Source organism: Equus quagga, chromosome 8, assembly GCF_021613505.1.
Source record: "Equus quagga isolate Etosha38 chromosome 8, UCLA_HA_Equagga_1.0, whole genome shotgun sequence".
Lineage (NCBI taxonomy): Eukaryota > Metazoa > Chordata > Mammalia > Perissodactyla > Equidae > Equus > Equus quagga.
This window is the reverse complement of record NC_060274.1, coordinates 34,227,545-34,299,633: the sequence shown is the minus strand read 5'-3', so window position 1 is coordinate 34,299,633 and position 72,089 is coordinate 34,227,545. Positions and strand designations below refer to the sequence as shown.

The following is a 72,089-nucleotide window of genomic DNA, read 5'->3' as shown; positions in this document are numbered from 1 at the left end:
ACCCCCTTCTCATGCCCCCTACTGGGGAAAGCAAGTGTGTTTCAGAATTAAAGGGCAGCAGAAGTTCCCGCTCCCCTCCATCTCTCTATTGGGGGAACCTATAAGGCAGAAGGTGCAAAGTTCAGCGTCAAAAGAGCGTCTTGCTCTCTCTTGAAAGTCTCCCTTGGATCCGGTGTCCAAAACGACTGCCAGAGGCTCTTTTTCTTGATCCGAAGAAAAAGGACTGGCCAGACTAAAAAGGAGGGACTTTGGTGGAATGCAGGATCCCAGCCCTGGGCTGTGGCCCGGAGGAGATGATGTCACCGCTTCTGCAAAGTGAGGGCTGGGGGTGGGGCGGCCGAGGGGGAGCCCGCGCCGCGCCTGCAGTTGGCAAGGGAGCGTTTGGAGCCCACGTCAGGGGAGGTGTCGGGATAAATAGGGTCGTGCAATGGCCGTGGCTGGCTGCGCTCGGAGCTGCCGGGTCCAGGACTGGAACTGCCAGGGCGGCTTTGCGCCCGGGAGACCGAGGGCTGGCGCTGCTCGAGCTCTGTACGCCGGACGGCGGATATCCCCGGCCGGCCCCCGCGGCCCCACATCGCTGCCGACGGGAGTTTGGGGAGACAGCCTCTCCTGTGCCCTGAAGGACTGCCTGCTCGGAGAGGAGAGAGCGACAGACTAGGGGGGGCGGCAAGAGAAGGGCCCATTCTGCCTGTCGGGGTCGCGGCGCGGGACAGCAGGGCCATGCTCCTCTCCATCCTGACCGCGCTGTGCCTGTGGCTGCGCCTGGCGCTGGGCGTGCGCGGCGCGCCCTGCGAGGCGGTGCGCATCCCCATGTGCCGGCACATGCCCTGGAACATCACGCGGATGCCCAACCACCTGCACCACAGCACGCAGGAGAACGCCATCCTGGCCATCGAGCAGTACGAGGAGCTGGTGGACGTGAACTGCAGCGCGGTGCTGCGCTTCTTCCTCTGCGCCATGTACGCGCCCATCTGCACCCTGGAGTTCCTGCACGACCCCATCAAGCCGTGCAAGTCGGTGTGCCAGCGCGCGCGCGACGACTGCGAGCCGCTCATGAAGATGTACAACCACAGCTGGCCCGAGAGCCTGGCCTGCGAGGAGCTGCCTGTCTATGACCGAGGCGTGTGCATCTCGCCCGAGGCCATAGTCACTGACCTTCCGGAGGGTAAGGCCCAAGGAAGGACCGAGGGGGCTGAGGAGGCACCCTTGGCTGTCGCTCCCATGTGAGAACCCGGCGGCCACACCTACAGCAGCCAGCGGGTGGTCGGTCAGCCTCCTATCCCACTTCTAAGGGTTGGAGGAGGTGGGAGGGGCTGGTGACTTCTGGAAAAGTCTGGCTTCTGTATAGGGAGCTGAAGAAAAGTGTCCCATAAGGGGGGGGGGGGGGGGGGTGCTTATAAAAGGAGCCATTGGGGACATCTTCCTTTACAGTAATAATAATGATAGCAGCATTAGCAGTAAACAAGTATATAGGGTTTTCCAGGGCCTGAGCCAGCATTAAGCCCTTTACATGCATCATTTAATCCTTAAAACAATCCCACAGGAAGTCTCCATTTAGTGTTAGCTCTTGAAAGCTCTTTTTGAAACAGCAGTAGGAGTCATGACTCCCCACCAGGAGTGCAGTTTGTAAATCGAGTCACCCTGGAAAACTGTGATGTCTGTTTCACTGTCTTTGACCAGGAGCCACCATCCGTGGCATCGTAGTTAACTGGATCTCCGCTTCCGATTCCTTTTTTTCTCTTTGGTCATTTTGCTGCTTTTCTGGGAAGAAGGAGCAGGTTTAACTCCACTGCTTGAAATGAAGCCTAAGAATGTTTTTGCATTCTTTTATCCTTGACTCAAGTTGCTGCACATTTAAGAGATTATGGTGTTGCTTTAGTCTAGTTTATGAAGCTATACCTCAGACCAATGCCCAAAACGTGAAGGAAGAGAGCTAAAGTGAAGGGAGAAATAGAAACTCCTCTCTAATTCGGAGTTTGAGAAAAAAATATATTTATTGCTTAAATTATGTAAATGATAGAGGGTTATGCTGGTTTCGGGTTATGGAGCTGTGTTTCTGCACTGCAAAATGTGAGGTGGGGATTCCGAAATGTTCTGGTTGTTTTGATTAGTGTAAACTAACTTGGAAAATCAACGTTTTAAAATGGATTTGGGAGGGAGTGAGGTACTCTCTCCAGGTTGGCTGTGCGTATCAGCCAGGTGAAATGGACGTGCGTTCACATCCGTTCCTGCTGGATAGGCAGGCTCGCCCCAAGTCTTCTTTCCTAAGCCCAGGATGTCTATACAAAAGGAGCAGTCGGCGATCACACACCATTTCTACTCTTGAGTATTATTTTCTGTGATGCTGTGTTAGTTTATGTCTCCAGGTGGTTCCTTATTCCAGCTAGGTGAACAGACCAAATGACTGACCCCATCCATGTGGCCCTATGTGTGTTTCAGACGTTAAGTGGATAGACATCACGCCAGACATGATGGTACAGGAGAGGCCTCTTGACGTTGACTGTAAACGCCTAAGCCCAGGTGAGTTCTTTATCCTCAAGTTTCTCTCTCTTTCTTCTCCCTGGAGTGATTTCTGAACCCTTTTCCAACTTTTTGTCGCTCTTTTATCTTCTTTAGACCGGTGCAAGTGCAAAAAGGTGAAGCCAACTCTGGCCAATTATCTGAGCAAAAACTACAGTTATGGTAAGTTATCTGATGACATGATTCACTTGGGGACTTGGCACCTTACAAAGCCAGGTCTGCTAGTCACAAAGTAAAGAGGGCTGGTGATTTTTCTAGTTAATTAGTGGGTTCTCGATGGCACAATAACAACTGTAAAACTTCTTGCTCTTCTGGGTAAATCAAGTGAAAACAAAGTAAATTACCCAAGGGACAACAGTGATGTGGATGAGATTATAAGGTTAACATCATTTCCTTGTCTTGGTGAGAGGTGCGGCTCAGCCAGGACAGCACACCTCACTTGTTCTCTTCCTAAGATTTCATTGCTGTGGGAAGGATGGGCGAGTGATCCAGGAAGTGGATTATCTGAGGCCCAGAGGCCCAGGAATTAAGAACTGCAGTGTATCTTTTTACTTATAACTAACTACAGATATTTAACATATTAAAGAAATTGTGGGAATATGTTACTCACAAGAACCTCTTGCTGCAAGGATTGTCATAGCGTAAATGCCCTCTTCTTTCTTATTTGAAAGAACAAGTCAGCACTTCTTTCAAAGAACAAGTCAATCACGCTATTTTGAATATTTTAAATAAACTGGATTGTACTGTCATCCTTTGGAAGTAAATTTAATTAAAAACACCATCTTTTAAATTGTCTATTTGGGCTATTTTATGTTTCTTTGCATTTCTTAAATTATTTCTGTTGAAATAGAAACTCTTTGGGGAAAAATGTTCGTTTTATTGGCTGACTTAGTTTTCTATATTTCAAACTGAAATTTTATATCTTAAGAACATTTATATTATATATTCCACAATATATAAAAGGAGGAAGGATGGAAACATCATGAAAGGAGGAAGATCATGGCAATATAAAAGTCTGAAAAAATAGCCTCTAATTTAGGTTTTCAGATTTGCGAATTGTACATAGCCAATGTGGGTAATTCAACCAAAAAAAACAAATACACTATCTTTTCTACTAGCTTTTGGTGGTTGTTTTTTGAAAGCCTGTTCTATGTGGATATTGTCGTAATCTGATCTACTCTGTCCCTCATCTGACATTATCCAGTCTTAGTTACTAATCTGAGCTTCACTGTCATGCTGTCCCCTGGGGCATCATTGCCTCGTACTGACTTTGATGATGAAAACATTTTCTATTTAAATCCTTTGGCTCCTTTGTAACCGGCTTCCTAGGATGGAATCCAAGCAGGTCCATACTAGGCTGATTACAACTCCACAGCAGGCAGTAATAGCAAGGGACCAAAAAAGCCAGAATTTAAAACGTGACCAGACACACTGACATTAGCAGGCATCTGTAATAACCGTTCTACCTCTCCTCGCCACAGACCTCACTGTGACAGTCTGGGAAATTAAAAGATTGAGAACAGTGATCTTCACAGACTCCTTCCAGTTCGAAAATGTTACGACTCTATTAACTTCCTCTGGAACAGCACAGCGGAAGTTCAAACATCAGATGGGTGCTTGAACCATACAGACTTTAGGGTGGCTTCTGAATCTGAGAATATATGATTCTCACTTCAGATCCTCACAAAGCAGAATCTAAACAAATATTTGTTTCTATGAAATTTTTATTGACATTCTATGTAACTAAATTTCCTAATATGTTTTTGGCAATGACAACAAAAAGCTAATTTTAGAATTATAGAATTTTAAGGCTGAGAACCCTATGGCCAGGAAAACCCTATGAATAGCAGCAGAACACTGTCTGATACAGGGCCGGAAGATAAGAGGATGGTGCAAATGGCCAGGCAGGGTTCCGCTCTGCTGTACACAGGGTCCCTAGGAGTCAGAATCGGCCCGTAGGCACTAACAACATCAAAGGCTGAGAAGGTTCCTCTGTTCAAACCCTATTTATGGCCCAATGAGGAGCAGTCACCCACCCCAAGGCAGAACCCAGACTAAGCCCGCTTGTCAATTCGCTTTTACATCTTGCAGCCCGATTCAGAACTTTCAAGACAATGTTGACAATATGGGAGGCCTTACATTTAGCGTATGATTGTGTGGGCTTTTTTCTGCCTTTGGGCAGCTTGGACATGACCATAATTACAGGAGTGATTCTTTAAGAGAGGCTCAGGAGTTGGCACGAATACACCATCCTTATTTTTCTCCAAAGGCTTCAACAACACTTGTATCGATTTTTAAATTGCAGTCATTCATGCCAAAATAAAAGCCGTGCAGAGGAGTGGCTGCAATGAAGTAACAACAGTGGTGGATGTGAAAGAGATCTTCAAGTCTTCTTCCCCGATCCCTCGTACTCAAGTCCCGCTCATTACGAATTCTTCCTGCCAGTGTCCTCACATCCTGCCCCATCAAGATGTTCTCATCATGTGTTACGAGTGGCGCTCACGGTAGGCACGGAGGGGCAGAGGAAACTGCCTACAGCTTACGAAAACGTGAATCCCATTCAGCAGTCATGGTTAAAAAAAGACAGCACTAGCTTTTTAAAAAGCAGTTTTAATAGATGCCTCCGTTGGAGTATCATGTATCCTAAATATCAATACTTCACAGAATTAGGGAAAAGTAGAAGTATGAGCATTTGGATGGAATCTTTAAAAGTCAGTTTCAGAATTCATTAAATGATTTCAAAAGCTTATAGGCAGATAAATTACTTTGAGTGAAACCAGTTCTTTTCAAATCATTCAAATCAATCTTAGTGTGGCAAATACTGAATTTTTTTTAAGGTCTCTTTAATAACTTAGAGATCAAGTAAAGACAGCCATTTGAGTGTGGACCTACAGTTCCACAGAGTTTCCTTATATACTCTTAGTTTGCAATATTTGTTTGCTAGAGTATTACGCACACACGTAGGCACACGCACACTCACACACGTACATACTCAGATCACTAGCTAGGAGTGGGTGTCTCCCCACATCTCTTTCCTTGGCATCTTTTTATATATCAGTACATTCCTTATAATATAAAAATCAAACACTTCAGCATAGGTTCCAGGATGAGCCTCCTAACTTGCTGTAATACTCTTCTCCAGCAAAATAACTCATTTTTATATAACAGTTCTTCCCTTTGATTCTCTGCCATTAATGCTCATCTGTTTCTTCTAGATACAGCTCAAGACTCTATTTCTCCAAAACACAAAAACAGAAAACAAAAACCCACCTTTGGAACTGCCGTCTCTTGAATTCTTTCTTATTCTGTGCTCACTCGGTCCTTGGTACCCTCCACATACCGTGTCGACCGCCTGTGGTCTTGGCTTTACAGCTGTTCTTCCACTCGTGTCTCTAGAGCAGCCGCATGAATGGATGTTGAATGGATATTTCTGGGCTCGTCTCTTGCATGGCACTTGTATCCACTACAGTAGAAGATGCAGTTCTGGGGAGGTACCAGGTGGCTAGTCATTAAATTCTACTTGGACAGATAAATGGATTATAAGTGAATTAAATAACAGCTTTCCTGTCATATTTCCCAAGTTACTTTATGGATTTAATGTAATTCTCATCAAAATCCAGGAAAAATTTTTTGGATGATTAGGATTCCTGTCTTCACAAATGATGCTAATGATCATTTGGAAGAATAAACTGGTAAGGGCGTGAAAAGGAGATTGTGAAAATAAGCAGGATGAGAGTAAATTTGCCTAATGAAACATGCAAAACTGGTGTCATGCTACACTCGTTCAAACCATGTGGTGCAAGAGTCGACAGGTAGCTAAACTAAACCAGAGGAAAAGTCTCAAAACAGATTCTAACGCATAAAAGAGCTTATATTATGAAGGAAATATGGCAAATCAGTAGGAAATTAAATTATTATTTAGTAAGTGTTGCAAATACTTTATTTGGGAAAATAGAACACGTTTGCACTTTATACTGTACCGTAAAATAAATTTCAAATGAATTAAAGAGAGAAATATTTTTAAAACCTAATCAAAGAGGATAAACTTAGGTAAATAAACATGTGATATCTGAATGGCAAAACACTTTGTAAACATAAAAATAATGTCAGAAATCACAAAGGAAAATGTCAGTACACATATTTGTTGACATAATATCACGTACATAAAAATCACATATAAAAAGAGAGAAACAGAAAACTTGCAACAGGTATGACAAAACAATAGTAATCTTACTCTATGAAGAGTTCATATAAATTAATATTTTAAACATCAAGACTACACTATAGAAATGTGTGTAAATAAATCCATACAGACAAGTTCCAGGAGAAGAGATACAGACAGTAATTAAACATTAAAATATTCACTTCCTTAATTCTCCTATCCAAATAAAAAGAAGATCCCACTTTTACCTCTTTTTTTTTGGCAGAGCACATAGTTGTATATTCTAGTTGTAGGTCCTTCTAGTTCTTCTACGTGAGCCACCACCACAGCATGGCTACTGACAGACGAGTGGTGTGGTTCTGCACCTGGGAAGTGAACCCGGGCTGCCAAAGCAGAGCGTGCCAAACTTTAACCTCCATTTTTACCTCCTCTTAATGTTAGTGAATTGAATGAAAGTTCAACTATTTTGAAAACAATTTGGCACTGTGCATTGAAAACCATAAAAAAAGTATACTCTTTGACTCAGTAAGTCTACTTTCAGAACTCTGTCTTAAGGAAATAATAAGCCAGTGCACACCAGTATATACACAAGGCTATTCAGTGCAACACAGGTGATGATAGCTAAGCAAAAGAGGGAAGTTCAACGGTAGAGAAATTGTTAAATATATTACGGATATCCATAGTTGTAATATTATGTGATATTAAAGTTATGTTTTTAAGTTATTCTAATTATATAAGAAAATGCATATAATACAATGATAAAAGGAAATGTGTAGTATGACCTGAATATACAATGTGATCTAAATATGTGTATATAAGTACAAGGAAGAATGAAAGGAAATGCCAATAAAATAGAAATGGTTGCTTGTGGGGTTAAGGGTTATTGAAGAATTTTGTTTTCTACAATTCTTTGTATTTTTCAACTTTTGGCTTTCATAATCAGAAGTTGCTTATTAAGATAAATTCCTTTTTTTCAGGATGATGCTTCTTGAAAATTGTTTAGTTGAAAAATGGAGAGATCAACTTAGTAAAAGATCCATAGTAAGTATAATTAGCAATACTATGAAGATGGACTTAAGTATGTGTAAAGAAATTTTATATAATTTGGGAATTCTTCACATTCTTTCACATCCAAGCTATCATAGGTGCCAGCAGTGACAGCAGAATTTGTCTTTGAGTAGGCAGTTAAGAGTGTAGCTATTCTAACTCACCCTATCACTATACAAAGCAGAATCTTTCCCTGTATTTAAAATAATTTTAAGGCCTTTGTCAAAATAAGTCATATACAAAAGGCAATTATTTTGTGGCCAAAACCATGATTTTAGTGGTAACATCATAGAAATATTGGTAATTCAATTAAAGGAGTTAGAATAATTTTTTGCCCAAAGATGTGAAATCATACCAGAACTAAATAAATCAGATCATTGGTTTGAAATTTTTAAAGCATCCCCTCTCCTGAAAATATGGTTAGAATTATTCAGGAGAATTTGTGTTTTCAGGTTTCCAGAAGGCACTGCTGTTGCCTGTGTCCTCTTAGTTTGCATGAGTAAGAATTCCCGAGCAAGGGGAGAGGGCGTATTAATCCTGACTTATGGAGAAGGTAGTTTCAACACAGCCTCTCTACGTCAGTGCATTTCTGAATAAAAGAACCAAGCACTACTGCTACATCTGGGCTGGAAACTCATGAGCTGCTCGGGAGCATGCTTAGTCTTACTGGACAGGAGATTCTAGCAGGATTGGTTATCTGGTTCCCAAGACTGCAGTAGATTAGAAGCATCAGTGTAGACAGCAAGTCCACCACGAGGACCTGAGACTGTGGAGAGGAAAGGAAGCTTTCAACAGTCACAGCTGTTTGGGCCATTCACTCTGGCAGCAAATGCTCCAATAGAAGAATACAAAAGTATCACCATGTGATAGCAACATACAGTAATGAGCTGATTATTGAACAGACTAAAATGGTGCCCTAGGAGGATGGGGACAGTGTTTTTCGTTTCACTGTATTTCTGTTGCCTAGAACCACTCCTGGCCTGTGGTCGTGCTCAGACGTTTTGCTGACTGAACTATACTCTAACCAAGTCGGGACACGTGTTATAATAAAAAGCACTGTCTATTCAAGCAGACTCATTTTTACCTTTTTCTGTTACCTGCAGCTATTTAGAAAGCAACTCCTTTTCTATGAAGGGAACTTGACTATCCAGAATGACTCATTTCTCCTCACTTCTGGGTAGCTAACCCTTGATTGAGGATGACTACATGTGGGCGGGGCTTCTGTCTTCCTCTGGGTGTAAGAGAATTAGGTGAACTCATAAGTGTGGTAAGAGACCCCTGATTCCTAGTGAGGCTGGGTAAATTTCTGCTTTTCGCCGTGTCAGAGCCTTTGTTAGAAGGCATTACTGTGTGGGCACGTTGCATTATAGGGCCTGTGGGAAAATTTGCACAGTTAGGGCCTGGGATTCTACAACAGCTCTGCTGAATTTGAATCCCAACTCTGACAGTCACCAGCTGTGTGACCTTCTGCAAATAACCTGGGTGTGCTTGTTTCCTGGTCATGACAAGGGTGTCCACCTCGAAGGGCTATTGTGAGTTTCAATGAAATGAATGCATGTCAAGACTTCATCGTATATTATTGAGCACTTCCCAAACCATCTGGTTCATGATACGTGCTCAACAAGGTAGGGTAGCTATTATAATTGTTGTTGTCGTGATTGACATATTACAGTGAAAAAACGGTATTAATTGGGATATTAGTTTAACAGCATAAAGGGGTGAGATGTATTTACATGTTTACAAATTGCCTCCCAGCAGTGGGAAGAGAGGCTTCAGGAACAGCAGAGAACAATCCAGGACAAGAAGCGAACAGCTGGGCGCACCAGTCGTAGTAATCCCCCCAAACCGAAGGGAAAGCAGCCTGCTCCCAAGCCAGCCAGCGCCAAGAAGAACATTAAAGCTAGGAGTGCCCAAAAGAGAACCAACCAGAAAAAAGTGTGAGCTAACTGCTTTCCAAAATGGGGACTTCCTCTCAGGATGAGGCCAGGCAGTGCCCAGACGGCCTGCGGAAGGCCACACGCCCCTGCCTTAACGACTGCGGTACCCTCCGTAGACACATCTTGCAGCACTTTCCTTAATGATATGCTTCAGTTTTTCTTTTTAAGCCGCCACAAGCCATAGTGGTCAGTATGTCCTTTGGTGGGGAAGGTATATGAAAGCTGGTGGGGAAGCTTCTCGCATTCAGAGTAGCCTGTGAGCATCCTCTCCGAGATCTCCACGTGGGGAAAACGTGCTTCTGTTGTACCGTTTGACCTAATATGTGCATTGTAAAATAAATGCCATATTACAAACAAAACACCTAGCTTTTTTTTGGACAATATGTTTTGCTTCAGTTTGACTTCGGTTGTTAGAATGTTAGTGATATTTTAAAATGTGATCGAAAATACAGTGCTTCTAAGGAGGAGAGCAAGAAGAATGAATGTTTAAAAGATCTTTATGTGTAGGGGCCGGCTGGGTGGTGCAGTGGTTAAGTTCACATGCACCCCTTCAGCGGCCTGGGGTTCACTGGTTCGGATCCCAGGCGCAGACCTACACCACTTATCAAGCCATGCTGTGGCAGGCATCCCACATATAAAGTAGAGGAAGATGGGAACAGGTGTTAGCTCAGGGCCAGTCTTCCTCAGCAAAAAGAGGAGGATTGGTGGTGGATGTTAGCTCAGGGCTAATCTTCCTCAAAAAAAAGAATAAAAGATCTTTGCATGTTTACTGTTTACAGGAGAATTTTTGTAACGAAAGGGCATTTTTGAACAATCTAGAAAAGTAGGATATGGAAAATTGTAATGAGTTTTTTTTATAAAGAAGACTTTCTACTCTGTTTTTAGCTAGAAAACTCAGAAAACTAAAACAAGAGCAATGATAAATATAGAAAAGGGAAAGGCAGACACGCAGCACCTGGACACTTGTTTTCTGGTGACCGTGCTTAGTGGAGATGCTCTGATTGTACAATCGCCGTGCTTCTCATCAGTACCCTTGAAGTAGGACCAGAAACAGATATTGTTTCTCCTTTATGATTTGGGTAGCGGTTAGTCAACTCCCAAGTCTTTTACACCTGTGGGTGCGGTACTCATCTTACGTCCCAGGACATCCTAGTGTCTTGATGCCAAACCTGAGAGAATTTTCTGTCTGCTGATTGCTGGTGCTTACAAGGGTGCCGTGGGCTGAGGCCGGAGGGCCAGGATCCAATCACCACTGCCACACACCAGGTCTGCGCCTGGAAATGGTGATTACGGTCACTGGTCCACCCACTATTCAAAGATGTGGAGGAACAATCTGAAAGCTTAAGAGTAATTTCTCTTCTAAATTTACCATTGTCCCTGCTTCTCGGAGAAAGGGTAAGTTACCTATTGCATTCACACAAAATAATTAACAAATAATTTCATTTCATCTCTGCAGCCATTGAGACACAGAAGTGAGGGTGTGGGTAAGCCAGGGGAGAGTGGAGACAGAGGGTTATGGGAATGCCGGCACAGGGTCCCATCTCCTTCTGAAAGTGTAACTTTGTCTGCATTGCTACCCCAGGGCAGTAGAGCTAAAGGAACCCAATAGATGGACCCACACAGGGATATCAATAAAACACGCGGGGTGCATTTCTGCTATGCAGCGGCCAACCTCTTTGGCTCTTAAGGAAAGCCAGACAGGTGTTAAGCATAGTATCCAAACTAAAGAAACTTTGGAAAGGCCATTAAAAGGCCCAGGTAGGCTAGCTTACCTCCTCAGCATAGTAGGAATTTTCTGCAGGAAGGGAGTTAGAAATGGAACTCTCCGTGGAAAAGGAGAAAAAACACTTATGTAAAACCTTTTTTTTAAGTGCAACACAATACCATAAGAATTTGGAGATGCCTACACATTTAAACACTGTTTACTTGGACTATTTAACTGAAATCATATACTGAATGTTATGCAAAAACTTAATTAGGCACATTTATCAGTTTGATTAATTGATAAAAGATTAGCTATGCCGCTGCCTTGTTATTTATTACAAAAAAGTTGAAAATGAACGTCAGCCCACACTGAGTTATATATACCAAGTAGGGAAGTGGCCTTTGTGTGAGAGCCAAAAATTTATTTTTCTTACTTAAATATTTTCTGCATCTGAATACATGAGAGGAAGTAAACATAAATATATGGAAAGGAAAGCTAAGGTTCTATCTCTGAAATGGGAATTATTTGAAAGTTGGGTTACTTTAATCAGAAAAAATAACATTTTGCAATATGTTTATCAACACATTTTGTAATTGAGGAAAACTGGAGGCATTTATTTTTTTTTAAGAATTTTGTTGGTCTTTCAATAATACAGTAAATGTGTCTTTTCTATAAAGCATTCAAAAACGCATAAAGTGAAAAATAATACAATTGGCGCCAGCCAAGTGGCATAGTGGTTAAGTGCACGTGCTCCGCTTTGGTGGCCCAGGGTTTGCGGGTTCAGATCCCGGGCACAGACCTACACACTGCCCCTCAAGCCACACTGTGGCGATGTCCCACATACAAAATAGAGGAAGATTGGCACAGATGTTAGCTCAGGGACAATCTTCCTCAAGCAAAAAGAGGGAGATTGGCAACAGATGTTAGCTCAGGGCCAATCTTCCTCACCAAAAATAAAAATAAAAATAAATACAATTAAAATCCTACCTAATCCCACTCACCACAATGCAGAGGCAATCAGTGCTAGTATTTTGGTAGATAATTTTTCAGGTATTTCCTATGCATGTATATAGTGATTTGATAAAAATAGAACTAGGAACCCATTATACATAGTTTCATAACACGCCTTCTTCACTTGACCCTTTACTGGGATTGGTTCTCATGTCAATAAAGCTGATGCCACCTCATTTATAACTGCTGCGTTGTACTCCATGATATGCATTACTCAACAAACCCTTATGTTACTAGGTATTAGGTTGTTTCTTAACTGAACATACTGAGTAACTGAATAAACATCTTGGTAGCTAATATCTGTGCACATCCTTAATCAGTTCTTTGGGATGTGTTCATTTAAGTAGCATTGCTGGCCCAAGTATGCTCAGCAAAGCAAATTCTTGATCATATTGTCAGTTATCCTCCGGAATGCTTGGACCACAGATGTATCAAAGTGCTGACTTTCCAACTCCTCACTAGGATTGTTTCCTCCCTCCCATGGTTTTTATAAATTTCAGCTGGGAACTGGATGTCATCTTGGGCGAAGCTCCTCTCTCCATCTGTGAGCCATCGCTGACAACTTTCTTAACACTCCAATATTCCAGGCACCTGGGGAATGAATGATTGAGTATCTCGACGGGGATAAGGTTGATAGATAGATAGATAGATAGATAGATAAGGTTGATAGATAGATAGATAGATAGATAGATAATAGATACTAGATGATAGATAGATGATAGAGAGACAGTTAATAGATAGACAGATAATAGATAGATAGATGATAGATTTTTTGATTTCTGGGGAAAGCCTATGCAACCTCCTCAGTTTTTTTCGGTGAATCAAATTTAATAATATAACTGATCAGCTAGAGAAACCAAAGAATTTGGATGTAGCAGAAATGCCAATTGATTTTCTCTCTGTCCACGCTTCTTTCAAGACGCATGAGAACTTAGATAAATATCCTTAATTTCTTACTTTCCAGTTTGAAACCAATGCAGTTGGACCACACTTTTGGTTTCTAGCCTTGGGTGCTTATAACATCGTCTATTGCAAACTTACAGTAAAGCGCCTTTACTTGAGCTGGCTCGAGGGGCCTTCTGTTTGGCAGAACCAGTCCCCAAAGAAAAAAGAAGGGCACATTTTTACCACAAATCTCTACCTGCTGCTGTCACCAATTCAAAAAGCAGAAATGGTTATTTGGAATCACAGAATGAAAAACCTGAATAGGACCTCAGAAGTCATAATCTAGCATGCTGGAGAAAGCCTGCATGCAGGCTTGGCTGATGTCTCACATATAGTTGTCGAAACAACAGGTCCCCCAGAGCTACTCACTGTTAGCATACCAGGCTAAAGTGCACTGATTGTTCAGGAACATAAAACTGCTCTATTAGAGAGAACACTCATTTATCACCATAGAAAGAGCAATAGGAGAACAAATTTCTGCTACTGACTGTAGTCTGATAAAGCTAGTACTGACCATATTTTCTAGTGTTTTCCTAGTGGGGAAACACTTTTTTTTTTTTGAGGAAGATTAGCCTTGAGCTAACATCTGCTGCCAATCCTCCTCTTTTTTGCTGAGGAAGACTGGCCCTGAGCTAACATCCTTACCCATCTCCCTCTACTTTTATGTGGGACACCTGCCACGGCATGGCTCGACAAGCAGTGTGTAGATCCGCACCCAGGATCCGAACCGGCAAACCCTGGCCGTGGAAGCGGAACGTGCAAACTTAACCAATACACCACCAGGCCAGCCCAGGAAAACACTTTCTGGGAAGCATCTTACCCTGAGAGATACATCTAGTGACTGGCATGCCAACCAAAAATTTTAGTCACTTGTCAGCTTTGTGACAACTGATAGCAAACAATGTCAGGTTCTCCAGCTCAATGGAGCACCTGGGATAGAGTATCTCCCTTAACGTAAGTACCCCAAAGGAGATGCTTCACCCTAAAATGGCAATGAAATATCCCCCTTTTTTATTATTCAAACAGCAGAGATAAACAAAAAAGAAAAAATGAAAACAAAAGCACCCAAAATGTCAAAATTAGCATTTTGGTGTGAATTCTTCCAAACTTTCTGTTTGGGCATATGAATTTAATAACGTAGCATAAACATCTTTCCATGTAAAGAAATACAACTGCATTTTCATTCTCCACAGCTGCATAGCATGGATGCATCAGAGTTTATTTTGCCCATAACTTGTGAGAATGAGTTTTAAATGTGGTTCCACCTGCCAGAGTAGGGCAGGCTTTTATGACACAAATAATTTTCCACTGTTATTGAATTCTCAGGACCAGAAAAAAAAAAAAAGGAACACAAAAGAGTGCAGAGTGCAAGGCATAAATGCTCTTCTGTATTCTGTCTAATGGACATGTGTTACTTTTATAATTAGAAAATACTACTATTATCAGAGAGAGAGATGGAACGTAGCATGGTTTTAAGCCATGCAGATGTGCAAACATGAAAACTACTTCATTGATTATGTCTGTGTTAGTCTGGGTCCTCAGAGAAGCAGGTGCCAAATGGGATTAAATTCAATGTGGAAGGATTTTCACCTGTGAGAGAGAACGGGCAGGGGCTGAACAGGGCTGGGAGAGCTTTCAGAAAGAGGGAAGAGGCAAGGAGGGATGGGTGGACGCATTTCAGACTGCTTCAATGTCTAAGGAAAGTTTGACAAGGCTATGGGGACACCTCAGCCACGCCAGCCTACCCTCATCTCCCAGGGACAGCTCTGCCTTAGTATCTGGGCACACTCAACCATCAGCTGGGAGCAGCCCATGGGCAGCCCTGTCATGGTGCAAAGGTAGCAGTGAATTTCACACCCTCGTGTCTGGATACCTGGTCAATTATGGTGTCTGTAGTTAGGCTGTGACTCATGGCCTTCATGGCCATCACAGTCTGACAGTTATAAGAATATTGACATTTTACCATGACGTTTTCAGCACAATCTATAAAGTGGTGGTGTCAAGCGACAAAATGTGCTGACTACAACTATAGATCTTACGGTATTTACTTGTCTACCTAAGAGAGGTCTCTTTCTACTAGAATGTAAGGAAACGTTTTTAAGAGGTAATTAATGGCAGCAATAAAGTCCATGATGTGTAATTTTGCCTTTACAGGATCAGACAGCATAAGTCTAATATATTTAGCTGCGATATTTGCATGAGATTAGTTTTATAATTAGATAATCCTAATATGTAGCTATAAAATCTAGATGAGAACCACTTTATACTGGCAAGTTTGCATCCCATTAGTGATACACTTTGAAAAGAGCATGCTATATTAGCAATTAAACTTAGCTAACAGAGAAGACTCCTACCCAGAGGGCTGATCCCAAATCTCACAAATTATAATCATACAAATAATAAAATGAGGCGTAGAAAACTGAGGTTAAGCAAAAAATGGTTTTATGAATAAAATTCCATCATGGTATTGAGGTCTATCTAAAATGCTGTTGTTAAATCAAGGACATGGGTTTTTAAAATTCATTAACATTTTTAGTCCTGTAATAATTTCAAATTTTCATTATGTCGCTGAAATGTTTCGGCAGCCGAAAATCACATAGACAGTTGCTTAGTCAACTTTCTCCCTTTATTGAAGGCATAAAAATGTGGCTCTGGAGGTCATCCAGAGTAGCTCCAAGGGATGAGCGCGTGCAGATGGACCAGGCAAGCATCAGGACCAGCGGACCCACTTCAGTGGAAGGAAAGGGCACCAAAGGGTCCAGGAAAGGGGCCATAAAATAGAGTATAGCATATTTTGGGAAATCTGTCCATTTTCTGCAGGGCAGCTGCTTACAAGGAACAGGACTAAGGGAGGGGATGCTGGAAAGTATTAGAAGCCAACCAGGAATGCTTCGGGTCTCATTTTGGAAGGGGGCTAGAGGGGTTAAGTAGGGCAATCAAAGAAACTCTGGCTTCAGGACCAAGGTGCATGACTGAGGCAGTCCTACACGGTAGTGGCTGTTCCGTGTAGTAGAATTCATGAAGACACAGACCTCAGCCCCAGCTCTCTTTGGCTGTTGGGATAGAGACGCGTCCCTCACAGGCTTACCATTGCCTCCCTTCCGAGCCACTCTCTGTATTCAGACTCATACCCCCCATCTTGTGCTCCTCATCATGCCTACAAATCTCAGCCCAGAGCTCCACGCTGTGCCCACCGATTTGGCAGTCCTCAATTGCCTCATTCACAATGGCCCAGGACATGCATTTTCTGCCTAGAGTCCAGCCGAGATTCAAAATCAGCCCACTTAGCTGGAGCCTTGACAATGCTCTAGACTTTTCTAACCTTTCTCCCCAGGGGCAAGAAGATATTTCCAAGGACTGCCAACCCTAGCCCCTTTATGCCTGCCTGTGCTGCTGTGTCCTCCCCACTGAAGTCAGTCCCCTCAAGACCAATGCAAACTAAGGTTTAATTGAATGGATTTCTTTGGACGTTGATTATTAGATTTCTGACTACTTACCTCCAGCTAACTCTATGATCCAAAAGAAAAAGCCTTTCTCTATGTCTTGCTTATAAAATCTTTGTTCAGATGTACACATCTATAGACAACTGAGTGAAGCATGCCATCTACTGGTAAAATGCATTACTAACTTTAAGAGAGTGTTGTTTTAACGTTTTTGAAGTTCTGGACCATTTCTGAGTTCATAACAGTGAGCCACTTAACACAATCATGTAAGGAATACCCATGCTATCAGGCATGTAAAGCAGCAGATAATGGAATTTGAGAGAGTGTGGAGTGTGAAGGAAGGGAGGAAGTGAATATTTTTACTATACTTATTTCTCTACACGGTTCAAAGAAAGCCAATAATTGATTTACACTAATTTTTTTAAAGAAATGCATTCTGAAGAAAAATTGAGAAATATCCTTACTGATCATTCACATGTAACTAGATTTTGTATAGTGTAACAATTCAGATGAATATCCACAGGTGTGTTTCTCAAACAGAATGTTAGAACATCTGAGTTTTGAGGTGAGTAATGTGTTACCAAACGATCAAGAAGTGACGTCAGCAAGATGGCAGAGTAGGACGCCTTGGACCATCTTTCCTCCTGCAAACTCACCAACTCAGCAAGAATTCATGGACAAATTCCCTTTGTGAGAAATGCAGAAACTAAGTGAAAGGCTCCTGTACTCTAGATGACTATGAAACCAGACGCACCAAAGCTGGTAGAGAGATTCAGGACATCCTCTGCCTGGAGTCCCTGCCTCCAGCATAGCACTGTACAGTCAGAAAGAGATCCCTTACCTCTTGGCTTCTCCTAGGGGAGGGAAGCAGCTGCTGTGCGTGTCCAGTGCCCCACCTCCCCTGAAAGGGGTCCCAGAGAATTAACCTCTGTCTTATCAGTCTTGGAGCTTGGATGGCTCCACCACAGCGTAGCAGCCTGGAGGAGAGCAGAGATGGCAGTTTGGGTTGGCAGAGACCATAGCTACCCCCCTTGCCCAGTGCAGAGAGAGCAGATGAAAAAGCAGAGATCTGGAGAGAAGCCTCACATCTCATAAGGGCAGTAGGGCCATATAGGATCTGGCTCTAACAACCTTTCCAGCCTCCACATCAGGGGCACCCACTTGTCCCAGGCAGATGGTCAGGTGGGCAGGGGTGGGCCATGGCCACACAGACCTAGAGGGCATGGACGCCTGAGATCAGGTACAGGGGAGCAAGCTGCACAGACATGTGCCGTGCAACAATCAGCATTCAGGCCTTTCCTGCTGGAATGCTTAGAGTCAAAATTTTGGCCAACCTGTAAACATACATTAGGGCCTTGAAGCATGCATTTTGCCTATAACTTCACTTCTGGCTTCATTAAATTTATTCTACTCTCTTCTTTCCCATATTCCACATTCCTCCCCAATTATTTTGTTGAATCTTGTGTGCATTTAAATAAGCCACCTTAAATCCTCTGAAAGACAGGGTAAAACTAAACATAAAGATTATGGCGGGGTTACATTTTTCTATTACTATTATTATGCATAGCCACGTGTTTTTCACGTGGTTGAGGTGAATTTTTAACTTGAGGTAACATTGAGTTTTCCTCCATAGAATATCGTTCTTATTATTCCTCCCAGGGAGCAGTGCCACAAAGTTATGTGATGATGCGATCTTCTACGCATTATCTTCTCAAAGTTCTAGGAAAAGAAAGACAATACTTGGTAAGGTACAGACATGGCTATATGCTAATTTTAAAGCAGTTATTAGTTGCCATCTTGTACACAAATTCCTGACGTGGTTTAATCACAGAGCTTTTCTTTACCTACATACTGTCCGATTCAGCAAGTAAGGAATCAACAAGGAGGAACAAACCAACAAGTTAATGAACAAACTCTTGTGACAGGGTGAAAAATATTAATTTGTGAACGTTCCTGGCAGCAGCCTCAGTTCTGAAGGGGCAATCTGGGGGACGCAGCACCTCAGCATCCACTACAGGCAGAACCAGATTCTCAGTTGAAGGGATCTTAGCAATCACCTCACTGTAATCTTTGATTTAAAGCCAGCAGTCCAGTACAGAACCTTGCCTGAGTACCTGCCAATGCCACTGGCAGCATCCTGCACAAGCTATTGGTCAGATATGATCCCAGGATAGGACCGAATTTCAAAAGCATCCCTGTTGATAGTCAACCTTTTTATTAACAGTTTTGGATCCATTCAAGAGACAACAATGGACTGTAGAGTTAACATCTTCCTGAGACAAAAATGGAACGATCCCAGGCTGAAGCTCCCTGGAGATTTTCGGGGCTTAGATGCACTGACAGTGGATCCCACAACATACAAGTGTCCGTGGAAACTTAATTAGTTTTTTCCAAATGAAAAAAGTGCCAATTTTTATGATGTAACACAGGAAAACATCCTCTTTATTTTGGGGGATGGAGATGTCCTCGTCAGCGTGAGGTTATCTATTGTCTTTCACGCCCTTTGAACTTGACTTTGTTTCCCGTGCACACACAACATTGTAAGACACAATTTAAGAGCTTTGTTTACACAACTGATGATTTACGATTTGTCTGGCAGTCAGGGGATCCTCTCAGTTAGAAAAAATTGTGCTGCCTCAATTTGATATTAAAAAGGAGGATATTGAATATGGTGTAACTGTACAAAATACTATGAAGGTACTGGCTACTACACACATGTAGAAGTCATCTTCACCCTAAGGAGACAGATAGGGTTTTCCACGATGGGTGTCTATGCCCCAACCCTGCTGATTGTGGTTCTCTCTTGGCTTTCCTTCTGGATCAATCCAGATACCAGTGCTGCCGGAATGCCCCTGGGTATCTTCTCAGTACTCAGCTTGGCCTCTGAGTGCACAAACCTTGCTGCTGAACTCCCCAAAGTATCGTACACTAAGGCTCTTGATGAATGACTCGTTGCTTGTCTTCTCTTTGGGTTTGCCTCACTAGTGGGTGCTGTTGAATAACCCCAAACAAGTTGAAGCAGAAAAAGCCAGAATTGCTAAGGCTGAGCATGCATCTGGGAAAGGTGGAAATGCGGCTCAAAAGAATACTGTGAATGGTCCAGGGACTCCTGTGTACATTAGCACTTTGCTGGTTGGAGAGCTCAGATGCAAAAAGGTTTGTACTTCTAAGTCTGATCCGAGATCTCATGACTTCAGAGTTGTTGGAAGCTTACCAAGAGATACTGAATTACCCAATTATGACTGTTATTAACAATGAAATCAACAATGGATTTGGGAAATCTCACACAAAGAACAAGAAACCACCTCCTGCCAAACCCATTATTCCAACGTTATTCCAATTTGCAAAGCAAATTGATCTTTAGGCAAGAGCGTTGTTTCCCTTCTGCTGCTTCTTTTTCAATGTTATAGATGGGTCTGCATATTTATGATAAATCTTTCCCACTTGTATAAAATAAAATCCCATTTCATTGTGACCAATCTCATTCATAAATACCACTCTATGACATTTTTTTCATTTTCATAGGTATATATTGCATTTTGTATGCCATTTGTTCGTAATAAAAATGTGGCACCTTAATTTTGAATGGCAGCGTGATCTTGTAATGTCTGCCCTCTAATAATGATGTATATATGTATAGTAAACATATTGGTTTAGGAATAAATGAAGGATAATCACACTACATAGTATAAATCCAAACAATTCTCTTCATTTACTGTAAATTGCAAACAGTGGATAATTCTCATAAGATGATATGCACACTGAATATTGCTATGGTCACCATTCTCGTGTATGTAGTGTTCAAATTTCCTTCCTCGTAACTTTCAGAGGAAGCCATTTTATTCTTGCATAACTTTAGATGTACTTTTTCCTTTCCTATTTGGGTGCTTTTCTTTCTTTTTCTTGCCGAATTACTCTTGTTAGATCTTCCAAAACTATGTTAAATAGTAGTGGCAAAAGCAGAGATCCTTGTCTTGTTCTTGATCTTAGAAGAAAAGCTTTCAGTCTTTCACTACTGAGCACAATGTTAGCTGTGGATTTTTCATATATGGTCTTTATCATGTTGAGGAAGTTCTTTTCTTCCTAGTTTACTGAGTGTATTTATCATGAAAGGGCGTTGGATTTTGTTAATGTTTTTTCTGTATCAATTCAGGTGATATTTGTTTCTTCCTTCATTCCATTAATATGGTGTGTTAGATTCATTGATTTCATATGTCTAACTACCCTTGTGTTCCTGTGATAAATCTCACTTGATCTCAGTGTATAATCCTTTTAATATGCTGTTGAATTCAGTTTGCTAATATTTTGCTGAGGATTTTGGCACTGATACTCAGAAGGCATATTGTTCTGAGTTTTCTTTTTCCTGTAGCCCCTTTGTCTGGCTCTTGTATCAGGGGAATGCTGGCCTTATAGAAAGAGTTAAAAAGTGTTCTCTCCTTTTTTGGGGCCAAGCCCCATGGTGTAGTGATTAAGTTCAGCATGCTCCGTTTTGGTGGCCTGGGTTTGGGGGTTTGGATCCCAGGTGCAGACCTACAGCACTTGTCAGCCATGCTGTGGTGGTGACCCACATATAAAGTGGAGGAAGACTGTCACAGATGTTAGCTCAGGGCTATCATCCTCAAGCAAAAAAAGAGGTAGAGTGGCAACAGATGTTAGCTCAGGGTGAATCTTCCTCAGGAAAAAAAAAGTGTTCCCTCCTTTTCAAATTTTGTGAGGAGCTTGAGAATTGGTGTTAATTCTTACGTAAATGTTTGATAGAATTCTCCAATGAAGCCTTCTGGTCCTGAGCTTTTCTTTGTTGGGAAGTTTTTAACTACCGATTTAATGTCCTTACTTACTATAGGTCTATTCAGATTTTCTATTTCTTCTTGAGTCAGTTTTGATAGTTTGTGTCTTCCTAGGAATTTGTGCATTTCATCTAGTTTATCCAATTTATTGGCAGGCAGCTGTTCATAGTACTCTCTTATAATCTTTTTTAATTCTGCAAAGTGGGTGATAATGTTCCTTCTTTCAATTCTGATTTTAGTAATTTGCACCTTCCCTCTCTTTTTTTAGTCAGTCTAGCTAAAGGTTTGTCAAGTTCGATCTTTTCAAAGAATAATCATTTGGTTTGGTGATTTTCTCTATTGATTTTATATTCTCTATTTCATTTACTTCCATTCTAATCTTTATTATTTCCTTCCTTCTGCTAAGTTTGGGTTGAATCTGCTCTTCTCTTTCTAGTTCCTTATGGTGTAAATTAGTTTATCGACTTGAGACTGTTGTTCATTTTAAAGTAATCATTTACAGCTCTAAATTTCCCTCTTGGCACTCCTTCTGCTACATCCGATAAGTTTTGGTATGTTGTGTTTTTGTTTTCATTCATCTCAAGGCATTTTCTAATTTATGCTTTCTTCTATGGTTTTAAGAATGTGTTGTGTAATTTCCACATATTTGCGAGCTTTCCAGTTCTCCTTCTGTAATTGAATTCTAGTATCATTCTATTGTAGTCAGAAAAGATACTTCATATGATTGCAACATTTTTAAAATTTATTAATTCATTAAGACTTTTTGGTGGCCTAACATCTGGTTTATCTTAGAGATGTGCCATGTGCGCTTGAGAAGAATGTGTGTTCTACCATTGATTGGTGGAGTGTTCTGTACACCTTTCAGGTCTAATTGGACTATAGTACTGTTCAAGTCCTCTGTTTCCTTATTGATCTGTCTTGTTGTTCTATCCATCTTTGAAAGAGAGATATCGAAGTCTCTAACTGTTATTGTGGGACTGTCTATTTCTCCCTTCAATTCTGTCAAAGTTTGCTTCATATATTTTGGGGCTCTGTTGTTACGTGTGTATACGTTTATAATAGTTATATCTTGATGAATTGAATATTTTTCAATATATAATATCCTCCTTTTTCTCTTGTAAACTTTTCTTGGTGTAAAATATATTTTTCTGATAAAAATGTAGCTACTCTAGCTCTCTTTGAGTTTCTATTTGCATGAAATATATCTTTCCATCCTTTTACTTTCAACCTCTTTGTGTCTTTGGATTTAAAATGAATCTCTTGTAGACAGCATATAAATGGATCACATATTTTAATCTATTCTGCCAATCTCTGGTTTTTAATTGGAGAATCTACTACACTCACATTTAAAGTAATCACTAATTAAGAAGAATTTACTTCTACCACCTACCTATTTGTTTTCTGTATGTTCTATGTGCTTTTCTTCCTCAATTTCACCATTACTGGCTCTTTTTGTATTTGGTTAATTTCTTTGTAATGTACCATTTGGAGTCCCTTTTTTCTGTAATTTTTAAAAAATTTTCTTAGTGTGACCCCTCAGGAATCCCCACTAGGGAATTCTAACTAATATTCTCAAACTTCTAACAACCTAGTTTGAATAACACCAACTTAGTTTCAATAGTATAGAAACACTCTGCATCTCTGTCTCTCTCCCTTTTATATTATTACTGTCACAGATTGCATATTTATACACTGAGTTCTCATTAACATATGTTTATAATCTTTATCTTATTTATTTGTTTTTTTATATACTACAGAAAAAAAAGAGGAGTTGGAAACCAAAAGTACAATAATGCTGGCTTTTATATTGACCTATGTAGTTACCTTTACCAGTGTTTTTTATTTCTTCATATGGCTTTGAGTTACTGTCTAGTGTCTTTTCATTTCGGTTTGGAGCACTCCCTTTACATTTCTTGTAAAGCAGGTCTATTAGTAACAAACTCTTTTAGTTTTGTTAACTTGGGAATGTCTTAGTTTCACCTTCACACTTGAAAGATAGTTTTGCTGGATGTAGAATTCTTGGTTGACAGTTTTTTTCTTTCAGCACATTAAACGTGTTACCCCACTGCCTTGTGGCCTCCTGTGGTTTATGATAAGAAATCACCTGTTATTGCGGACTGTAAGTCACTTCCCTCTTACTGCTCTCAAGACCCCATCTTGGTTTTTGGCTTTTGACACTTTGACTATAATGTATCTCAGGTGGATCTCTTTGAGTTTATCCTTCCTAGAATTCATTGAGCTTCTTGGATGAGTAGATTTAAGCACGTATCATATTAGGGGAGTTTTCAGCTATTGGTTCTTCAAATATTCTTTCTGCTCTTTTCTCTCACTCTTTTTCTTCTGGGATTCCCATAACACATATGTTGGTCTGTTTGATAGTGACCCACAGATTCCTTAGGTGCTGTTTGCTTTTCTTCTTTTTCTTTTTTATTTCTGCTCCTAAGACTGGATGATTCCCACTTTCCTACCTTCTAGTTTGCTGGTTCTTTCTTTCGTGTGCTCAAATTTGTTTTGAACCCCACCAGTGAACTTTTCAATTCAGTGATTGCACTTTTCAGCTCCAGAATTCTTATTTGGTTTATTTTTATAATTCCTCTTTATCAATATTCTCATTTTATTCGTACATCGTTTTCTTGACTTCCTTTAGTTTTTTCATCCATGATTTCCTTAAGCTCTTTGAGCATATGGAGATAGTGATTTAAAGTCTTTATCCAGTAAGTCCAATGTTTGGGCTTTCGCAGGGATGGTTTCTGTCAATTTTTTTCCTGTGAATGGGCTGTGCTTTCTTATTTCCTTGTACATTTTGTGATTTTTGTTGTTGTTGTTGAAAACTGAACATTCAACTATTATAATGTGGTAGCTCTGAAAATCAGTTTCCCCTCTTCCCCAGGGTTTGCTCTTCTGGATTGGTGCAGACTTAGTTTGTGTTCAGCCAGTGTTTTGACTGAGATTTCCTGGAAAGCCAGGAGTTTAAAAACAAGACCATCAGGGAATTACCTCTCCAAGGCTTTGTGGATTCTCTGTGCTGCAGCACTTCTTTAATGCTGAGCCAGGCCATTTACAATTCAGCCTCAGCCCTCCTTCCTATAGATCAGCCAGTGGTAAAAACTTAGGATCTCTCAGATCTTTTCTGAGCATGTATCTTGCCCTTGGCATGTGCTTAACCTTCTAAATTCCCCAGCACGAGTTGTTTTGAATGTCCTTATTTCCCAAAGAAACTCTTTCCCCAGCTTTTCATCCCTGGCTTTAGGTAGTCTATTATATGTCTCAACCATAATCTTTGGCCCCAGGAAGCTGTGGGATTTGGGATCACCATACAATGTTTTCAAGCAATGCCCATCACCTTTCCTCCCTGAGTGGTTTCTGAGTTAGATGAAACAGAGATGAGTGCCTTGTGTCATCCTTCAGGTAGCCTCCAGACAGCTTAGAACAGAAAACACAATAATTTGTGAATAATATCTGCTCTATTCTGTCTGGAACCAGAGACCAGAGACCCACATGGGGAACACAGGCTGCAATCTTCAAGACTGTCACCAAGCTAGGGAAGTGGTAGGGCAAGGGTAAGTAAAAATGTCACAAAGCTTTCATACAATTTTGAAGTTGCCTTTTTGTTGATTCAGCATTCACTTTGTTGCTGTAAACCTCTGATTATTTTCCAGAGTTCTAACAAAGTTGGTTCAGACAGTTTCTGGTTGTTTTTTAAATGTGCCTATGGAAGGATGGGAGCTCGGAGCTGCCTACTCCACCATTGTGCTGACATCGTTCCAATGGAGTCTTCTTGACTCCCCTGTTCTGAGGGCCTGACTTACTCTCAGCTCAAATGCCTTCTTCCCAAAATGACCAAAACAAAACTGATGATATTTCCTTCTAACCTACTGCTCTCTCTGGATTCTCTGTCTGGGAATGGTTAGATCATTTGCTTAGTTACTCAAGCTAGGTGGCTTTATCTTTTCCCACTTACTTGGTAGAGTGGGAGTCAATTGCCAAGTCCTATAGATGCAATGCAGTGTTCTAAGAATTCTCTGATATTCCACTTATCATTAACCCACCATTTCTACATTAGTTCAGGTTGCTGTCATCTTTCACTTTGATTATTGCAATGCCTCCTGCCTGGAGAGCTTGTCTCTCATTTTCCCTCTCCCTCTCCTATATGCATCTGCTCAAAGCACTCTGTGCTTACCCCTAAGAACTTGAGAACACATGTTAATTTTCTATCCCCTGCTTTTAGAGACCTAAGCTCCTTTAACACAACGACTGTGTATATTTAGCCCTGCAACAGTGTCCAGCATGTAGAAAAAGTTGAACAAATTGATTCTTGAATGTCTGAAACAGACCCACAATATTACCCTCAGACTGATGTGATAGAGTATAGTAGATATAGTAGGAAAGAAGCCAGCCAAATGTCTTTACATATAAACATCAAGATATATATGTGTGTGTGTGTACACACATATACATATGATGGCTTAGAAACTTTTAAAACTGAATTCTCTTTTTTGTTTCCTTACCTCTGATTTTTAAAAATCCTACCCATTTTTCAAGATCTGTTTTATTCCTTACCTTCTCCAGCTCCTAGCCATCAAACATACACCTGTTAATTCAGGACTGAATTATACGCTAATTCAAAATCCTCTATACTATTCATAATGTTCCCTTCATCAAAAAATGGAGGGATACACAGACGTTAGGCTAAATCTCCACCATATTGCTAACAAACACTATAAAACAGAACGTAGTCCCACTCATCTCCTCCCCGTCATTCACCACTGGCATGCTTAATAACACACTGTCTTATGGTGTTTATAATCAGATATTGTTTCTCTGAGTTTTGTGTCCTCATTAGATTTGTGTTTCCCTGAAGGTAACAACCTTTAATCAATCAGTTTTGCGTTAACCAAGGACGCACAGTTCAAGCAGACACACAATACATATTTTTCCAACAAAACTGTTTATGGGTTGTGCAATCAGGCTTTGGTCTATAATTGAGTCAGACTCATGGAATGAGCTGTACTATGCCAGAATTTACTTTTATTTTATGCATCTAATATTTTGAAACAATGTTCTTATACTTGGAGAAACCATTGCCTAAATGACAATACTAAATGAACAATGTACTCTTCTCTCCCTGAGGAACCTGGCTGGGGGTGGAGAGGTTTTTCCACTTCACATCACTTTCTCATTATGCTCCAGAGACTGAGTCTCATTTTGGCCCATCCAGGTGGGGACAACCCTCCACATGTGAAGAGGCTGTACAGTCACCTTGAGGTCAGCAGCCAGAGCCATACAGGTGTACATTTGTGGGCCTGCTCTTTGAAAATAAAGAAGGAAAGTGGGTTTGATGGGAAAAGTCACCTATCTTACACCCCGTCTCCCACACTGCCCAGGATAGAAAAGTTTTCAAGTTTTCTATCAACACCTAAGCAGATTCAACCCACACACACATTATGTAGCTACCTCTCGCCAATAAGAACCTCTTTGCCAAAGAATAGAAATGATTGCCGTTTACTCTATGATTTCTAATATTCTATTATATTATGTTATCATATAGCACCCCCAGGTGGTTAGGAGATTCCAAGTTTCTAAATACTTAGAGAACAGAGTTGAGGTTGCTGAATGAGACTTTGACCATTTAGAGTAGAGAAGCAGGGGGAAGTCAAAGAGAAGGACTGTATGAGACTGTGTCATGGCAGATGCACAAACAGCTCAAGGCCAAGGGTTTCTTGCTTGCCCCACGGTCTCCCAGGTCCCTGACATCTACAAGGCTCGGCTTTGAGGCTTCAAGGCTGCTAGGGAATAGCATAGCGTGTCTGGCAGGGAATAAAGTTTGATTCAGGAATATGGGAAAAGCTCTGGCCTTTCCAGGACAGCCTTGTCCTAGGCCCAGTCCCCATAACAAGCAAAGAAAAGAAAATAATAATTAAAGAGGTACTGCACTTTAGTTTTCCTCAGGATTCTCAGAGACAAACTCTTCAAACAATCTATTAATGGTCTCCATTGCCTCGTAGGTGTTCGATGATCCATGGACAGCATTTTTCAAAATACTTCTTCCAAATTGGGCTCGGATAGAGTCTGGGGACAGTAGTTTTGCTTCCTCTGGGTCTGTGGGACCCATCAATCGTCTCCATTCTGAAACAGCATTCCACTGGGTCAGAACCATGACCATAGACGGACCCCTGCAAATAACAATGTTTTCAGAAGACTTGGACTATTTACAACTGTAGAGATTGCATACACAGCTAAAGACAGAAGGCCACAGTTTCATCCAGAGAGCTCCTCTTTATTCTTTGTCCTTATCAGTGTGATTTTGTGCTTTTTTCTCCATTTCTCCCTCTTTCAAAAGGTCTTGATGTTAAAAGAGTGCAGTAGTTTAACTCTAGTGGTATATGCCAGGCACTGTTCCAGGTACTTTCAATGTATCAATTATTTAGGCCTCAAAATAACCTATGAGGTAGGTATTGTTATTATCCCCATTTTACAGATAAGAAAACTGAGACACAGATTAAGTATGTTGGCAAAGCAGATAAAAACCTAGACAGCTTCTATATCTAAGCTGAAGACCTAAAGAGACAGAGGAAGGAAAGAAGGAAGCAAGGAAGGAGAGAGAGGAAGATAGGGAGGGAAGGAGAGAAATAGAAAAGGAATGAACCCCAAATATTAACAGGCTGTCTTTTCATGAAGGAGATTAGATGAAACGTTTTACTTAATTTTTGTATTTTTCAAAGTTTCTACAATGAACATTTACTACTTTTATAATGAAAAGAACTATATATCAGAAACTTACTCAGATAACACTGCCAATACATCTTTATAAAAGTCTTTTCCTTTTATTTTGAAATAAATTTTCTCCGCTCGTTCTTCAGTTAGCAGCATTTCCTTGACCTGTGTTATATCAAATCCAGCCTCTTTAATGAGACTCAAGATCTCCTCTAGAGAAAACAGAGATGTGGTAATCTTGCAGACTGCCTCCACTTTCGCTCCACATGCAATTAGATTGAAATAACTATGGAAATTAACAGTTTTACTTGCATCCCGTGGTTTAAAAAACCAAAAGTACGCAAAACTAAATTGAATTAAAAAGCACCCCATTGATATTCAGAAGAACTTTAATATGTTAATATAGACATTCATTCTCTGAGATCTATCTTTCCAGAAATCACCCGGAACATCCAAGGGACTAGAAAACGGGGAGAAGAGGGGATCTGCTCCTCTGCTAAAAGTGAAGACGTGTTTTCATCTCTGTGCTTCAAACGTCAAGGGACTTCTTGCTGGATATGGATTGAAGGGGAAAGCCAAACTGAACTCTTCTCCCTAAGGAGGAGAGTGCCACTGAGGAAATGAAATAAAGTAAATCTTGGCAAAATCTCACCAACTGCCTAAACTTTGAGTGCTACATTCTGGAGAGGAAGGTGTTCATTGCATTATTCTTTCAACGTTTCTGTAGTTTGAAAATTTTCACAAAATTTGGAGGAAAATGTAGGCATTGGTTTTTATTTAAAATACTTACCTCTTTCTTGATGTGTTACATGAGGTTTAATCACTGCTAAAGTGTTTTGAGGAGGAAAGAAATGCAGTATTTCCTTTTCAGCGGCTTCTAAGGAATCGCTTCCATATAACTGGTTGATAGGCAAACTTCCCATTGCAAATTGTGCACATAAACTTTCAAAAAGAAGTCAGGTTAAAAACTGTTATAGTATAATATAACATAATATAACATAACATAGCACAAGCTAACACTATTTATATAAATTGTTTAGAAGTTATCAAGCAATAGCAGCTCATCCCTGATCTAGGCATTGTGGGAAAGGAAGCAATTACAGAGTGGCTTGGGGCATGCTACTTCCTTCCAAGGAGGTCATAGTCATTAGGAAGAAAGGACGCGAACATTTCAATAACTGTGATAATGGATATTGACAGATAACTGTGAAAGAAGCAGTGGATGCCGTGGTGTAGTGAAAAAGCACACACTGTGGATTCCTGGTTGCACTACTTGCTAGCTATATGATATTGGGAAATTCATAATCCGATGATGTATTTGAAATATATGGTGCATATTAAGCTCCCAAGAAATATTCCTTCCCCTTCTTTCACCACTAAGTATTATCAACCACTTGAGATGGGATTTGTCTCCATACCAAAGACATCAAATTATAAACACTGCATCCAGGAGACAGTGCAATGGAACCCTCCAGGTGAGAAAGTGCTGCAATAAGAGGAGCATACAGGATGGCTTTGTGTAAAGAGGCAGGAGTGATGTTGGGACGGGACAATCCACGTCGGGTTGGGTAGTTTATTTTGGTTCTGCTTCCTTCATGACAGATGATTACACATCTCCTAAATCAACGGTTCTTCCTTGATGTTTTTTCAGTTGCCCTTTTCTCTGTCTCTCCATCTATCTATGTAGATTTCAGTAGAGGAGAAGCTCACTGTTCATTTTATTTTCTCCCTGTACACACAGTCCTGAGCAGCCAACCCACAAAATCCACTCATGGTGAATAATACCCCTTTTTGCTAATAGACTAACATCACTGGAAACTTGGCTTTCTGTCCTCAGCTTCAAGACCCTCTACTTGCCTCTCTGGTTTCAGTGACCCATTCAGATTTCCTTTTTTGCCTTATCCAACTTGACCTTCCCACTCGGCCCTTGGCTGTTCTCATACCTCTGATCTGAAGATACTTGCAGCCCAAGACCCTTGTAGTGTGTGATTGTCAGGGATGGGGGATTTGCACAATGAATGACAAAGACAGTCTAAGCCATCACCAGCACTTACTGCATTCAATGCAGAGAACTACAACCATGCCTCTCTTATGCTGTTAGACATGTTTATTGGAAAAAGTGTATGTGAGTGAGGGGAAGGATGTGTGAGAGGGAGGGGTTGCCGTGTTCCTCTTTTATGCAAGTGACCCTATTTCCAATGAAGCGATGCAGAGTGTAGACTCTGATACCCAAGTGCAGGAAAGGGGCAAAGCTCTGCTCGAAGAGTTATTTCTAAAACAACCTGAAAGAGCTGGGTGGAGCCAAGAGAACTGGAAAGGCGGAGACAAATAAAAAATAATGGTCAGGATTAGTTGTGAACTTGTGGCAACATAGAGATCATAAGGGCTCTGGATGAGAATCCTCACAATAACAGTGGGGTGGAGAGGAGAGCCACGGAGGGCCTTCACCTGGAGACAGTGTCTCTGTGCCGGTGTGCTACCTCCACACTTGGAACCACCACTTCTGAAACAGTGTGCCTACAAGCATAGGCCTGTGTTGATAGGAATTCCTCCCTCTGACGCCATGCATTGCATTCTATGCTGCATTTCAGTAAGAAGTTGCATGGCACTCTGCTCACACCACTTACACAGTATCCAACCCATATATCCTTTAAGGTAATCGTCTGGCACAGGAGCAAAGACATAAGTGAATAGCGCTAAATCAGGGGTAAAATGTATCCATTCAGGACAAGCCAGATTCCAGATATCCTACACAAAATAAAACATTTCAGTTTTCATATAAGTGATGTTTCATAAGTGCTGTTATTTATTGTGTCAACATGTCTGCTGAGTTTTCTGTGCCTGGTAAAGCATCTGTATTCTTGCTCACGTGCAGGGAGGGCCTTTCTTCCCCTGAATTGAATCCTACCCTGAAATCAGCACAAAGATTTAAGTGAATTGCAATTCAGTTTGTTTCCATCGGCTACATGCCAAGGATGGAGATGCATGAGATACTACCTCTGTCTTCCAGGTGATACCAAGCCAACGGGTAAGACCAAAAAATATTTAAACAGTGCACCCTATGGGCCAGGTAACATGCCAGGTGTTGAGTTGATTACAAAGTCTAGCTGATTTCTAAGATTCATCAGGAAATTAAGCAAATGTTCCCACCAAATTGTAGACTACATATTAAGGTAGTCATCATTGTCTTGAAACTCTTATGATTAACTAAAGAATCTGCAGCTGCCACCATACCCTTCTCAAAGGAATTTCTCTTAAATAGTGGATAAGGTGGATATTTTTGCCAAGAGATACCCTTTGGCTGGTTATCCACCACTATCTGTTACTTCCCAGCCCCAAACCAAGCATCCCACAAACTTCTCTTGCAAAGCCTTAGCCGTATTCAGGTTGGCGTTGGGCTGGGCCCTACAGTAATGAGTGGTCCATGCCTCACTCAGGAACAGCAGCTTTCCTCAGATGCTCCCTTGGACGAGAGCTGTAGTTCCTGGACTCCACATCCAAAAAGAAATTAAAATGGCTCCCATGAAAAATTTGGGGACCCATGACATGAAGCCTACCTCTCTGGAAGATTTTTTTTGGCTTCTTCAACAGTGCTTGGTCCAATTAACTCTTTCCAGTGTTGTAAACCATTGTCTCTTAATAAAACAAGGGCTAGAGATGGACCACTGTTAGAAAATAAAAAGCAAAGTTAATAAAAGTGTGGCTCAGTAGCGTATTATATATAGGTAATACAAGGGTGTTTGTTAAATAGACTATAAAAGTCAAAATAATCTTTTTATCAAAGGTCTTAAATTAATTTCCAGTGTACTCTCAAGAGCATATCTATAAAAGGATGAAAGCAGAGAAAGGAAAGGAAGAGAGGGACCTTGGTTCTGATAAAGTTGTTCCTGCATTGTTCCCATGCTCCTGCTGATCTATGCAGCTTTCCTGGATTTCTGTCCCAGCTGCTATTTCACAGAAATCTGACAGATTTCTAGCAGCTCATGTCTCTCCTAGGACTAGTGATCTTTAGGATTACCAAAGCCCTTGAGAGTCAGATAGTTCTCTGCTTGGACTTGATGTTACACCCAGGATTTCTCGCATTCAACTCAACTGGACTCCAGAAACTTCACCTTCTCGTTGCTCTAATAACATTCTAGGAGAACTCGAGAAGATGGACAGTTGCGCAGAGAATCATGATGAGAATGTGACTGGCAAAGAAGTAGACCTGGCACAGCTGTGGCAACTTGAACAGGGCAGGGTTGAGAGAAGATTTAAATGATTCAAAAATAAATCAGATTGTGCTTTCTAAACCTGAAATCTACTTTACCTGGTCATGTTTTCTATAAGACTTCCAAAATAAACTTCATTTTCATATTTCTTGCACAGTGTTTGTGCTTCTACTTCCGATAATACTATTTGTCTTTGCATAAGTATTTTAAAGCCTTCATCTTGAATAATATCCAAAACATCCTCTAAATTAAAAGGCACATAATAAGTTTTAGTTATATTGGTTATATTCAGAATGTATTATCATGAGGACACACAACGCATTTCATCCTCGTATGAAATTTAAAAGTTTGCAAAAATAGCTTATTAGATTTTAATTTAAGGTGAACAATATTCTTATATCAAATTATGATATTTCCGATTTTTTATCACATAGGAATCATATACACACACACACAGAGGTATATCATTAGTAAACATTTTCTTCAGGTGTTTGTGTGTACAGGCATGTGTGTGTACAGGTTTGTGTGTTCAGACATGTGTACTGTGTGTACAGTAACCAAAATAACCAACCAACACAATCATCCAAGCATTTGTAAATAATTTTTATATTCAAGAGTCTTCATTTTATTTACTCCACTGGGGGAGATACGAGTTTATTGGATACCCAAAAGTATTTCTCAACATCCTTCTCTCTTGCCTACTTTTGACTGTAGAAACCTAGAAAATGCAATACTCGCTTCTCTACCCTTCCCTCTGGATAGGGTGGCAACATGGCCCAGATATGGCCAATCATATACAAAGGACGTATACTGGGAATGCTTCTGAGAGAGGCAGCCAGGGAGAACCTCTCTACCACCTTCTGCTTCCTGTTTCAGACATTTGAGGGACATGATGCTTGGAGCTGTGAGGTCATCTTGCAACAAAGAGGGTAAAATCAAAAGCACAAATTCTGACTCAGCTCAGACAGCACTAAGCCCCTGATCAAGGCCAAAAATGCATCCTTACTGATATATTACCTCTCCCTTTGTGAGCATGAAATGAAGTTAATAAAATAGAACTAAGCAATCAGTTGTCAGGAAAGAGTAAAACAATGAAGCATACACATTAATATAATTTAAGCAATAATTTGCTTCAGAACTATCTCACAGACAAGAGAAAGAAAAAAATAGAATATTTATACAGTTCTTGAAATTTAAAAAGGTGTAATTCTTAGAGGAGACAAATTATTTTTTTAATTTTTGTATTACTAAATTAAAAAAATATTTATCATATGAGAGTCCCTAATGGCAACAGTTTAAAAAGTGACCACAAATCCTCAAACAATTTGCATATAGGATGGCTTCTTGTAATGACTCATGAGAAAAGTTGAGGAAAAATATTCAGGGAAGGTAAATCTCCATAAAGGTAAAGAAACTAGCCTTAATGGCAGAGTGGGTGGACTGATGTCCTCAAGAATGCTCTCCTTAGCTTGCACTCTGTTTGGTGATCACAAGAATTATAATCCAGGCACATAAAGGGTCCTTGGTATCCAACTATTAAATTGAAAGAGCACTGGGGAGTACCATTATTCACAAGATGGTAATGAGTTTCCTTGACCTCACTAATAGAGGATTAAGTTCCACTTAATTCTGATATAGATAGATATGATAGATATAATAATGAGTATTTTATTTTGTTGCATAGTGTCCATGAGGATTTTCAGACATCATCTCAAGTATTCCAGTGATACCATTCAATGCACATATTCTGTGACAGGTATAGAGATGCAGAGAATTCCTGTTTCTAGATAAAGCATCTAGTAGTTGCATCGACATTTCTTGGAATAACCTGGTCCACAAAAATCATACTTCAAGACCAGAGCACCTTGATAACTTACTTCTCATTAATCACAGACAAATGCTGAGCAAGGTGGCTAATAATCAAAGAAACGTGTACAAATCAGTTCATTCTTATGTGTCTATGCAACCTTGAAAAAATTTGAACAAAAAGAAAGGGAAAAAATTCTATAAGTATCTAAATGAAACAAACGAAAAACAACAAAAACTGAATTATCTACAAAGGAACGAAAAACCGGCTGAAGCAGACTTTTCCTCTGCAACACAAAAGACAAAGTCAATGAACAAAAGTCTACAGGTTTGGGGATGGAGGATTTATCAAAAAAAAAAAAAAGCAAATTATAGAGTCAGATAAGTTTTCTTTTATATATAAAGGTAATAAAAGACATTCTCAGATACAGTAGGGCTCAGAATAGAAAATATGTACATATCTCTTTTAAAATTGTACTTAAATATACACTCTAGATAACTGAGAAGTAAAAACAATTAAGTAATTAAAAAGAAGTGAGAAATTAACAGAGCTAAAGACTGTGTAAAGCGTGAAAACCAGTTCAAATAAGAAAAATTAGAAATAAATACATCTGTTGTAAACCTGATTATAAACAAAATGCAAATTATAAAATATCATCAAAAGGTAAGACATGTATTGTAAAAGCAACTTAACAGCCACCATTTGTACTAAAACCTCAAACAACATTAAGAAAAATGAAGGGCACAGAAATCAGAAGCGGGGTGGGGCTGAGGCCAGGGAAAGGATTAAAACTCTGTAAACCCAAAGCTCCATCCTCTGCAATGGAGACTTTGGGGGATATCTCCATTTTCAGGAGGTTTCTTTGCTTTGACTTTTCTTTTTCCCTCTCCGGGCCCTGCCTGAGGCAAGCCCAGCCGTGAAGTTGTCCTCTGGAGGTAGCAGAGGCCCCGAAGACATCTACAACTCTGAGAAAAAGTCCTTCCCTGTGACCAGTAAAACTGGGAAGAGGAGCCTCCGTGGCCTGAACAGTGCGGGAGAAACCCTGTTAATTTTTTCTCTCTCCAACTTTTTGCTAACCACTTCACCTGGAGGTAGTCTCAAATGCAGGAAGCACAGGGAAGCTAAAACCCTACAATCCAGCCCGAGGACCAAGGACCAGGGCCCATGAGATAGATCCAGAGAGCGTGGGGATGGGACAGAGTGATCTCCTAAATCTGTGTTGGTTAAGTGATGGACTCATGCCGAGCCATGCATGTGCCAGGCTGATATGAGGAAACATAACAAAACCTTGAGAACAGAACTACAGTGTACACTACTGCCTAGGTCTCTGAGTGACAGCAAAGTTGTGCACAAATGAGGAAGTCCAGAACAGCATACAAAAGCTTTGAAAATAGAACTTACATTGGTGATAACCCTCAGAAAGTGGGTTGGGACATGTGGTCTGAACCTAACCTGGCTAACTGACTGCTAAAACAAACAAACAAGAAATCAACATCTTCCACAAGATTTTAACGAGATTCAGAGTCTCACAAGATAATATCAAAATGACCAGGGAGCAGAGTACAATACAAAATTATCCAACCTATAAGGAAGCAAGAAAATCTCAACAACTCTAAAGTAAAAATGCAATCAACAGACACCAACCTCCAGATGACCTAGATGTTGAAATTCTCAGATGAATAACTCAAAGCAGCTCTTATAACTACGTTCCATGAGGTGAGGATGAACACTCTTGAAATGTTTAGAAAGATAAAAGTTCTCAGCAGAGAAATAAATTACAAAAATGAACCAAATGAAATATGTAAAACTGAAAAATATAACAACTGAAATAAGAACTGGATGGGCTGAATGCCAAAATGGAGATCACAGAAGGAAGAGTCAGTCTTAACATTAAGCTAAAACAAAAGAAATGATCCAATGAGAACTACACAAAGAAAAAAAAAACTAAAAGTGAGCAAAGCCTTAGGAAACTGTGGGACAGTATCAAAAGATCTAAGAGGTGTGTCTTTGGAATCCCAGAGAAATGGAGAAAGAGTTAGTAAGAAGAAGAATATTTAAAGAAATAATGGTGGAAAATTCCTCCAACTTGGCGAAAGATATTAATTTATAGATTCAAGATTTCAATGAACCTGAAACGCAAAGATAAGCTCAAAGAAAAGTATGCTCAGATACATAATAATAAAACTGCTGAAAACTAAACGAAAGCAGCCAGAAAAAATTGCAGATAAGGAACCAATGTTTTGAAAGACTATGGATTTCTCATTAGAAACCAATGAAGCCAGAAGGCAGTGGCACAACATTTTTAAAGCACTGAAGGAAAATAACTAACAACCCATAATTCTATCTTAGTAAATAGATCACTCAGGAACGAAAGTAAAGTGAAGACATTCTTAGATTAAAGAAAACTAATAGAATTTCTTGCCAGCAGACCTGCTCTAAAAGAAATGCTCAAGTTCTTCAGGTAGGAAGAAGATGATATCAGAGGGAAACTTAGAATTTCAGAAAGGAAGAAAGGGCAATAGTAAATATCTGGGTGAATATAGTGAAATATTTTCCTTCTCTTAAGTTCTTTAAATTATTCATCACTGTTAAAAAGCAAAAGTTACAACACTGTTTGGAGGAGTATTAAATATATGTAGGTGTAATACACATGGCAACTACAGCAGACAGGGGAAAAGCACATACGTGGTTGTACGATTACTATATTGCACTTGAAGTGGTAAAATATTAACTATAAGTAGTTTTAACTTAGTTAGATATATTGAAATCCATGGAGCAACACTAAAAAACATATAAAACATACATATAGATAAAAAGTCAATACAGTCACGTGTCATTTAACGACTGATATATGTTCTGAGAAATTCATTGTTAGGTTGTTTCGTTGTTGTGTGAACATCATAGAATGTACTCACACAAACCTGGACGGTATAGCCTACTACACACCTGAACTATATGGTACTAATCTTATGGGGCCACTGTCGTATATGCAGTCTGTCATTGACTGAAACATTGTAATGAGGCGCGTGACTGTAGATAAATTGAAATGGACACTAAAAACCTATTAAAATTTCAAAAAGAAGGCAGGAAAGAGAAAATAGGATAGACAATTCCAAAATTTATCAATAACGACATTTAATGTAAACACTAGGAATAGCAATTAAAATACAAAGATTGTCAAAATGGATTTTTTTTTAAAAGATAATATTCTGTGCTCACTGGAAAGAGAAACTTAAATGGAAATGATTCTGGAAAGCTAGATGCAAACTGAAGAGAAGAGAAGTGTAGCAGTCCCAGAGGAGATCAAAACAATGAAAACGAATCATGTTTTTCACCTCTTTTTCTTCTATTATGAATGAGAAGCATGAGGATCTGATTTCAAAATTACCCAGAAAGCTTTGGTCTGAGGATATGCCTTAGATGACGGAGTCGCTTGGAGGTGATGCAGTGATCTAAGCCTTCTGGGCATATGAAAGAACCAAGAGGACTGCCTGAGGCAGCATCCAATAGAGGTCAGTCAGGAACCAGATGCAAATGCCCTGACATCCTTATCCAACATGAATGAGGCAGCAGTCATCCACCAACTCACACTGAAGATAGGCAGTTTCAATTTTCATATACCATCTATGGATTCAATGCTTGTTCCTTCTTATTAACGGTATGTTCTTTTCTAGGGACTTTGCAGTAAGAGTGCTAGAAAATGAAGTAGCCAGAATATGTATGTTGCATAATTCAAAAATTCTTAGGAGTGCCGGAAAGGGGTGAGGAGTGGAAACATGCCAGTCACATGAAATAATCTCATGAACACAGATGGAAAAATTCTCAACAAAATATTAGCCAATCAAATCCAACAATGCACAAAAAAGTATACGCTACAACAAAGCAGGATTTACTCCAGGTAGGCGAGGCTGGTTCAACATTTGAAAGTCAATTAATATAACCTGCACATTAATAGACTACAGAAGAAAAATCATATGATCCCATCAATAGATGCAGAAAAAGCATAGGACAAATCCAACAACCATTCATAACAAAAGCTCTCAGCAAACTTGGAAGAGAAGCCTCCTCAATTTACTAAAGAACATGCATAAAAATCCTTCAGATAATGTCATATTTAATGGAGAGAAACTAGATGCTTTGTATCTAAGACTGGAAACAAGGCAAGGATATCCCTTCTCACCACTCCTATTCGACATCATTCTGGGAATCCTAGTTAGTGAAATAACACGAGAAAAGGAAATAAAAGGTACACAGATTGAGAAGGAGGACATAAAGCTGTCTGTGTTCACAGATGACACAATTATGTAGAAAATCCCAAAGAAACAACAATAACAAAACTCCTGGAACTAATAAGAGACTATTACAGCAAAGTTGCAGGTTACAATTAATATACAGAAGTCAATTACTTTCCTATATGCCAGAAACTAACACTAGAATTTGAAATTTTCAACAATACTATTTATATTAGCACAAAAAAATGAAACACAAGGGTAGAAATCTAAAAAATATGTACAGAATCCAAATGAAGAAAACTATAAAACTCTGAGGAAAGGAATCAAAGATCTAAATAAATGGAAACATATTCATTGCCTATGGATGGGGAGACTCAATATTGTTAAGATGTTGATTCTTCTCAACTTGCTCTCTAGGTCTACAGAACCCCAGTCAAAAGCCCAGCAAGTTTTTTGTGGAGGTGGGTATTGACACACTGATTCTAAAGTTTATATGGGAGGCAAAAGATCCAGAATAGCCAATGCAATATTGAAGGAGAACAATGCTAGAGAGCTGATATTACCCTCTTCAAAACTTACTATGAAGCTACAGCAATCAAGACTGTGTGGAACTGATGAGAGAACAGACACATCAGATCAATGGAACAGAATAGAGAACCCAGAAAAAGACACACAAATATAGTCACCTCATCTGTGACAAATAAGCAAAGGCAATACAGGACAGCAATGATAGTCTTTCCAACAAATGATGCTGGCACATCCAAATGCAAAAAGATTAATCCAGACATAGACTTTACACCTTTCACAAAAATTGACTCAAATGGCTTACACAGTTGAATGTAAAATATAAAACTATAAACTTCCTAGAATATAACAAAGGAGGAAATCTAGGTGACTTTGGGTTTTGGCAATGATTTTTTGGATATGTAGTAAAAGAAAAAAAGAAAAATATCGATAAGTTGAACTGTATTAAAAATAAATTTTTTTGTGAAAGTTTAAAAAACCATTGAGATAAAAACCTGGAAAATATTTACAAACACAGAGCCAAAAACCACAAAGCCAAAAACCTGGAAAAATATCTGCAAACCACATATATATAAAGGATTCATATTCAAAATGTACAAAAGACTGTTATAACTCAACAAGAAGTGAACAACCAATTAAGAAATGGGCAAAAGATCTGAAGAGACACCTCATCACAGAATATAGAGATGGAAAATTAGCACATGAAAAGATGCTCAGCATCATATGTCATTTTTATTACTGCTGCAGAGTCCATTCCAATGCCTAGTGACACCGTGTACAGCAGAGTGGAACGCTGCCATCTTTTCACGCCATCCTCTCACCTGCTGGTGCTATATCAGACAATGCTCTGCTGCTATTCATAGGGTGTTCGTGGCCACATTTTTTCAGAAGTGAGTGACCAGGTCTTTCTTCCTAGTCTGTCTAGTCTGGAAGCTCTGCTGAAGACTGTCCACCGTGGGTGACCCTGCTGGTATTTGAAATACTAGTGGCATAGCTTTCAGCATCACAGCAACACACAGTCACCACAGGATGATAACTGACAGACAGGTTGTGTGGTTCTCTGACTGGGAAATGAACCCTGGCTATGGAGGTGAGAGCATTGAATCTTAACCACTAGATCACTAGGGCTGGCTATGTCATTAGGAAATTGTAAACTAAGACAAGAATGAGATGCCATTATATACCTATTAGAATAGAAAAAATCTAAAATACCAAATGTTGGCAAGGATGTAGAGCAAGAGGAGCTCTCATTCACTGCTGTTGGGAATGGAAAATGGTACAACCACTTTGGAAGGTATTTTGGCAGTTTCTTACAAAGCTAAACATTGTTTAACCATATGATCCAGTAATCATATGGTATTTACTCAAATGAGTTGAAAACTTATGTCCACACATACACAAAATTGCACATGAATGCCTATAGCAGCCTTCCTCATAATAGCCCCAAACTGGAAGCAGCCAAGATATACTTTAAGAGGCAACTGGATAAGCTTTGGTATATCCATGCAATAGAATATTATTAGCAATAAAAAGAAATGAGCTACCAAGCCACAAAAAAATCCATCGAGGAAGCTTAAATGTATATTATCCAGTGAAAGACATCAGTCTGAAAGAGCTATATGCTATATAATTCCAACTATATGACATTCTGAAAAATGAAAAACTGCAGACACAGCAAAAGGATCAGTGGTTGCCAGAGATTAGGAGGGAAGAAGAGAAAGATGAACAAATGAAGTACAAGGGATTTTTAGGTCAGTGATTTTATTTTGAACCATATGTAAAGGGGATACATGATGTTCTGCACTGGTCAAAACCCACAGAATGTACAAAACAAAGAGTGAAACAATGTACATTATGGACTTTAGTTAATAACGTTGTATCAACACTGGTTCATTAATTATAAAAATGTATCACAATAACAAAAGATGTTCATAAGAGAAACTGTTGGGAAGCAGGCATATGGGAACTCTGTACTATCTTTCTTAATTTTTCTACAAATCTAAAACCGTTTAATTTTTCTACCTAATTTTTCCTGTAAATCTAAACTGTTCTAAAATATGAAGTCTATTCATTTAAAAAAATATGCATATATTTTTTAAATTCTTTAAAGGTAAACAAAACAAAAGTTTCCAAAGAAGAAAACTCTAGGACCAGATAGTTTCGCTGGTCAATTCTAGTCAACATTTAAGAAAGATGTAACATCAATTCTATACTATCTCTCTCAGAAAATAGAAGAGGGGTGACTACGTTTCATCTCATTTTTTGAGGCCTGCATTACCCTGACACCAAAACCAGATCAAGACATTACAAGAAAACAACAACTATCCCTCATGAATATAGACACAAAAGTCCTTAACAAAATAGTAAAAAATAAAATCCAGCAATATGCAAAAAGGACAGTATACAACAACCAGTGTGGTTTATCTGGAGAATGCAAGGCTGGTTCAACCCTCAAAAGTCCAAGTAAGCTATATTATCAAACTCAAGAAAAAAAACTATAATCATATCAGTAGATACAGAAAAAAATACTTGAGAAAATACAATATCCACTCATGATAAAAAATTTCCCCAAACTAGGAGTAGGTGAAAATTTCCTTAATCTGATAAAAGACATATACAACTAATATTATACTTAATGGTAAAAGACTGCGTGCTTTTGTTATAAGATCAGGAACAGGGAAAATGTGTCTACTCTGGCCCTCCTATTCAACATTGTACAGGAGGTTCTAGCTAGTCCAATGAGGCAAGCAAAAGAAATAAAAGGCATATAAATTGGAAAGGAAGAGGTAAAACTGTCTCAATTTGCAGATTATATTATTGTTTACATCAACAGTTCTCAGCAAAGAGATTTTGTCCCCTAAAATCTTGACAATGCGTTTAACAACATCTGGAAATAATTTTGGTTGTCATAACTGGGAGTGAGGAGGATGCTACCAGGATCTAGTGAATAGAGGCCACAGATGTTGCTAAACATTTTACATTGGCCATGACACAGCTCCCCTCAACAAAGAATTATCTAGTCCCAAATATAATGAGGTCTGAGGTTAGAAACCCTAGTCTACATATAAATTCCCAAGGAATCTATGTCAAAGCTTCTAGGACTAAGTGAGTTCAGCAAGTCAGAGAATACAAGGTCAATATACAAATATCAATTATATTAACATACACTAGGTATAAAAAAGAATTAAGAGTGTGAGTTTATGGTTTGTTCTTACTCTGCCGTATTCACTCTGCTGTGTGAATACAGGATGAAGTTCAAAATAACTAGCACCTTTCAAGTGCCAGGCACTTTATCTATGTTTTCTCATTTTAACCTTCTGAATTTTACACAGGAAAAAGTAGACTTGGTAAAATATCGTGTTCAAATCACACTGTTAATGAGGGGTTGACTCAAGCTTTGAATTAAGGCATTTCAGACATGAAAGCTTCAAATCTTTATTATATAATAAATTCCTGCCATGATAAAATCTACTGTAACAAATTCATAAAGTAGAAAGTGCTTTGTAAACTCTTTTAACTAAAAAATGTTTTATTCTTCATTGTTGAGAATTCAGTAATTTAATATTAACTAAATTTCTTACTTCAGGTGCTTTTTCTTCAATGTTAAACTTTAAAATAATATCTTGTAATGTAATATACCAGAGTTTATTCAAATCCCAGGTACAAAATACTTAAGTTGTGCTTTGTTTCTTACCTTTCCTTTGTTGAAAGAGATCTGGTCGAAGTAATGCCATTATCCTTTCTAATTTTATGCTTTTCATATTTTTAAAATTAGGGAAGAAGATATCAATAAACTTATTAACATCCGTTGTATTATCTTCAACATCACAAAAGTGAGATATATGTTGTCTTTCCAGACATTCTTGTAAGCTGTTGAAATCCAAAATATAATTTCAGATTACTATAAACTGAAGTTTAATAACCATGTCAGAAATTTGAAAGTGATAATACACTCACAAATAACTTGGAGTCTAGTAAAACAAATAAAAATTGAATTTCATGAAAAGATGAGTTGTATCTCTGTATCAATCAAAGAATATGCATTTAATTAAACTTTCTATTGAACTACTCCAAAAATCAATTACATGAAATCATCTTTTGACTTTATGAGAGGATAAAGAAAGACCAAGAGAAAATAAGTTTAAAAATTTTTTTCTTTTCTCTATGTAATGCTTTCCAGATAGTTTCTATTTTTCCCTTTAATTTTGTCTTTGAATCAAGGGTTATTTAGGAGTATATTTCATATTTTCAAATAGAGAAGACATTTTGGTCATCTGTTTATTGTTTACTTCCAATGTTATTGGATGATAATCAGCAAATATGTGTGGTGAAACCTTAATTTTAAAAAATTTTTTAATGTTTTCTTTGTAAACAAAGTAAGTTCATTTGTAGAATATAAGGTTACATATATTTATATTGTATATATTATAGATTGTTTACCATATACTATTTACAGCATACATATTTTCCATTCCTATATATCCTTGCATATTTTTGTCTGTTGTGTATTGAGACCTCTCACCACAAAGGTGTTTTTATCCAGTTGTCTTTATTCTTCTAATATTTTTACTTTTATGCATTTAACTGTTCTGTTGCTTGAGGCATATACTTGATTACTATATCGTCTTCATAAATGTTGCCTTTTACATCATGTCCTTCTTTATCAAGTTTAGCATTTTTAACATTCACTTCTAATACTTTATTTTTGCTGGCTATTTTTTTGCCATCCCTTTATTTTTATTTTCGTGTGTTTCTTCTAAATAGAATATAAATGAGGGAATTTTTTAGCACTTTTCTTCTTGAAAAAATTTAAATTGACAGAAAAGTTGCAAGACCAAGTTAACGAACTCCCATTTATACCCTTCATCTACGTTCACCAACTGTTAACATCTTGTCACATTTGTTCTCTCTCCCTCTCATCCCCCCACGTGTGTGTGGGTGTGGTGTGTGTGGGTGTGGTGTGTGTGGGGGTGTGTGTGTGTGGGTGGGTGGGTGGGTGTGTGGGTGTGTGGGTGTGGGTGTGTGTTTTAGTGAACTATTTGAGAGTAAGCTGCAGATATTTTAACATTCACATTCCTGAATACTTCAGGAAATTTTAAATTGATATAAAACTGTTATCTCATAAATAGTCCATATTGAAATTTCACCAATTTTCTAATACTGTCCTGTCTACAGTAATTTTTTCTCAATCCCGGATCACACATTGCATGTGGTTGTCCTACCTCTGAAGACTTCTTTAATTTCTAGAAGGGTCTCAGCTTTTTTGTCTTCCATGGTATTGATATTTTGAAGAGTCCAGGCCAGCTGTTTCGTAAATGGTTCCTCGTTTTGGATGGTTTCAAGCTAGTGGATGGCCCAGTTGTTTCCTATAACATCCTGGGCGTGATTCTCTGGCAGGAATACTACAGAAGTGGCGCTGTATCTTTCTTAGTACATCAGATTGCGGCGTACGCGATGTCAATTTTTCTCATTATTAGAGATATTAATGTGGTTAAAATGGTATCCCTCATTTTTCTCCACTGAAAAGCCACAATTTCCACTTCATAAATAATAAGAAATCTGTGAAGACCCTATTTGAAACTGTATATATTTTTCACACAATGGTTTTACCACCCATCGATGATTCTTGCCTGCATCAATTATTACTACGGTGGTTTTTAATTTAGTTCTTTTTTTTCCGCCTTAGCCTGGTAAGCTCTGTATTTAATGGGATAATTAATCTTTTGATATTTAGTATAGTAACCATATATTTGACTATACTCCTTCCATCTTACTTTATATTTACCATTTATTTTAAACTGAAGTCTTTTCTTTCCCTTATTTTGCAGGTCTGAGCAAGCTGCTGTTCATTCCAGTTTTTCCCCTTGTCAACATGGAGGTCTACCTCGCTCATCCACTAATGTTAATGTTTTACCATCTTTTACCTGCTTCTGTAATCAAACAGATAGGTTCCAAATATTTCTTGCATTCTGGCACACTATTTCCCAGCTTTAACATTCCATTCGTGCCCCCTTCCACAAATTCAAATGAGAACCTTAAAATACTGTTACCTTCTTCATCTCATCTTTCCTGTCTCCTGTCTGAGACTTTTGAACCATTTTGCCACACGTGCTCAGCGACTCCTAGGTTTTGTTGAGATAATTCAGAATCTATCAGCATTGTCTTCTATTTCAAGAGTCCTTCATTAGCTATTATATTGTATAACCCAGAACTGTGTAATGTGTATATATGTGTGTGTGTGTATTTATAAATTCCAAGGCTCATGGCTAACAACTGTTTCCCTTCTCTTTTATCCCCCATGTTGAGGTGTCTCTTTTCATTTTTTGTTTGGTCTAGTCTTTCCTCAAATATTTTCCATAGAAGGGGTATATAGGTGATACGTTCCTAAGCACGTCCTTGAACATCCTCCTTTGCTCCACCGGTAAATGATATCCTGGCTTCGTGAAAAATGCAGGGCTTGTAGTCATTTTCTCTCAGTAGGATGATGACGAGTCCTGTGCCAATCAGAGATATTTTCCCTTGTAAGCAACTTGCTCTCAGGTGCTGCAGATGTGGAGTCGGTGGAAGGGGCCCACCAAAAGTTTAAATTACTAGGCGGTGCACTGTTGCTAGAGAAATTTTAAACTGATACTAAAGCCAACTAAGTCAGGCTGCTTCTTATCATCACTATGCACCAGCAATTCTAAATAATGTTAGTGATAAAAGACTCCTCCTCAAAAAAAAAATTTTGTTCATCTAAATTCTAAACAATTCCTGTGGTCAGTGTTGAATTTTAATAATATATATGTAAGCTTCAAGTTAGCACATTTTTATTACTTATCTTTAATAAACAATGTACTCTACATAGAAGAATGAATCCTAAAATAACAAAGCTATTGGCAGTATTGCAAATTCTTGAATTTATTGTGAAAGAGGAGTTTCATGCACCTTTGTGTATTAAACATAGATATACAGTGAAGATCAGTTTGAGAATGTCATTGAAAAATCTTCAAAAACTGAAGCTTACAAACAAACACCGTACTTCATTCCCGTGATGGACTCATAGATACAGGTAAGCATGTTTTTTCCTTTGTTTAAAGATATGTTTAAATATTATTAACCTGTTACTTGTTTCACTTTTGGTATTATAATGTTTATTTTTATTTTTTGCTTACATGTTCATACACGCACAAAATTCCATAAAAGACAATTTTCGCTATGTTTCTTTCCTGGCCGTGATTACTTGTCTCACTCAGTAATTAGTATTTACAATAATACTGTCATATAGAGGAGAGGGGTGTTAAGAAAATTATCTGCTCTGGGTTTCAAATATATTAAATACACCACTGCCTGTTCTTCCTGTCTGGAGACGGTGCACAATGTTTTTCACAGGATATTCCTGTATCCGTGTTTTTTAGCATCAGCCAAGGCTGGACCACGGCAAGCACTTTCAATTGGCAGATACACGTGCTTCTTCATTCCAGGGAATTTTTTTCCCTATTCTTTGTTGACTTACGGGTTATCCATCTGCTCTTTCTTCTCTGTATGAAATTTCTCTTATTAGCACATTGGTCTCCCCAGTATATTCTCCAGATCGCTTATATTTGCTCTCATGATGTCGGTCTCATTTTTTCCTGTTCTTTGAGCTATTTCTTACATCTGATTTTCACATCATTAATTCAAGTCTCAAATGACCATCACATCCTATAATTCTCCAGTGAATTGATACTTCAAATTACAGTTTTTATAATTCAAATTTGAAATTCCTTTTCTTATGTGAATGTAGCACTTGGATCTCAAGTATTATTATTAATTATTATTATTATTATTACTAACATTTTATTTAAGGACTTCTCTGTCTCTAGCAGTTCTTTTTCACTGAGCTTGTGTTTTGATTTTTTTTTTTTAAAGATTTTATTTTTTTCCTCTTTCTCCCCAAAGCCCCCTGGTACATAGTTGTATATTCTTCGTTGTGGGTCCTTATAGTTGTGGCATGTGGGACGCTGCCTCAGCGTGGTTTGATGAGCAGTGCCATGTCCGCGCCCAGGATTCGAACCAACGAAACACTGGGCCGCCTGCAGCGGAGCGCGCGAACTTAACCACTCGGCCACAGGGCCAGCCCCGCTTGTGTTTTGATTTTTGAGTAGATCTTCCCTTTTGTGGCTACGAGTTTCCCTTAGGTGGGTAGTCATTTTTCTTCATTGGCTCATTGGGGCTTATGTCTGGTTTTTGGTGGGTTAAGTGTTGGAAACCCCGTAGCTGGAAGGCAAAGTGGCCTCTAGGCTACAAGCCTGAGCTGCAGAAGCCAGCAGGCTGTCATTCCCCTGCAGGAACAATTGAACGAAGCCCTCAGAAAAGTGGACTTCACGGGCAAGGCAGTCAGTAATCCTGCTCAGCTCCATCTTGACTTCCAGGAGTCAGGCAGGGCCAGTGAAGTCATGTCAACTTTGCCCTTGGGAATCATAAGTCCAATTTGTCCTTCCCAAGTTCAGCTCCAGGTTGTCTCCAGGCTCTTGCCTCCTTTCTCAGTAGAGAAAGCACCACCCCACCCTCCCTTTCTCTTTAGTTGGGGACCTAAACAGAGCTCCAGGCCTCACCTATGGCCAGCTGCTTATCAGTGCAGTTTCCTTTTGATGCAGGAGAGGCAAGAAAGGTCTGGCGATGGGAGCAGAGAGCCAAGGTATAGAATTCAGACTGCTCTGATCCCAGAAACATATTTTAAAGATGATTTTTAGGAGTTGTATCCATTATCTTTAATTTAAATGAGAATTTCATAAAAGAGAAAACTAGCTCTCTATAGCTACGACATATATAGGGATAAATAGGTGGCCAAGAATAAAACAGACACTTTCTACAGATAGAGAAATACAATACATTATAGGAGGTAGGAACTGTCATCCTCACTCAGTCATAAAGATTTGAAACTGAAAAAAACTTTAGCGATCACCTAATCTTTCCCCATCTTTGTATCCCCAGTACCGGCACATAGAAGGACCTTAATAAATATTACATGAATGAAAGGATGCATGACAAAATGAATAAATGAATGAGCGAAGACTCTGCCAGTAACTATTGATATGACTCGGCTATGTAGCTAACCGATCCACACCTCCCTCTTCCGCACGATGACTACACAATGTCAAACGACACTGTCCTTTGAGTTCTTAACACACAGGTTGATTAAGGAGACAGACACGTAAACAGATAATATAAATAATGTGATAAAAGGCCATCATGAAGGAATCTGGGATCTGGATGAAAAACGTGGGTGCCTGTGTCCTGTTTTCCTGGTTCACCCTCCCTTCTCCCAGCCACTGGATCAAACGGGACATCGTTGGCATGGAGAAATTTTTCCCATGCTATGTGGGTTCACAGACTGTGAGCGTTTTTCTCTGTAGGGATAATCAAGCTGACAAAGACCAGGGCTCTGCTGTCCTACATGTGCTCATGTTCATGGAAGGGGCCACCTATCACTGCCAGTCTAATTGCCCTGCTTTTAACTTCCCTTCTGCCTCACCCCCATCCCCCACCACCGAGAGAGGAAGGTGAGGAGGCTTTGAGGTGGGGGCGGGGTGGCAAAAAAAGTAAAAGTGAACAAATGTCTAAATTATTCGTGAGAGTTTTTGTCCTTGATCCTTTAGGTTCTGGATCTACTTAAAAGATGGCAGGTGGGGGGTGCCCAGCACCTGTTTGGCCTGCCTCCAGAACGAGAACTGTGAAAACGATCCCCAGACAAACATGCTCCCGACTCCATGCTGCCTGCTTGCGGCCATTGCTTGGGAGAAACATGGGCCAAAGGCAAATGGAATCACTAAGTTTAATAGAAAATACTGCAGACTTTGCCAACATTAATACGTCACACTCTGCCCCCACCCCGCCAACTGCCTCAATTGGTCACCTTATTCTGTGGGTATTGAACAACTGGAGACAAGTAGCTTCTCAAAGTTGGATGCAATGGAGACGTACCTGAACAACACTACAGTGGAACACTTCTCTTATGCCAGGTGCATTAATGAGTGTTTCATACAATGCTTTTTTTTTTAATGGCTCAAAAACTCTGGTATGAAATCTGATATCTTTTTGAGCCCAATACTGCCCATCTAAACCTTCCCTCTGCCCACTGATTATCATTTCCCTTAAAATTCTGACAGTGACTACTACTGTTTATAAAGCCCTTTGTCAGCAGTTGATTTACCTTATGAATCCCTCTGTCCCACTCAAAACTTGGAATTAATGATATTAGGGTCTCCTTGCTACCTAAAATGTATGACATCACTAGGAACCAGCAGATGTCGCTACTCACGAAAAGCCGTTACAATTCATTAATGAGACAACAAGGAAAGTTCTGGAGATTCCCAGACAGAAAATGCAACGGAGACGGGCTGCCTGGCACGAAGAGACACACACCGTGAAGCCTCAAGACTCAGCTACTCTCAACAGGTTCCTGCTCACCCACCTTCTTTCAGGCACAGCTCTGCCAGCTCCTGTGTTAAACTCTGGATTTTCTGAGTCTTCAGAGTAATAAAAGGCACAAATGGCAGTGCATAAAACTGACATTCTGCAAATTACTTATGTTCCTTTTCAAATATTTTAAAACCCATTAACAAAAATATACAACTATTTAGTTCTCAGCAATTTACAATCACTAACTGCCTTAAGAAGAATGGCAGAGTACCCACGATGTCTTTAGGACACAGGGAAGGTGAAAGTGGAATGTGGGGAAATGGGAGAGAAGATGGGGTTGGGAGGGATTACGTGGGTCTCTACCTACCCCTGGAGCCCCAGGCCATGAGGTCAGACTGGTGTGCCCACCTTTAGAAAGACAAACAGGGAAAAGTCCTCCCTTTGTAATCCCCTTGACATAAACTTTCAGGTCAATCCCAGCTTTGTTGAATATACAGTATTTGAGCTTCAACACAAAATGTGTAGCTTCAGCATAAAAGTGTTTGTCTTTAGATTTTGAGATATTTGGACCGTAGTGTTATTATCGGGTCCTACACTTCATTACCTACTAACACATTGTCAATGGTACATTTTCTGGTCTCAAGCTACCTCTCCCATTTTGTCTTCATCGCCGTGGCTGTCTCCTCTTGATCTTCAGATGGTTCTTTGGGTTCAGTCTCAGGATTAGCTTCAGTTTCTTCCCAGGGAGGCTGTCGTTCATTTCCTGGAGCTATAACTAGAATATAGCTTAGGCCGCTTGTCATAAAACGGACAAAATCTTCAAATTCAGGCTAAAAAATAAAATGATAAACCATTTACTTTTGGCTCCTGAAATGCATAGACCAAAATGGCGGCCACTACCCAAGCCAAGTGACATCTTCCCTTCCATGATCACAGGCAAGGGAATGTTATTCTTACAAACCTCCTGTTATAAACAAATCTTTGAAGGATAGACGTTCACCGCTAGCAGGGATTGATCTTAAAGAGAGTCTAATAACTGTTCTCAAACTTTAGGATGCTTCCAAATCATCTGGTGGGCTTGTTAAAATACAGATTTCTGGAGTCCAATCCCAGAGGTTATGATTCAGCAGGTTTAGGGTGGGGCCTAGGAATTGGATTTTCTCAAAGATTCCCAGGAGATGCTGATGCAGCTGGTCCAACCCTTTCCTTTTACAAGTGTGGAAGTTGGGGTCAAGAGAGATGGTTTGAGTGGCACAGCTGGTTTTACAAAGTACTGTCCAATAGAACTTTCTGTGACAATAAACCTGTTCTCCTGCGTTCTCCAATACAAGTAGCCACGTGCAGCTATTGAGCACTTGAAATGTGGCTAATGCAACTAAGACTCTAGATTTTTCATTTTATTTAATTTTAATGAACTTAAATTCAAATGGCCACATGTATCTAATGCCTACCACATTGGACAGAGCATTTCTAGAAGCTAAGTCTCCTGACCCAAAAGCCAGAGTACTTTCCAATACATGGCATTGCCTGTATTATATTTCCTCAAGCAAAAGAGAATTTAAAATATATCTTGAGAGAAAAGCCTTTAGGTAAAAAAGAATAAAGCTTGACTGTGAAGTTAATGACAAGGAGCATTAACCTGGGGTAAAAAGCTATGGGAAAGGCCTGGATATTCACACTTCCAGCGGGCTGATCAAGGAGTCTTAGAGGACATAGCATAACAAGGTGTTGACTCCAACGAAACACAGTAGACCACCCACTTTTGCTCAGCTGCCATATTTGTTCCAGAGATTTCTCCATAGTGGTCGTCTTTGGTATTTCCATGATATAGAAACCAATAGGGACATTCGGAGCTGATTTGGTTGGTTAGGCTTATTCACTTGCTTTTCTTTAATGAGGATCTAAAACTTATAGGAATCCACCATATTTGGGAACACAGTGTTGCTGTTGTTGTTTTTTTAACTTCTTACCTCATCTGCTATTCGACTGTAGAAGTCCCTTACTTGTTCCTCCGTGAGCACTCTCTTATCCTCTGCTTCTATGACAAATCCTGCCTTGATAATCTTCAATTAGACAGTAAAGTTAGATCCAGACGTGTCATGGGACCACATGTAAAACAAGTCAAGGACATTCGTTTCCTGGGCTTAACAAACCACTCAGATTTGAACATGTATCATGTAAAGACCTCAGCATGATCCATACGGCACTAGGTTTGAAGAAGCTCAAAAATATATAAATAAAGAATGCCTTTTCACATCCCCTGGTAGTTAAGTTTTCAAGGCCTCAACCAGAGACTCCGCAATATTTCTATTATTTAAGTGAATTGCCTCAAAATGTGAAAAAACTAACCAAATTCCAGGGAAAGATATAACAGTTTCTGAATCATTTGCAAGGACATAAATTTACAAGCACTTCTTAACCATCTATTTTCAAAATTGTTCTAACTTTCTTTTTTTTAAGGATTTATTTTGTTGACTATAATTCATAATCTAATATATCTTATTCTTATAGAAACAAAAATATCCAAATGATGGGGAAGGATAGGATTTAAGATTTAGCCATGCTTTACTTGTCTTAAAGAAAATTAAATTTAATGACAAATTCAGTTTGCACGTCACTCAGGTATAAAAAAATGTAACAAACAGAAGTTTTGAGATGAATATGACAAGTCTAATGAGGTACCAAACAATTAAATATAAGTGTAATCTGTGTTCAAAGCAACTCAGTAATTACATTAAACCACGCCAATCATTTGAGCTCACTTTGGAGGATCCTGGAACAGATATGTTCTCCTTCTAGTGTGAAAGCAGACACTGCACTGGTTGCCTTGGCTTCGTGGACATCACAGAGCATTACTTACATCTTAGTGACCCCTCTCCTAACTGACATTCCAACTTGAACACATTCTAAACACTCAAATCATGTCTTTGTTGTTACTTAGTGCCTGACAACAGAACAGAAAATCCAAGCAACATTTAAACTTAATAACTTCTCCTTTAGCATAGTTGAAAAATGCAGTGTGTTCATTTTCTTTTCATTCAAAGCATTCTTTGTTTTTTCTGTCCTAGTTGTTATGTAGCCGCTCACTGTGTTCCAGAGAGGTGAAGTATTTAGTAGATAGTCATAATTTACGTCTCTGAAATGTCATTCACTATGTCAAAACTAAAAAATTCAGGTGAACTGATGATTAATAGTATTCCCTCAACTAAGAAAAAAATGACATAATTTTGAAAAAGCTAGTAAACCACCCTCAAATAAGAAACAGTAAACCATTGTATGTGATATTATTTCGGAAAACTTTATAAAGGATAAGCAGTATATAGGGTAGTGGGGTACAGTTGGGTGTCCCCCCTCCCAGTAAACACACCAGAATCTGGAAAAACAGAAGGTGATTTTTATAGAGCGATATTAATTAAATCAACTCATAATTGGAAGAGAGAGCATGTGTACCATGACTCGTGGACCATCTACTTTATTGTAGTTTGATCAATGATAATGCTGCTATAGCTAAAGGAAGAATACATGATGGGGATTTCATCTGGAGGTATCAACCCCTCCTCACGGAGCTCCCTATGGGATCTCCTCTAGTGCACATGCAACATTCTTTCAAATTTCAATATAATCTTCTTGTTTCAACACAAGTCATTGTTCAGGGTCAGCAAACTACAACCCTCAGGCACAGTATGGCCCAGCACCTGTTTTTGGCACACAGCCAGGCCTGTTTGTTTCCATACCACCTCTTGTTGGTTTCTCCATAAGATGGCAGAACTAAGCAGTCATGACAGAGATCACTGCCTCAAGCAGAAAATAGTTACAATCTGGCCCTTTCCAGGAAGAGTCTGCTGATCTTTGGATGACAATGCAATTCTCCTCGAAAAAGTTTTTTTTGGCTCTAAAGCAAAACGTTAAATACTTCCTTAAGATATTATGTATCTGGAAAGGACCTACATTTGTGACAATACACAGGGAATAAAGCAAGCTAAAGTGAGCTTATGACAAGTTTGCATTGCTAATAACTAAACATGAAGAACGTGTGTCACAATCCATTATAAGAGCTAGAACTCCCATCATTTATATCAGATGCTGGTAGAGCAGTTATTTAAATAAGGATGCTTGAGTACTTCTAGCCTTTGTAAAGACAAAACGTTCAAAGCCTTTAGAGGCGCCTAGCACCAAAAGTTCATTATATTCTATTTTACTCTAAATGATAAGCTTGTCTCTAAGTTGATAATTAAGGGCTGTTATTTTGCAATTAATGTAAACTGTTTGGGGTAAATATTACTTACTTTTTCTTTAATTTCTCTATCTTTTCTAGTAATCACAGCATCGGGTTTGATAATAGCAATGCTGCATATTTGCTCTAGGAAAAAAAAATAGAAGAATTTCATTTTGGGGGAAAAAAGTCTAGATAATGAGGGATTGGCAAGTAGAAATGTAAACTACTAATGTCCAGTGAATTTTTGTCCATTGATAGCTTTGTTCTTATTATGGTGTTTCAACCACCGGTTTCTACTTGGAATCAAATTGCAGTTCCTATATTTGCATACAGGAGAAACATTCACAACAGTTTGTAGTCAACAGGGCCTCTCTCAAAAAGAAAAATAGTGGGTGGGCTCTAGCCATTTCAATACAATTCACATGCATTAGAATCACACTCGTGATCCATCCAGCTCAGCATCGCTGGTGAGTGGAGTTTCAACGTTAGCAGACATTACAAACTGATGGATTTACCAACTACGGATTTATCCACATTTATCCACACATTCTTATGATGAGCTCTTAGTGCAAGAGAGCTCACTGAGCGCGCTGTGTGCTTCTGTTCCCTCCAGAGTATGAACACGCGCTCACACACCCACACAGACAATCCAGCGAAGGCAGGAAATTGTTCACTGTAAAGTAAAGAAGGAGTGTGGCTCACCAAGGAAGAAATTATTTACACAAGTTTTTGGAAGATGATGAAGGATGAAATAAGAGGAAGCTGCTGTCCAGATCAGTTAAGGGGACAGGAGCCCCTCAGAGACCAAAGGGAAGGCAGGCGGAGCAAAAGAGCTTGCTTTTTAATAGCCAAGGCTAGTATTGCACAAATCATCCTTCATCCTACCAGCCCCTTATCAGTTAGCGCTGTGTCATTACCAGCTTTCTGTTGCTGCAAGTGTTGCTGTGATGAACATCCACGTCCACAAATCCCTTGCCATTACTTTAGGAACTTTACTTACTGGCGCTTTCGTAGGGTGCTTCCCCAGCCTCTTCTGTGTCTGAGTCCACAAACAAAATTTCATGATACTGTGGAAGAGAAATGCACATGAGACAGTTCTATTTTTTATGATAGCGAAAAGGTTTTTAGAAATTTTGTTTCTAATAAATATTTATAATCCAAGGGACAAAAAGTAAAGTGAAAATGTGCCTGTATTTATCTAACACTACTTTTCCTAAGCTTTCCACTGAAATAAAACAAGGAATGTTTAAAACAGTTGGGATGGGGAGACTATCATAAATAATGCATATATGCTATATGGAAAATAGTTAAAGCCAAAACCCTTAAAACTTAAGAAAAGCACAAGGAATAAAATAAGAAAGAAGCAGAGATTAACAAGTAAGAAAGCAATAAACACATAATTATCATGTTAAAGATCAAAAGGGCATTCGATAAGTTTCAAGACGCATTCTTGACTATTACTCTTAGTAAATTTGAAACAGGAAGATACCTCCTTAACTCATAAAAAAATGTCTTGCTCAAAACAATAGCCAATTTCCTACTACAGAGTAAAATACTAGGAATAACAGTGAGGAGGGGTCTTAACTTCTTGAGAAGCCCTGAAAATGCTTCTGTGAGTCTGTGAACTGAATCAAAGGTTTATATATTTCCATATATACATTTTTGGAGAAAAGAATGGATAACTTCAGATTCTCAATGGAATAAAGACTCATAAATGTTTGGAATTAACTATACAGAAAGCATTCACTCCTACTGTAATCAGGAATAAGATCGTTATACCGGATACAACCTAAAATTGACCTGACTTTGCATTTGCCGGACCTGTGCTGGCCAATAAGGCAGCATTAACCACATAAGGCTCTCTGAGCACTTGAAATGAGGTTAGGCCAAATTAAGATGCGCTATAAGTGAAAAATACACAGCATATTCCAAAGACTTCATGTGAAAAAAATGAATGCTGAGTACCTTATTTTTTATATTGAGTACATCTTTAAATGGGAATCTTTTGAATATATTGGATTAAATAAAAGATGTTTTTTAAAATTAATTTCACCTTTTTCTTTTCTATTGTCTTTAATATGAGTAGTAGAACTTTACGAACTACCTATTTTGCTCACACGGTGGCTTGTATTTTATTACTATTAGACAGGGCTGTGCTAGAGAAGACAATTGGATAAGAAAGCTAAATAACAGAAGTCTCCAACAATATGGAATAATATAACATAAATATAAGATATTAATAAATTTCTTATATACCCACTGTCATTAATTAAAACAGGATGTCATTCTGCAGGAATAACAACAATAAAACCATAGAACAGAGAACACAGAGAGAAAGCTGGATAGAACGCAGCAATTAAGAGAATATGTTTAGGAGTCATTCTGCCTGACTTTAAATTCTGTTTTCACCACCTACTAGTTGCCTGTTTCTGGGGAAATGACTTAATGTTTTTAAGCTTTATCTTATTTGTCTCATAAGATTTGTTGAGGTTCCAGTTCAAGACAGCAACATAGGAGGCTCCTGAACCCACTTCCTCCCACAGACACACCAAATCTACAGCTACATACGGAACAATCCCCTCTGAAACAGATCCAGAAAATAGTTGAGCAACTCCTACACATCAGGCAAATGAGGAAAAACCCGTATTGAAATGGGTGAGAGAGGCTGAGACACAATCTTGTCATAAACTCCACCCCTAGCACAGCGACATACAATCCAGAGGGAACTTACAACTCCCAGTGTCACCCTGAGGAGTGAAGGGCTTGGACCCACTACCTAGCACCCCACGTTTGAAGACTTCCAACTTAAATGGAAAGCGATGGGCCCCCAAAATGCCTAGCTCTGAAAGCCAGCTGGGGCTTGGGATACCATGGTGAAGAAACAGTTCTTCACAGGCTTGCAAGGACTTGCTGTGGCAATCTTCCCAGGGCTCAGAGCTGAGGCAGGAGACCAAAACGCCCAGTTTTTCTCTGAAAGAGGCTTATTTGGAAATCTTAAAAGCCTGGGGGTCTGGCTCCTAGCTTAAAACAGATCTAGGGGCCACCTGCAACCCTCTCCTGAGACAGGGAGGCCAGCAGATGCCATCTTCACACTCTCCCTCTGCTCCCATTCCAGGTGGCCAGGATCTCCCTGGAGGGACCTTGTGCACATGGCTGGCGCCCCAACTTTTGCAGCTGCTGCCCAGGGGATGAGCCTCCGAGAGTCTCCGGGCTCTGGTGGTCAGCAGATCTTGCACTCACAGATCCTACAAGACTGTAGCAAACAATGAAACAGTTCTCAACCAGCTACACCTCTCAGGGCACAGTGGAGAGGCAGCAGTCAGAGGCACCCAACTCCTGACGTTCCCTGAGAGAATCCTATTTTCGTGTCTTGGGGGCTGCAGCCTGAAGGTAAGGGTTCTAGTTTGACACACATCTAGGGATCAACTGCAATCCTTTCCAGAAACCAGAGAGGCCCTGAGGTGCCATCTTTGTGCTCTCCCCCTGCCTGGCTCCAAGTTGTTGGTGTCCATGTGAAGATGGCTGGAGCACATATCTGGCACCTTGGCTTTTGTGGCTGCTGCCCAGAGGACACATCTCTTGATAGCTTGACTCTGGTGTCCAGCAGGGCTGGTGTTCATGGGTTTGCAGAACCAGCAACTGATAAGCCATCCAGGCAGAAAATCAATAAAGAAACATTGCACCAAAACTACATATTAGACCAGATGGACTTAGACATTTACAGAATATTTCACCCAAAAGCAGCAGAATACACATTCTTCTCAAGTGCACACAGAGCATTCTCCAGGACAGATCATACATTAGACCAAATCAAGGATCTTTTCTGAACACAATGGCATGAAACTAGAAATCAACTACCAAGAAGAAAATTGGAAAATTCACAAATATGTGGAGGTTAAACAATATACTACTGAACAACCAGTGGGCCAAAGAAGAAATCCAAAGAAGATACCTCGAGACAAATGAAAATGGAAATACAGCATACCAAAACTTATGGGATGCAAGGAAAGACTTCTAAGAGCGAAATTCATAGTGATAAACACCTACATTAAGAACAAAGAAAGATCTCAAATAAACAACCTAAGTTGACACTTCAAGAAACTAGAAAAAGAAGAACAAATGAAGCCAAAGTTAGTAGATGAAGGAAATAACAAAGATCAGAGCAGAAGTAAATAAAATAGAGACTACAAAGACAATCGAAAACAATTAATGAAACTAAGACCTGACTTTTTGAAAAAAGAAACAAAACAGACAAACTGTCAGCTAGACTCTGAAGAAAAACAGAGAGGATTCAAATGAATAAAACTGGAAATGAAAGAGGAAACATTACAACAGATACCCCAGAAATACAAAGGATCTTAAAAGACGACTATGACCAACCATGAAATCACTCAGTCGAAAAGTTGTCTGCACTCCCATATTCACTGCAGCGTTATTTACGGTAGCCAAGACATGGAAACAACCTAAAAGTCTACCAATGGACGAATGGATAAAGAACATGTGGTTATATATGTACAATGGAATATTATTCATCCATAAAAAGGAAGGAAATTTGCCATTTGTGAGAACATGGATAGACTTTGAGGGCATTAAGCTAAGTGAAATAAGTCAGACAGAGAAAGACAAACACTGTATGATATTAGTTTTATGTGGAATCTAAAAAAACTGAACTCATAGATACAGAGAATAGAATGATGTTTGCCAGAGGTGGATGATGGAGAGTGGGAGGATAGGGTAAATCTGTTCAAAAGATACAAACTTGCAGTTATCAGATAAGTAAGTTCTGGGGGTGTAATACACAGCATGATGACTATATGTAATAATACTGTATTGTATATTTGAAAGTTCCTAAGAGAGTATATCTTAAGAGTTCTCTTCACAAGAAAAAACGTTTTAACTATGTGAGGTGACAGATATTTTCTAAACTTCATGTAGTAACCATTTCACAACATACATACATGTCAAATCATTATGAACACCTGAAACTAATACAATGTTATTTATCTATTATATTTCAATAAAACTTGGGGGATTTCTGTAAGGATTAAATGGAAGATCTGTTTGAAAATCTTAGCAAACAATAAGTCCTCAATAATTCCTGGCTATTACAATTTTCAAAAACTAGTAGGGGAAGTGGAAAGAGGGAGGGAGGGTGAGAGACACAGGAAGAAAGGAAAGGAAAGGATTCCCTGAAAAACAAGAAAACCTGAAAATGTAAAGAAAAATGTCCTTGGATGAGAAAAATCACTACTATAAATGTAAATTCCCCATATTTTGTCATTTGTCAGTTTTCCACCAAAATGTACATTTTTTTTCATAATGCTCATGAAGTACTTTGGACACACCATGTGAATGAGCACCGTGACAAGGGTGCAAGCATTTTCCCAAGTTTTATGCTTTCTTTTTACATTTTAGGGGGCACTTCAAAGTTTTAAATAACCAAATCTGTCACTTTCTCCTCTTTTGATATCTCTGTTTTGTGTTATGCTTACAAGGTCTTCCCCAACCTGTGACAACACAAATGTTTGCCAACGTTTTCTTCTACTACTTCTACACTTTGTTGCTTCACATTCAGCTCTTTAATTCATCTGTAATTTATTTATGTATAAGATATGAGGACATGATACAACTTTCTTATGCAAATAGTTAACCCAACATTCTTAAGCCCGTTTATTGAATTTTTTAACCTTTCCTGATTTAAATTGACTCTTTTTATAGCAAATACTTATACAAGCTTGAGGCTGTACCTTCTCATTATTTCTCTTCTTTCAGTATTTCTTGGCTAGTTTCTACTTTTTTTCCTTAAAGCCATACTTTCCCTTTTTTCTGTTATTATTTGTTTCGTGTGTGTGTGTGTGCGTGTGCATGTGTGTTTCAATAACACCAGATGCTCCTGTTTATCTGCCTATATTTCTGATTACTTCACTATGTGGCTTACTTTCTTACTCTGTCATGTTCACACCTCCAAATGCTTTACGGTTCATTTCTTAATTTTAAAATATTTTCTTTCTTATTACTTAGGTAATACCAACATTACACAGGTAATACACACACACACACACACAAACACACAGAGGATCTTACTCTAAGTATCCTATTATGTTGTACTCTCTTTTTCATCCATTAGTCTCTCTTGGCCCTCCTTTCATATCCATAAATACAGAGCTCAACACACTAAATAATACTCTACTGTATGCATTTGTATAACTTATGATATAAATTACAGACATTTTATGTAATCTAGTCAGTGTTGCTAGGTATTTAGATTGATTCCAAATTTTTAATGACATAGACAACACAGCAATAAACATTCTTTTCTGTACTTGTCTTATTATCTCCTTAGGGAAAATTACTCATGTGTAATTTCTCAAATGACACAGTGTTTTTTAAGGACTTTGATTCCTATCGCCAAAATATTTCCCAGAAAAGTTGCACCATTTAGACACCCAGACAGTTAAGTAATTAGGGAAAAAGCTTTATGAAAACAACAAAAAACATATCATTCATTTTTTAAAAATAAAATAGTAATCCAAAGTGTTACCTGAGGGCGAGCCATTTCACCTGCTGCAATTTTCCTCTCCTCATTGATCAAGTTGATGATTTTTTGATTAACAAGCGGTGCATTGGCACCCTTAATCTTTGAAATAATTTTGCCATTCTACAAGGGAAAAGAAAACATGAAGGAAACTTTCATTTTGAGAAAAAGTCAAGAATTCACACTTTAACTGGACTAAGTCCTCCACTTCCCCACACCCCCACCAATCCTTTCTTCACTTTTGCAGTTAGCCATTTTAAAATGGGGTGTTAGTGATGTGAAAGGATGTCTCGATTTGGTCATCCACAGCTCTTTGAGTTCTGCCCCCAGTTTGTGTGTCCTCCCACAACCAAAGGCAAGGCATCTCTGAGTGACATTTCAGTGGTTCTGTATCGGCCTCCCAACTTTGCCTTCCCTGAGTATTTTTGATACCATTCCCCTTATGTCCGTCTTTCAACACATATTTACCAAAACCTGTTTACTGGCATAGTGCTAGGCATGATGATATGGAATAATAGGCCTGGTACTTGACTTAATTAAATTACAGAAAAAAACCCACAAACAGACACATGCCAAATAACAAACATGATGGGTCCAACCAAGGGAGGTACAAAGCACTGGGAGCATCTACAGGAGTTTTTCCTAGTCAAGGAGATCAGCAAAGGTACTTATCAACATCGGGAAGTGATTCTTGGTTTCAAATATGAAGGATGAGTAAGAGATCACTAGGCAAAATGGAGAAGAAAGAGCATTTTAGGCAAAAGGAATAGAGACGCAAGGGTCCTAAGGCTGGAAGGGAATATGCCTTTGGAAAGTTTAAACAGAGCAGTGACCACAATTAGAACTGTTGTTTGTAAAGATCATTTCACCAACCATGTGGAGAAAGGGTTAGAGGGAAGCAGGAGAAGATGCTTATATACAAATCGAGGGGAAGATGAGAGGGAGGGTTGCTCAGTCTGTGGCAACGGGGATGGAGATGGAAAGAATGGAAAGAAGCAGATGTGTGTGAGAAAGACTGAGCTGGTGAAATTGACAGGTCCAAAGTCTGGTGTGGGTTGGGTGTGATGGAAGAAGTCACCAAGATGACTTTTCTGTTTCTGTCGAGAAACTAGATAAATTAAGATGTTATTCACCAAATGAGGTGGATGGTCCATTTGAGGAGGATGGGCATGGATCTACTGATCAGACCCTTGGCGAAGTGATGGCTGTCCCAGTGCTCCAGACTCTGCATGGTGGGCTACCTGCCCAGTCTTTCTTGCTCAGTCCCATGTTCCTAATTGCTACCGTTGCTAGGGTCTCCTCATTCTGGTTCCCTAAACTACGTCTAGGCCAGGGGTCAGCAAACTATGACCCAATACAGAGACTGTATTTTCACAAAGCTGAAAATACTTACTATGTGGCCCTTTACAGAAAAAGCTGGCTGAACCCCCATCTAAACCATCAAATCCTACATATCCAACTTAGAGCAAGATGTGCCATGCAACGGTTTTATTCAATTAACTTAGTAATTCAGTTCCTTGAAATAGCTGCAAGGTATTGTTTAACAGAAGCAAAAAGTTATATCCAAGAAGTGTTTTTTAATAATTATTTCTAATATCAAAAAAATAACCTAAGTACCCAGCAGTGGAGGAACAGCCCAAGCCCTGTCCATGAAGCCCTTTCTTCTTATCCCAAACCTCCAGCCCTGTAAGAGCTGTAGCTGGTCACACAAGTTAGCATCGAACTGCATACTCTCCTTTTAGAAAATACACTTCTTATGTTTTTCTGATTATTAAAGTTGTATGTTCTTCATAGAATATTTGGAAAACATAGAAAAGTATAAAGAAGAAAGCTTAAATTACGCATCCTTCCCCCACACACAGAAAACTGGTGTTAATAATTTGGTGAATACTCTTCACGCCTTCTTTCTATGCAGTTGTAAATACAGAGATAAAAGCAATATATATATTGCAAAATAGTGATCATACAGATATTTCCTTGTATTGGTATGCATGAATATTCATAACCGATTCTCTCCTACTGGGTATCTAAGAAATTTCCAATTTTTCACTCCTGTAAATAATAATCCATCATAAAATCTCTGATTATTTCCTTAGGAAAGGTAAATACCACCTCATTTTTCTTTCCCCTGATCAACTTAGCATGTGGTAGTCTACTCTCCTCAATCCATCATGAACTCCTAGAGGTCAAGTTATAAAATATATTAATAGACAAGCAAAGATAAGGCAAAAACAAATCTGCAATTACTGTCATCAGAAAATTTTCATGATAATTTTACAATGCCACTTGCTCTTCAACTGTAAATTGTAATCTGATAACGCATTTGACATGACAAATATTGGACTTACAACACTAAAGAGAAAAACAGGTTCACATTTATCTCTAAATGGCTGCAAAGTCACAACGCTGTCAGCTTCTGCCTGAAAAAAATATAAATAGTTCATGTAATAATAAAGGAAACTATGTCCAAGTCATCTGACGCATTATGTTCAAAAAACACAGAGATACGTACAATTTCTATTTTTTTGTTGACTACAACATTTTCTGAGTACATATAGTTTTAAGGACCAAATTGCATATACTGGTAACTCGGGCCCTGCGTCATTTGGCCTCAATCTTACTTCTCACGGTTCTCCTTCGTGGTACCCAACCTGCGGCTAAATCACCTCCTTGTAGTTTGCTACACAAAACCCACTCTTTCTTTCCTTGTTCCCTGCTCATTCCCCTCCTTTTCCAACCCAGCTCAAGGGTCCTCCCTCCAACAAGTCTGTCATATTCGCCTCTGCATGTCACCCCTGCTCGTGCATCAATCACAGCGCCATACGTAAGAAGGAGCTCACTAAATGCTTCTTGAATGAACTGCTTGGCAAATCTCAAAGTCTTTGATTTTTATGTCTGGAATTTTCTTAAAGTCTTCTCACAAATTTCAAGTTGTCCTAAATTGATTCTAAACAACTACATATTAAATAGTAGTGTGTTCCTCCATATTAACACAGCATCCCTTGGGCCCGCTGTCAGAATGAGGTGGCTGGTAGGGTTTTCTATAAGAGTTGCTGTGAAGAAGCCACGTGAGGGTCTCTCAGCCTGTGTCAGCTGAAGGGGCTGGGTTATCATTTTTTTTTAGCACATTGGATTCTGCATCATTTTCTTTTTTGTTTGTTTCTACTGCTTTCGAAAAAAAAAGGAAGGGATGACAAGAATTAATCTATAATATTACAGGACAGAAATCAAAGATTATATTTAAAAGTAGTCTAGGTATCATCATTACTACGTTTATATTATAATAAAGTATTAATTAAAGCATTTAACAATATAAAAGAACCAAAATAAATAATATTTATTGAATTTTTATATATATAGATACAATGTTAGTACAGGTGTCCAGGCATTTTAAAAGGGCACATAAAAGAAGAAATTTTATACTGGCCATTCAGCTTATGAGGATTTCAACAAGTAATCAACTTCACAGGTTTTAATTTTGGACTTCAGTTCAAAAGGGATCCCTTTCCTCGGTTAACTGCGCGTAGCAAAATATCCAGCAGAGGGAGCCCCTCCATTGCTCTCAATGGAGGTTTGGAGACTATTTTTGACCCTTGCTGAGCAGGTCACAGCAGAAAAACAGCATCAATCTATGTGAACGTACCATTGTTGAGTGCGCTCAGAAATAACAGAAGAGAAAACATTCGGGGACAATGCACAAATCTTTTTGTTGTTAAATTCAACAGATGCTAGGATAATGAAGAGGACACATTTTGGAAAGACTTTCCTAGCACTTCCCTGGGGAGATAAATACAGTAACAACTGACTCCTTGTGGAGTAGGCTGAGGAATTCTGTCTGGCTGGGGTATGGCTGGGAGGACGCAGTCGAAGCCTCTGAGGTTGGGAGGAGGCACTGTTAAGACCCGTATCTTCACACAGCGCTGAGTTGTGCTCAAAGGGCAGCCCAACAAACTACAGGGTCTAATTGTCCTTCTACTCCTCGGCCTCCACCACTGTGCCCAACCCACACACACTCAGGTTTGTTCCTACTCAGACTCTATAAACAGTGAGTGATTTAATGACTCTAAATCACCGAGGAACACAGCATCAAGCTATACTTTCTCAGAGTCTAAGGACTTCTTGCCTTGCTTTCTCATGCCCACGTCCCTTTCTAGGTAGCCTGACAGCATTGTTGTCAGTCTCGCCCCAGTGAACTCAATTTCCTTTTAGACAGTGGGGTTTTCCCATGATCCCTGGCCCATGAACTTGGATCCTACCACTCCCAGACAAACTTCCCTAATGACAACTGCCAGGACTCAAAGAATTCTGACCCTTGATTCTCCATGATCCATTTGCCAGCTGTTAGATCCCTCTGATATTTCTTCTTACTTCTTAGACCAACCCCTTGTCCGTCGTATGTAGCAATCCCCACTGTGCCCCATTGTCTATCCCCTGAACTTAGTTTTTCCTCCCTGCCAAGAATCAGATCTCGAACCATATTCCAGCTCCGTGCAGGTGGTTTGGACTCTTCAGAGTGAAGCAGGCTGTTATGGAATGCTGCCCGTTAAAAAACTACCAGACCTTTCTTTCAGGAGACAATGTCAACCTCTTTAAAAGTTTTACAAATTCTGAATTGAATATCAGTTTTTTAATTTAAATTTAAATTAATTAAAATTAAAAATTCAGGGGGCTGGCCCCGTGGCCGAGTGGTTAAGTTCGCGCACTCCGCTGCAGGCGGCCCAGTGTTTCGTTGGTTCGAATCCTGGGCGCGGACATGGCACTGCTCATCAGACCACGCTGAGGCAGCGTCCCACATGCCACAACTAGAAGGACCCACAACGAAGAATACACAACTATGTACTGGGGGGCTTTGGGGAGAAAAAGGAAAAAAATAAAATCTTTAAAAAAAAAAAAAAATTCAGTTCCTCACTCCCACTAGCCACATTTCAAGTGCTCTAAAGCCACTGGGCACCTAGTGGCCACCACATTAGACAACAAAGCTCTAAACAGTTGATACCTTGGTGTGGATAAACTGAATAATCAATGCAATGAAGTCCAATGAGTTTGGCTGCAATGTTTTAATCCCTTGTCACATTTGGGTGGCAAGTAAGTGGGAGGAAAATCACTACCATTGGAAGATTGGTAACTGGGTAAATACCCAGAGTCCTACCCAATGCAATCCAGTAAATAGCATTTGCTGCCCTTATTCTAAGAGACACATGCTGAACATATGATCAGGTGAAAAGAAACAAGTCAATAGCCAGATATCCATTTTTAACTTTTCTAATATTCACAACTATGGTAAATAACCTCAACATTATAGGAATGGTATAAAAATGACGTTCATTCTCAGATTCCATAGAATTAAATATATAGTAAAATTACTAAGTAAACATTGTCTGCTTTGAAGAGTTGGCAGGTTGTTTAAATTAAGACTACCCTTAAAGAGAACACTTAAACAGTTACCGTAACAAGAAAATAATAGTTTAATGGAAATAAAATCCTTACTACAACAAAATGCAGAATTTCATCCTCGTTTAGCTCATTTTTCAGTTTTCTGAATAAAGTTTGCATTGCTTTGCAAGGTCCACACCAGGCTTGGTAAACATCAATCACTGGAAAATGACAATATTTATGAAAGAACAGAGTCAAAGAATCTGGAATAGCAGCTTATCCCAATGCTGGGGCAGGGGCGAGGGCAAGGGCGTAGCAGGGTTTTATGCCGGAAGTGTGGAGCCGCTGTCTGTGCTGGGGTGTCATGAGGTGCCCTGGCTCAAACTCTGGCTGGTTGGACAACAGGGAGCCCCAGTACCTGTTAGGCCTTTGTTCTGCAACATCTCATCCCAGAGGCTTTGACTGTTGACGACTGCCTGCAAAAGGAAGACGCTGTAAAAGATCTTCAAGTGCCACAACGCTGAGTAAAGAATTGTTGATATGTCATGCCCACCTCTAACTGGATTTCTCTCTTTTTGCTTGCCATTTATCCACTGTCACACGAAAAATAGAAAAAAATTAAGACGAAATTTAAATAATGTCCTTCTCTTTATATATTTAAGCAGCACCTTAACATACCATAGAAATTTTCCTTCAGCAATATTGGGTATGCATGCTCCCTTTTTCTGGAGAGAGAAGACCCAACGTTCCTGGAGGCTCTATGCTAAGTGCTTATGGCAGCCATAGGGTCTTACTCTCCCAATAATCCTGAAGCAAGGTAAGAATGTTAGGAGGTACAGTTTCTTAAAATAGTTATGCTTGTTTCCCTGAACTATTATGCAGCATTCTCTCTCTGTTCATTTGCACACGTGTTAGTCGTCTGTGAACATGCTCATGGATCTCTCTTGGGTCCCTCTCCCAGGAGATTTAATTTTTAGACCAAGGCCACTAGTATATTTTGGGGCACGACATAAACTTCCCATAGGTGTTAAATCAGGGGAGCCCAAAGCCCTATTCAATGGTGCCAGGCATGTTTACAGTGTGAGAGAGCAGACACGAAAATGAAAGAGGAGGAACCGCGAGCAAGACTGCATCCCAGCAAAGGGCGTTGGATTCTCCACCAAGCCTTGCACAAAACAGATCCTCCTCCAAGCCAGATTGGGACGTTTAAAGAACAGGAATGAACAACCCCCGAGGACCTAAGTCAGCCCCCTTGCCGAGCGAGGCCCGTGGCCTTTGTGGGCTGAGCTCCGCCGCGTCCGAGTACCTGGGGCGCCCGGCTCCCGCGACGCTTTCTGCCCGCGTTGGTCCGGCTGAAGGACCAGGACGAGGATGCAGGGATGGTCTGGGGAGCGCCAGGGCGCCAACGTCTCCGGCCGCCCCTCCCGCCCCCCGCGAGGCCGGCCCTCCCGACCCGGGGGCGGCCCGGAGAGAGGCTGCCGTTAGAGGCGCAGTTAGCCCCGAAAATCGTCCACCTCTTGTGGCCCCGCACTGAAGGGACAACGAAGGCGTGTTTTTCTGCCTTTGTCAGACTCCTGCCCTCTTTCAGCTTTCTCCTCCCGTCTCCGTCCCCGCAGGAGCCCCGCTCCGCCTCCAGGGGGCGCTGCCCAAGGGCAGCTGTGATCCTCTCTCCTGGGGGGGCCTCCTGCCGCCGCTGGTCCTGAGTTGCAGAATGAAACGGGCAGTCCTCAAACTGGAGCGGAAGGCTCGCCGAAGTCCACCCTCAGCCTGTCTCTCCAACTTCTCCTGCACCTACCCTGTTTTGTTTTTTGGGTTTTTTTAAATTACTTGCAAATAATTTTAGACTTTGAAAAAAGTGGAAACAATAATACAGAGAGCTCCCATACACTCTTCCTTTAGCATCTCCCAAGGGTAGCATCTTTCATAACCATGGTACAATGATCATCAAAACCAGGGAAATAGCATTGATACAACGCTGAACTACTCTATAGACCTTATAGAAATATTTTGAGTTTTCCAAAGAATGTCTTTTTTCTGGCCCAGGATTCAATCCAGAGTCCCACATTGCATTTAGTTGTTACGTCTCCTTGGGCTTCTCCAATCTGGGACAGTTCCTCTGGACTATCTTTCTTTCTCTTTCGTAACCTTGGAGTGTGTGTGTTTTATTTCATTGTCATTTGTAGAACTCATATCAAGAATTTTTTTTTTTTTGAGGTAGATTAGCCCTGAGCTAACATCTGCCACCAATCTTCCTCTTGCTGAGGAAGACTGGCCCTGAGCTAACATCCGTGCCCATCTTCCTCCACTTTATATGTGGGACACCTACCACAGCATGGCTTGACAAGCGGTGCCATGTCCGCACCCTGGATCCCAACCAGCGAACCTGGGCTGCGGAAGTGGAACATGCGTGCTCACCACTGCGCCACCAGGCCGGCCCCCTACGAATATTTTTAAAGTAACTTTTTTTGAAAACATGCTCTCCTATTCTTGCCATATGAATTCTATCCACTACACTTAACACCTTTCTTCGGTTTGCTCTATTTTCTCTTATTCTTAGGATACAAGTCTACCCAATTTGTTGGGTCTGCTGTCTGTCCTTCACAGTGATTCCTTTTTTTTTTTTTTTTTGATGTTTGTAACTTTTGCCTGTGAGCTAATCTTCAGCAGGTATTGCTTTTCATGTGAGCCCCTGAGCCAAGACTGCTAAAGTACAGCCACACAGTGATACTCCACGTGGCTGTGCCTGGCCCATCAATAGCTAAGGTACCAGACAGGTTGTATGTTAATTTCTCAGCTAAGATTTCTTACTTCACTCAGACAGCTGAAAATCCAAATCCATATGGATGGACAGCACGTTCTGGGACCTGAATTTCCCATCAGTGATTTTTTTATCCACATAGAATTCCTCATGGATGCAAGCATCCTTGCTCCTACCACTAAGCCAGATGTGAGGGAAATGTTTATAGTCCCATTTCAGAAATGGGACAGCCCATCTTTATTTCCAGCAGTACACAGGTAGCTGCAGCTAACTCTGAACACGGAAGTTGTGTCCTAGACTCTCAACCCCACAGTGTGTGGACATCTGGGGATGTGAGTACCAGAATCCCAGCCCCACCTATCAAGCCTTGTTCTGCATTCTAATATTCCAAGAAATCCTCTCTGTTTCTGTCATGCTCCCCCCTAGGACTTCAATTTCCTATTTTGCTTCTCTTTCCCAGACAGTTCTTTCTCTTAGTTTTCAGCTGAATTAGAAATTGTTGAAATAAAATTATTTGAGCTATTTTGTTCAGTATTTCCACATGTTTAGACCTACAGTGGGCATCTTTCTCCTCTAGCTCAGTCAGCCATGTTGGCTGGAAAGTAAGCTGCTGACTTTTTTTTTTTTTTAATATTTTATTTTTCCTTTTTCTCCCAAAGCCCCCCAGTACATAGTTGTGTATTTTTTTTAGTTGTTGGTCCTTCTAGTTGTGGCATGTGGGACGCCGCCTCAGCATGGCTCGATGAGCAGTGCCATGTCCACGCCCAGGATTCGAACTGGTGAAACCCTAGGCTGCTGAAGCGGAGCACATGAACTCAACCACTCAGCCATGGGGCCGGGCCCGCTGCTGACTTTTTATGTCAGCCATGCCTCCCCTAGGATTACTGCCCTCCCTGTAACTTTATGATTTTTAATTTTGCTTCAAAATCAAACTTCTCTCCTGGCAGCCTGGTGGCATAGTGCTTAAGTTCCTGTACTCTGCTGCGGCAGCCCAGGTTTTGCAGGTTCTGATCCCAGCTGCAGACCTACACACCGCTCATCAAGCCATGCTATGGCGGTGTCCCACATACAAAATAGAGGAAGATTGGCACAGATGTCAGCTCAGGGACAATCTTCCTCAAGCAAGAAGAGGAAGATTGGCAACAGATCTTAGCTCAGGGTCAATCTTCCTCACACAGACAAAAAAAAACACCAGTTGGATATATATCCTTGACAGGGTAAGGCCCTATTCACGGGTAATTCTGCTCATCTACTTGGTCTACTCTGGGAATGAGGATGCTGTCTACAAAGGTCCATTGTATCCCTCAGCCCTATAGCTGCTTCCTATATCCAAACCCATGTGCAGCAGCTGGAAATCTTCTTTTTAATGAAATTTTTCTCATTAACCCCACAAAGATGTTATTGTGCCAGCCCCACAGGAAGAGTTTAGCAGGTGCCACAAATGTCCATGCACGTATTTCAGACAAATTCTTCATTGACACTTTTGCTATTTAAGGGGAAACATCACTGCTACAAAAGGAAGTTCCGATCTATTCTCAGATAGCCACAAATATTTACTAATGATCAGGACATGCAAGGCAATAGGTGAAATTAGGTTTTTAAACATCATTCCTACCAATTGCAAAAAGCTTGAAAGTTGAGCTTTGAAGCATAAACTTGATAAGCTTTTGATTTAGGTCTTCCCAGAATTGACTTCAAGGACAAATGCGCTCCGAAAATGTTACTAAAAAATGTATTTATATTTTACTACACGGGTAGCCTATGAGAGAAGTTACTCCTGACGTGATCTAATAGTGTGTTTTACCCCTTGCCTATTTTTGACATTATCTGTCAATATTCATTAAAAGTGCTCCCTCCTACACTGACCTGCCTATTTTTTCCCTCTTGCAAAGCACTGTCTATGATGTTTAATTTTTCTCTTGAGTCATAGGTTTGTTAGCATCTACTGTTTCATTTCTATGATCTCTGGATCTCTAAATATATATGAAGACCCAGAGAAGAGGAACTGGGTTTCAGAATTATTTTTACCTTACCCTCTTCCCCTTGCAGTTCTGCCTGGCACCTAGCATCATCACTTGTACATAAACACTCAAAAATTAGCTAGCAAATTAGTGGATTTGGAAATAGAAGATATTCTTGATACATTTATGAACTCCTTAATGAGGATACACAAATCTCTTATTTTTTAAATTCAAGCAATCTGGTCTGGGTAATTAAATATACTATAAAGAAAATAAATAGTTTAGGGATTTACTTTAAGTTCATCTCTTTAGCTAGAGATAGAAACACAGTAGTCTATCTAGGAGAATTTTATGCAACTGTTTGTTAATTTCCCCTTTCTCCTTTAGATCAAAAATTCTAGATTCTGAATTCAAATTTTAAATGTCATCTGAATAATAGTACTCTTTTCTCACTGAATACAAAGTTCAGGCTCTGAGAAGCATGAAAATTCATAATATTGAAAACTCAGACTGAAAGAACATATCAGTACTATAACCTATAATGAACGGCAAGATCGATGGGTCTGGACTGGGAAAATAGTTCCGTGCAGTCTCTAAATCAGAGCGAATCTGCTGACTAAAATTAATCAGAAAGAGGCTTTGACTATCCCCTGTCTGCCTCCTGGCTCAGAGACTCAGAAAGTTGCAATAAATCAAAACAGTAACCATCCCTCTGCAGCAGGCCCGGGGTTTCTAAGGCAGTTGGAGCATTACTTTCTACCCATCACAACATTTCTCACTATATTCATTGAAGGCTAAAATTCTTAATAAATAAGGCAATAGGAAAGAAAGGAAGCTGTGGGAGAATAGAAAAACTGGCTCATGACATCTGAGAGCCATATTCAGTGGTGTGCTGGTAAATGTTAACACTCAGCTTTCTTAGATAATTGCATACAAAAATTATTACAAACTTTATTGACATAAATGATGTGTAGCTTACAAGCAACAAATGATTATAAAATATCCAATGCTCTTTATTGCAAATTCCATACAGCCAATTAATTTTTACAGGATGTTTTCACTGATTTTTGCCAAACTTGTATCCCTAGCCAATTTATGGTTAAAATTTATTCATAACTTGCCACATCAGAATATGCATAAGTGCTTTTTCACTATCTGATTCAGCAAAGAAGTTGCTCGTGTCACCAATGAATGCATATATTTCCAATAGGAATGTTGGTGGATACTTTCATTTACATTAATGAGTTTGACAAAAGTGAAACAATGAAGATGTATGTCAGAACTTTACCCACTTATCAGTGACAAGAACAACATCTTGCTGAATCAGATAATTGTTTTCAAAGAGGGGAAGACTCTTTTCTCAATTTTTGATGCTATTTACAATGTAACAGCTACAAACATAGCACATTAAATTTTAATGTGCATTAACAATAAATCAAGCCCAAGTTTGCAGCCTTTGTAGAATTTCCATATTGTAAATACTTCCATCATAGTCGATTTCAAGTTACCAAGATGATGTCACTGAACAAAAGGATGTGCGCTAGCACACCATTATACAATCATGCACCACACAACATTTCGGTCAACGATGGACCACATATGTGACAGTGGTCCGGCGAGAATAGCACCATATAGCCTAGGTGTGTAGTAGGCTATACCATCTGGGTTTGTGTCAGTCCACTCTATGATGTTCGCAAAACGACAAAATTGCCTAATGACGCAACATTTCTCAGAAGGTGCTCACTGTTAAGAGAAACATAACTGTACAGTATTTTCACCTACGGATATGACATGTGTAAATAATCCCAAGAGCACGT

The 72,089-nt window shown here is 39.6% G+C and overlaps 2 protein-coding genes and 1 pseudogene across 2 annotated transcripts; 2 read left to right on the top strand and 1 right to left on the bottom strand.

The window, feature by feature from the left end:
- The first annotated feature begins 461 nt into the window (after nt 1-461).
- Nucleotides 462-10,019, top strand: SFRP4 (secreted frizzled related protein 4). The gene is made up of 6 exons (XM_046670004.1): nt 462-1,165; nt 2,440-2,520; nt 2,617-2,682; nt 4,826-5,024; nt 7,660-7,723; nt 9,485-10,019. Exons 1-6 carry the CDS (start codon nt 721-723, stop codon nt 9,668-9,670), a joined length of 1,041 nt encoding a protein of 346 aa, XP_046525960.1. The 5' UTR covers nt 462-720; the 3' UTR covers nt 9,671-10,019.
- Nucleotides 9,688-20,200, top strand: LOC124243286 (glycine receptor subunit beta-like; annotated as a pseudogene).
- A 6,351-nt stretch (nt 20,201-26,551) lies between these two features.
- Nucleotides 26,552-67,091, bottom strand: NME8 (NME/NM23 family member 8). Its single transcript, XM_046670236.1, has 16 exons — nt 66,860-67,091; nt 66,107-66,146; nt 65,972-66,029; nt 65,668-65,774; nt 62,529-62,600; nt 60,187-60,303; nt 54,646-54,712; nt 53,716-53,789; nt 51,400-51,492; nt 50,078-50,259; nt 42,741-42,916; nt 32,581-32,725; nt 31,829-31,936; nt 29,062-29,213; nt 28,339-28,483; nt 26,552-27,730 (listed from the first exon to the last, which is right to left on the bottom strand). Exons 2-16 carry the CDS (start codon nt 66,137-66,139, stop codon nt 27,493-27,495), a joined length of 1,767 nt encoding a protein of 588 aa, XP_046526192.1. The 5' UTR covers nt 66,140-66,146; nt 66,860-67,091; the 3' UTR covers nt 26,552-27,492.
- Between the last annotated feature and the right edge of the window lie 4,998 nt (nt 67,092-72,089).

Excerpts from the sequence above, each read along its gene's own strand:
- SFRP4 (XM_046670004.1), top strand. The coding sequence starts at position 721 with ATGCTCCTCTCCATCCTGACCGCGCTGTGCCTGTGGCTGCGCCTGGCG. Across the intron at positions 1,166-2,439 it reads AGTCACTGACCTTCCGGAGG|ACGTTAAGTGGATAGACATC; the intron begins GTAAGGCCCAAG and ends TGTGTGTTTCAG. Across the intron at positions 7,724-9,484 it reads AACTTAGTAAAAGATCCATA|CAGTGGGAAGAGAGGCTTCA; the intron begins GTAAGTATAATT and ends ATTGCCTCCCAG.
- NME8 (XM_046670236.1), bottom strand. The coding sequence starts at position 66,139 with ATGGCAAGCAAAAAGAGAGAAATCCAGTTAGAG. Across the intron at positions 66,030-66,106 it reads AGAGAGAAATCCAGTTAGAG|GCAGTCGTCAACAGTCAAAG; the intron begins GTGGGCATGACA and ends TTCCTTTTGCAG. Across the intron at positions 50,260-51,399 it reads ACAGTCGAATAGCAGATGAG|CCTGAATTTGAAGATTTTGT; the intron begins GTAAGAAGTTAA and ends TTTATTTTTTAG.